The 72,089-nt window shown below is 31.0% G+C and overlaps 2 protein-coding genes and 1 long non-coding RNA gene across 6 annotated transcripts; 1 reads left to right on the forward strand and 2 right to left on the reverse strand.

The window, feature by feature from the left end:
• Positions 1-17,441: 17,441 nt before the first annotated feature.
• Positions 17,442-18,921, forward strand: LOC131647075 (uncharacterized). Of its 2 annotated transcripts, XR_009297733.1 has the most exons (4): positions 17,442-17,480; positions 17,756-17,778; positions 17,916-18,053; positions 18,120-18,921. It is a non-coding gene; the product is annotated as an uncharacterized LOC131647075 (long non-coding RNA). The 2 variants fall into 2 exon arrangements; XR_009297732.1 differs by having other exon boundaries at positions 17,446-17,778.
• Positions 18,922-21,921: 3,000 nt separating this feature from the next.
• Positions 21,922-28,154, reverse strand: LOC131652477 (uncharacterized). Of its 3 annotated transcripts, none has more exons than XM_058922334.1 (16): positions 27,708-28,154; positions 26,957-27,078; positions 26,766-26,854; positions 26,649-26,684; positions 26,453-26,546; positions 26,222-26,264; positions 25,987-26,087; positions 25,522-25,586; positions 24,905-25,401; positions 24,746-24,833; positions 24,473-24,634; positions 23,797-24,362; positions 23,341-23,479; positions 23,149-23,217; positions 22,933-23,064; positions 21,922-22,551 (listed from the first exon to the last, which is right to left on the reverse strand). In XM_058922334.1, the coding sequence occupies exons 1-16, from the start codon at positions 27,917-27,919 to the stop codon at positions 22,438-22,440; spliced, it is 2,529 nt and encodes an 842-aa protein (XP_058778317.1). In that variant the 5' UTR covers positions 27,920-28,154; the 3' UTR covers positions 21,922-22,437. The 3 variants fall into 3 exon arrangements, with proteins under 3 accessions (XP_058778317.1, XP_058778315.1, XP_058778316.1); XM_058922332.1 differs by having other exon boundaries at positions 26,222-26,270; XM_058922333.1 differs by having other exon boundaries at positions 24,473-24,631; positions 26,222-26,270; positions 27,708-28,152.
• Positions 28,155-34,632: 6,478 nt separating this feature from the next.
• LOC131652478 (calcium-dependent protein kinase 1-like) lies at positions 34,633-39,602 on the reverse strand. The gene is made up of 8 exons (XM_058922335.1): positions 38,828-39,602; positions 37,883-38,026; positions 37,557-37,709; positions 36,570-36,682; positions 36,142-36,309; positions 35,512-35,639; positions 35,136-35,235; positions 34,633-35,016 (listed from the first exon to the last, which is right to left on the reverse strand). The coding sequence occupies exons 1-8, from the start codon at positions 39,495-39,497 to the stop codon at positions 34,939-34,941; spliced, it is 1,554 nt and encodes a 517-aa protein (XP_058778318.1). The 5' UTR covers positions 39,498-39,602; the 3' UTR covers positions 34,633-34,938.
• Between the last annotated feature and the right edge of the window lie 32,487 nt (positions 39,603-72,089).

The raw sequence follows: 72,089 nt of genomic DNA on the forward strand, positions 1-72,089 counted from the left end.
CTGTTATACAGATTGGATCTTTCTATGCAAGCTTTCCAAAGTTGAGCAATGCAACTGCTCATGGCGGTGGTGGCGGTGGCAGTGGTGGTGATCACATCAACAACAACAATTTCTATAACAACCATGGAGATTTAGTTACAAATTTGAAATCTCCACCTTCTGCATGTAGTCAAACTCATGCAGCAGGAAATAAATCTATTATTAATGGAGATCATCATCATCTTTTGATGACAGAAAAACCTTGCAACTCCTTCAGCAGTTGATGCATTAATGCAGCATGCATCAACTATTAATATCCAAGACTATCAACAACTACAAGAGGATCACGATACTAAACAGTTACTTCTAAATTTCAACAACAACAACCAAACCCTATCTCTAAGACCAACTGTAACCTGGAACAATAACAATTCATCATCATCAGGACTATTGGAAAGAGGTTCTTTCAGAGTGAAGGCGACGTTCGCGGACGAGAAGATTAGGTTTAGCTTGCAAGCAGTATGGTGTTTTAGAGATTTGCAGCTTGAGATATCAAGGCGTTTTAACCTGACTGATATGAAGCAGTATGGTTCATGATATGTTCCTAAGTTCTTTTCAACTTATTTCCAGAGACTACCATTAATAGTTTTTGAAAATAGCCTATAACTTAAGGAGAATTTTTATTTTGCTGTAGAAATGGTTTATATATAAACACTTATACGGAAACGCTTTTGTTTTAAGTTTCTAATTAAGTTGTTTATCCAAATAGAGACTTAAAGCTTTAGTTTGTTTTCTAATTTAGCTTTCTCTTCTTTTTTTGTTCTCTAACCATCTGTTTGACAACGAACAAGCTTTGTGTTATTGGTCATTGAAAACATGCTTTCATGTAGTCATTGCAATCATCATATATAATTTATTGGATAGAGATCAAATGGCTATAATTGTCATACATTTGGCGTATTGATAACTTATAGTTTCACTTGATCTTTGTAAACGATCGAGATCATCAATTGCAGTGATGGCTGCATCAAATCCATTTTTCTTAGACTTAGTAGAGTCTGAAAAATATATTCTACACCTTCCATATGTTGTTGTTCTTTGGAATTTATTTATAGATACATTCAATGGAGTAATGTTATCTACATGGTGCAGATAATAGAGGAGGTTTAAAACCCCCTCAATCTAAGTCGTTTTAAAAAGTTTGCCAAGTTGTCTTCCACGTGGCATGCCATGTCAGTTTCCGTTAATGAAAATTGACGGCAGGGACCAAAATTAGAGACAAAAAACTTTATGAGGACCATTCTTTGAACAAAAATATTATAGGGACTAAAACCAGATTTTGGGTTATTTATAGGGACCATAAACATATTTAACCCTTTACAAAAATATTTGGATCAATCTTAATTTTTCGTATATAAAAATATTTATATCAATAATAGATTTTTTGAATAAATTTTTCCCGTATATCATTTTTGACGAAAAAATATTTCAATCATAAATACCATTTATCGCATATAAAAAAATTTGTGGAAGAAAGAAGTGAGAAAGTGATGAAAGAGAAAAAAATAGAGAATGAAGAGAGATTTGATATGTTTGATAAAATATAAGAGTTGTATTATTTTAATAATAAAATTAAAGACTTTATGATGCAAAAAGACAAAAAAACTACAATTTTAATGTGTTCGCAAAAAATCAAATAAGAATATTTTGACTTTTCCACAACCATTAATTTTCTTATATTATAGATATTTGAGACGTAATTTTTTTTTCAAATTTGAAAATAAAATAATTTTTTAAAAATTTAAATTCAAAACTCATCTAAAATGGCAATTTCTGTTTCCAGATCTTTAAGATATACAACTCAGGTTTCTAACAATGATGATTGTTATTGAGCTTTGTTGTACATCCACTACATCTGAACTTAACATTTTTTTGCCAAAAATTGACGGAATGGACCAAATAAGGTATCAGAAGTGAAGTTAAGAAACTAACTTGTAACGTTTTTTAGTTAAAGGACTAAAGCGGAACATTAAATTAAGTTAAGGGGCTAAAACATGTATTAAGTCAAATATCAAAGCCTAAGCCTAACATGTAATTTGCCATATTTTTATTTTTAAGCAGGAGCCAGACCTTTTCAACTGTCTAATTAACTTGTAAGTCTATTTAAAAACCTATTTTATTTAAACATATGTAGATAAGCATTTCGATTAATGTTTATATAAAATAAAAAACTAAAAAGATCAAGTATACAAAAAATGTTTCGCACCGACTTATTTGAGTTTGTCTAGTGCTTGAAATTTTGTGAGACTATTTATTTAGAAAAATTTATGAAAACAACTTAAGACATTGTTGATAAAGTATTTTCAACCTATTTTCATTAGTTTTTCAAAATAACTAAGTTTTTTTATATATTTTTTAGCTCAAAGTGAATTAAAAAACTAAAAGATCAATTATTATAATAAGCATTTCAATTAATGTTTATATAGAATAAAAAACTAAAAGATCAATTATAATAATAAGCATTTCAATATAATAATAAGCATTTCAATTAATGTTTATATAGAATAAAAAACTAAAAGATCAATTATAATAATAAGCATTTCAATATAATAATAAACATTTCAATTAATGTTTATATAGAATAAAAAACTAATAAATCAATTATACAAATAGTGTGTTGCATCGACTTATTTGAACTTTCCTAATACTAGAAGTTGTGTGAGACTATTTTTTTTAGAAAAGTTTATGAAAAAAGCTTATGACATTAGTTATAAAGTATTTTCAGCGTATTTTCGTTGGTTCTTCAAAATAACTAAATTTCATTTTTTGTATTTTAGTTTAAAGTGCAATATACACTATAATAATAATATAATTATTTGTATTTATTTAAATAGGTCAGTGTTAAGGTTTTAAATACTTTTTGGACGGTTCGACGCCTAGTCTTTTCAACTATATAAACTTATAAAAAAGCTTAAGCCTTTTGTATTTTAAAAAATTGATCTGACCTATGCTTACGTATGTTAGGTCGTAAGTCTCAGTTAATTGGTCAGCCATATCCTCACCCGTACATAGAATGGATAACCTTTCCTTTCAACTAAGACATAGTCGTGTAACATTATTCATAAGTATACATCTAGAAGTATTATGGCAAAATAATCATAAACTTCATTTCTAGTTGCATCGTTAATAGAGATTGGCAATTCAATTTAACTAGCAATTTCAACAAGAGTCTTAGGGCGCCAATTTTCTCGAGGAAGACCAGTAAGACAAATCCATACCTAGGCTTGAGATTGTTTTTGAAGACTAGGACACAAATCTGGTACCCACCATAAGAGTCAGAGAACTTCAATTTTAAGATTCCATACACTAGTAGCCGAGATTGATTAAAAGTCCTCGGGCAATGAGAAGACAAATTCAAAGAATTATCTCCTATTGAAATCAATTTCCACTTCAAAATCGATTTCCAAAGTGGCTTTAGAGTGTCTTGCAACTCTTTGGTAATGGGTGACTGCTCACTTTTTTTTTTTTCAAAATCAATCTCTCATATAAGTTATATTTGCAACTTTCCACTCCCTTGGATCATCGTTCAACAAATTTGAGAAATATTTGAAACAAATAAACTGTTTGAGTTATTCATAGCTTGGTCAAAGGATTTCTTCGACACTGTAGATGAAATACCTCGATGTATAAGTGTCTTTTGCATCAGCACGGACAAAAAGGCTTGGTTGGCACCGAGAGGGGAACATTTTTTTAGGTAAAAAAACTATATAATATTTTCATTTTTTTTAAAAAGTGATTAAATTGATATGTGACAATATATTATGATATTTGTTTGAAATTTTCTAAAAAAATAAATTTATATTAAAATCAGATATATGTTTACTTATTTAAATTTTCATTTCTCTACCTTTGTTTCTCTTTTTTTCTCACATTTTTTTTACCATTTTTAAACATCATTATCTCTTATTTTATCTAAATTTTATTTAAAATCTCCCGATTTTTCTCATCATAAAGGTAGAAGATCATTGTCCCTTTCAAATATACTATAAGATTAGGAAGATTTGACTTTCAAAATATAAATGTGATTCTTCTTAATTCAAAATGATGGCTCGATAATTTAGTCTCCCCTCGTGAGCCAACTTTCATACGTTTCAGGACTTAGTAAATAAATTATTGAAAATTGGAACTGTCCTAAAAGTTCTCCATTCGATTTTTACTTTTACAAAAGAGAAATGGTTGATAAGGATTTTTCTTCTCTTGAACTTTAGACTAATAGGTGTAATTCAGACTCTAAATGGTATGCATACATGGTAGACATCAAAAGTACTATATGATACATGTTTATGTATCTAGGTTCTCCCATTTCTTGGTGTTCCAAGAAGAAACTAGTGGTTGCACTGTTAACTTGTGAAGTAGAATACATTGTCAGTGTATTGTATGTATTTTAAGCTGTTTGGCTGATGAATTTGTTGCAGGAACTGAAGTTCAAAATGAGCAAACTAGTCAAGTTGATGACATATAACAAATTTGCTATAAGTCTTGCCAAGAACTTAGTGTTGCATTGGAGAAGCAAGCACATTGACACAAAGTTTCATTTTCTGCAAAATCAAGTTCATAGTGGAGTGCTTGAAGTTGTTCATTGTATCACTCTGAAACAACTTACAAATGTTATGACCAAGGAAATTAAAACTAGAAACTTCATCAATTTGAGGGATGAAATTGGTGTTGTTAATTTTAATTGGCTGAATATGAATTAAGGGATGATGCTGGATCTAATTTAAATTCAACATTTTTTCGTTTCAGTTTCATTTCATTTGCATTTTAGTTTAGTTTGAATTTGGGTGTTATATATAAACTCAAAGTTAGTTACAATTTGAAATAAATTGAACTTTTGAGATAGAAACTTTTTTTACGTTCTCTCTCTCTTCGTCTCTGCTATTTTCTTTCATCTTCATCTTCTTCAAGCTTCTTGTGCATCAATGGAGTTTATGTGTTAACTTCAACATACACTTTTTAATAGAAAAAAAATTACAGTACATCTTATGCCTCGGCTAATTTCCAATAACCGATTGTCTATTAGGAATACAATACAATGTATATCAAAATTCGGTTGGGAGTCTAATTGAATTTTGTTGAGAGACATTTACAATAACTTCCCTATATAAACTCGCATGTAACACGATTATATTCAATGAGAAAATTCCAAAATTCGATTAACTCTCTATCTATATCTCCCTCTATCTATATCTCTCTATTTTATCTCCTTTTCTCTCTATGGTCTCTTCTCAACGTGATTATCATTTCTAACATGGTATCAGATCCATATTCATGATATGCAATAGTGAGAAATCGCTCAGGGATTTGTGGTGTGACGACGAACTTCACTAATTTCGTGCCAAAAAGAACGCCTTAAACTTTATGCTTCTATTGAAAATAATTGGTTTTGTCTAGTTTCATAGAGACTCTCTATTTGAATGCTAATAATTGGCAAGTATCATCCACCCCAGTCCTTTGGCAGCCATGGCACACATCGGTCCAATGTTTGGACACAACCTGGTTATAGAGTACCTAACCTCATACACAAGAATTCATCAAGACCTTTGGGTTCTTTCAGAGTCTGTCCAATCAAACTGGAGGCTCCGTTCTAATTTAAAACATAGGCCCAAATTAAAAAAAAAAAATACAATTATAATAATTAAAATAACACATTAAAAATATAATTATATATTAATAAAAAAACTAATTAAAACTATTTTAATTTTAATCAATTTGTTTTAATGTATTGAATTTGTATCATAGCATTTTTTTATTTATTGGATTTTTATATATTTTTTGTGTTTATTAATATTAATGTAAAAAAATTAGACTTTTTAAGATTTGGGGGCCATCCAAAATTTAGGGCCTTTCACCTCTCTTGGTTCAATGCTTTTACCTTTGAATTTATGTCCTGACACTCCTCTTAAACTGAACAAACTTCTTCTTGTTCCACCTATCACCAGAAATCTTGTTAGTGTGAGTCAATTTGTTAGGGATAATTCTGTATTTTTAAGTTTTATGTTAACTCATGCTTTGTAAAATGTAAGGCTACCTATAGAGTGTTGCTGGCTAGATCTATAGAAAGTGATGGGATTTACAAGTTTGATTTTCAAGCTCAACAATCAAATCTAAAAGTCCTAATATCACCACCACTTTGTAATAATAGCACTAGGTACTTTATCCTAACTTGTATCAAATTTGGCATCATCAGCTTGGCCATCCTCATTACAAGGCTTTGAAATATGTTCTTAAAATATGTAATATTCAAGTTCCTAATAAAAGTCTTGATGATTTTTTCAATGCTTCATGTATGGGCAAATTTCACATGTTACCATCCACTGCATCTACAATTGCTTACGCGAAACTTAAACTAGTATTTTGTGATCTATGGGGCCCTTCCCCTGTTATATCTACTTGTGGATATACATATTTTCTAATTTGTGTTGATTCCTATAGTTAATATATGTAGTACATTTTTCTTGGTTATTCGCAAACTCATATAGGGTACAAATGTCTTGACTCTATTGGTATGGTTTTCATTTCAAAGGATGTTTTGTCAATGAGGATATACTTTCTTTTTCTGACATGTTTACTGCCTCACAATCAGATTCTAGTTTTGTCCCTAGAGAATTTTCACAATAATACTCATGTTTACGGCACATCTAATTTCACACCAGCGAGTCCTCGTGTTTCTCCTAATCTTACTTTCATTAACCTAACTAATTCATCCACAAACACTTGCAACACAAGCTAAAACCATATTTCTCCTAACATTAGCCATAACATTTCTCACACCAATTTAGGTTAGCACACAATCACAACTCAAAACACAAATATCTCACAGTACCCTTATCTCTAATAACATGTCACATTCCTCAACACCTTTACCCATTTCTTTGCCTCATATTAATGTTATGTCTTCTTCCTCAAAAGCCACAATAGAGCCTCTCCCAGTTGTCCCTAGAATACATCCTCATAATTCTCACCCTATGCTAAATAGACTTAAGGATGACATTGTTAATCCTTGTTTTCACCCTACACTCCTTCTCACTCACAAACAAGCCTTATTGATCCCTGAGTGGTATGCTGTCATGTAGTCACAATATGTTTCTCTCATGAGAAAAAACACTTGAACTCTAGTGCCTTATCCATCTAATAGAAAACCAAATGGATGTAAATGGGTCTTCAGAATCAAGGAGAACCCTGATGGAACCATAAACAATAATAAATCCAGTTTTGTGGCCAAAGGCTTTCATCGAATTGAAGGGTTTGATTATACTGAAACCTCCTCGCCAGTGGTCAAACCTGACACAATCAGGATTGTCCTAACTCTTTCTATTTCTCAAAATTGGGCAATAAAACAATTTAATGTTAATAATGTCTTTCTTGGTAGGTTTCTCAGTGAGGAAGTTAATATGATTAAGCCATCAAGCTTTTAAAAGGATTATCATATTTAGTTTGCAATCTCAAGAAAGCTCTATATGGCCTTAAGCCACCCAAGAGCTTGGTTTTACAGACTCAAAGGTGCTCTTTTGTCTCTCAATTTTATAGTTGGCAAGTGTGATCCTTTTCTCTTGATACTTAACACATCTTCTCATTACATTTTGGTGCTAGTGTATGTTGATGATATCATTATCAATGGAATATCTAAAGCTTTTATACAGCAACTTATCACCAAATTGAACCTCTTCTTCTCACTAAAGGACCTTGGACAACTAGAATATTTACTTGGTATTGAGGTGCATCACATTTCAAATGGCTTATTGTTGTCGTTTCAAAGCAAGTATGTTAGATATCTTCTCAACAAGACCAACATGTCCTCACTCCTCAATCAAGAGTAATACATCACCTATCTCTCATGCAGTAAACAAGGTATGTCAATTCCTATGCAGTTAAAAGGATCCTAAAATAATTTCAGGGAACATACAATCATGGATTGCTCCTTGCACCATCAAACTTAAAGATTCTCATTGCCATCATATGCATTTGTGATATTGACTGGGCCTTTGACCCTGATCACAGGAAGTCCACGTCAGGGGCTTCTATCTATCTAGGGTCTAACCTTGTTTCTTGGTAGGCTAAAATACAGACATTAATAGCAAGATCTAGTGTTGAAGTAGAGTACAGAGCCTAACTCATGCCATTGCTGAAGTCCTATGGCTTCAGTCATTGTTGCAAAAACTCAAGATCAAGCGTCAAATTCCTAGGATTCTGGATTCTATGTGATAACCTGAGTGACGTGTCTCTTGCTCGCAATTCTGATATGCATTCCACGACAAAACATATGGAATTCGATATATTATTTGTTAGAGAGAAAGTCATTAATAAGTCTAACAATGACATGTATTTCTTTCTCAGATCAATGGGCAGATGTACGCACAAAGCCCTTGTCCACCAATCAACTATCTATCCATTACTAAGATGTTGCCCAAACAGACTAAAATACCCTTCCTCCCAAAAACAATCACTACCAAAAGGATAGATAAGTAATTAACAAATTAAAAAACCAAGTTTTCCATTTGTGTGATTCTTATTGGACAACCTAGAAATATTTTGTACTACCAGCTTTTTCGTTTCACTTTTGTACTTCCATTCACTTTTTCCCAATATCTCTTTTCAGATCTGATTTGTGAACCCTACATTTCTCTCTCCATCTGTTTCTCTTATCAACCATCCATCTTCTCCTAACTCTAGCACTCTCTCCACATTCAAAACAACATATTTGCCCATCTTCTCTCTCTTTTGATTTCTGATCTATAGTGTCATTTTCTCAATTCTTCTTACACTCATTTCTTTTTTCCTTTCTCTCTCATCAACTCACTATTACAACGTTGTAGGCGAGCAACAAACCCTACCTCTGGTTTTCTCTCTCATTCCCCTTAAACCCTACCTCTGTCGCCGCCCTTTTCTCCTCCCAATCTTCAATTCACAAGCATTCGAAATTTGTAAACAATTTTAGGTATGCATTCTTTTTTTCTCTTACTATTTCGTTTCAATTTCTTTTTCAATATTTGCCGATTGTGTTGTTGTTGCTGTAACGCCCATATAATTTTAATATTAATTTAATTTGATTATTGAATTAATAATTAGAATTATTAAAGAATATTATTAAAGAAATTGTGGAAATAATGAATAAATAAGGTTTTTGGCATTTGGGCCATATAAGGAAATAGTAAAAGAAGGGGGGGTGATTCTGTAAACCTTTTACTAATTTTTTTATTATTACATAAAACAATTGGAATTGGGAACAAAGAAAGAACGTGAAAGAACAGAAGCCTGAAGAACGAGGAACGTGAAGGTGAACGGTAGAGGGAGAGACCAAGGATCAAGAAGATTGTCTAAGGTAAGGGGGGACTTGTCTGATTATCATCTATTATCGGGTTAGGGGTTGATAATGCTGAATAGATGTAGAATTCAGGTCGATTGAGTCATATGATAGATTTAGGGATTGAGTCCAATTGTGCGATGTTTAATCCTATAACTGAATCCATGATATCTATGTTGTTATGATCTCAATTGATGTGTTATTGATGTATCATGAGATGTTTTTCGTGTTGTTTGTGCATTCTATCTCCCTAGGTTCGTATTGGTATGAATTGGGTGAGTTTGGAATGTGTAGAATGTTGTTTTCTGCAGGTTGGGGTATCTGAAATCGCCGGTTCGCGCCGCGTGCACAGGGTTGGCGCCGCGAACGGGTGGGCAGAATGCCAGGAATTTGTGATACGCACAGGTCGCGCCGCGTACCTGTGTTGGCGCCGCGAAGGCGTAACTTTTTCTCGTACCGCGCCATGTGAGGCTGTTTGCGCCGCGAATAGCTTGGCAGAGAGCCAAGGATTTTTGGGACGCTCAGTTCGCGCCGCAAACTAAGATGGCGCCGCGTGCTGTTGATTGTTTGAGATATTTTAAAAGTTCAAAGAGGCATAACTTTTTAACCGTTGGTCCGTTTATTGTGCCGTTTTGAGCCAAACGAACCTTATAGAATAATCTATATGATGATTGATTGGTTTTAAAATTATGAGAATACATGTATGTCATTTCTTATTGATGATGATGATTGGTGCAAATACATGTATATTTTCTATGTGATGATGATAGAATTGTGATTGAATGATGTTAATATATATGAACATACTTGATGATGATGATGATATTGATGATGATGATGATGGTATAAGTATGTTATATATGTTGCATTTATTTATATTCATTGGTGATACTGTATCCATAAGGGTGTGTTGGATTAGTGAAGGGCATGATTCCCATTGTGTGGAATCTGTACTGGCAGAGCCTTATCTGGACGACGTTGGATCGGTCATGGGATATTCCAATTGGATGATGTTGGTACCACATGCATAGTGTCAGTTCATTCATATGCATAATTTATAACATGATTGGATGTATTCCAGTGTTGTAAATGTTGAATGATGTGTTGATTGTTGTTTGATTTGCTTGAATGTCTGTTTATGAAACAATTTGGTGAATGATGCAACTATGACGTGTTATTGCTTTATAACCTTATAAAATTTATTAATTATGACGAGACTCACCCTTACATGTTGTCATTTTCAGATTGAGGATAGCGGCTGTTCGACTCGGTGGGATTAGCTCATGAGTCAGTGTTTTAGTTAGCGTCAGGTGTCATGCTCTGATAGTTGTAACACTGGGAACACTTGTTTTGGAAATTTGATTGTAACTCTATATTTATTTGTTTTGGTTGAAGTCTAATACATTAGTGATATAATGTTGACTTGATGAAGTATTTCCGCTGCGTAGAACATGGATTTGATTAATGAGTTATGATTCCAGGTGTTTTCAGTAATGCATGACTTATATTGACGCGTGTTTTTATTATTTATGAATTGTGATACCTCTCTACATGTTACTCTGATTTAATAATTGTTTAATTGTCGCGGGTTATTAGAGGGGTGTTACAATAGTGGTATCAGAGCCTAGTTGGTCGTTGTGACCAGAGTCTTAGTGTCAGTGTCAGTCTCTCTGTGTATACGACTAAGACGAGTTATTGCCGATACTTTTTTTTGACTGAATTGTTGTATTTAAGCAGAACAAATGGCTGGAAGAGGAGGAAGAAACGATGATGCTCTTGCTGAGGCTCTGGGCATGATTGCTGGTGTGCTTGGAGGAGGGACTGTAGGAGCAGGGATTGGTGCTGATAGGCAACTGGGGAATTTTCAGAGGAACAATCCTCCATTGTTCAAAGGCACGCATGATCCTGAGGGTGCTCAGAAATGGCTCAAGGAGATCGAGAGGATTTTCCGAGTCATGGACTGTGCTGAGAATCTCAAGGTGAGGTTTGGCACTCACATGTTGTCTGAAGAGGCCGATGACTGGTGGTTGACAACCAAGGCTGAACTGGATGCCGGTGGTATAGCGGTTACTTGGGCTATATTCAAAAGGGAATTTCTGAGGAGGTATTTTCCTGAGGATGTTAGGGGCAGAAAAGAAGTGGAATTTCTGGAGTTGGTTCAAGGTAACATGACTGTACCAGAGTACGCTGCCAAGTTTGTGGAACTGGCAAAGTACTATGTGCACTACAACAACGACGAAGCCAGTGAGTTCTCGAAATGTGTCAAGTTCGAGAATGGTCTTCGTGATGAGATCAAGCAGGGTATCATATATCAGAGGATCCGTAGATTTGTAGACTTGGTGGACTGTAGCAGGATCTTCGAAGAAGATAATCTCAAGCTGAAGTCATCTCACTCTCGCGAGTTAGTTGATAGAAAAGGGAAGAGGCCTATGGATAAGGGTAAGCCATATAGTAGAGGTAATCCAAAGACTGGTGGTTGGAAGAAGCCCAGTGGGGGAGACTCCAGTGCTTTTGTCAGGTGCTATAACTGTGGTGAAGTTGGGCACCGTAGGAGTGAGTGTAAGCTGAACCAGAAGAAGTGCTTCAAGTGTGAGGAAGTGGGTCATGTTGTGGCTGATTGTAAGAAGAGGGTTGTGACTTGTTACAACTGTGGTGAAGAGGGTCACATCAGTCCTAATTGTCCCAAGCCAAAGAAGAACCAATCAGGAGGAAAGGTTTTTGCTTTGACCGGGTCAGAGACTACTCCAGAGGACATATTGATTAAAGGTACGTGTTTCATTCATGGCACACCTTTAGTTGCGATTATTGATACAGGAGAAACTCATTCTTTTATTTCTTTGGACTGTGCTACGAGGTTAAATCTTGAGATATCGGACAAAAGTGGAAGTATGGTTATTGACACTCCTGCGTCGGGTTCAGTAACTACTTCGTCTGCATGCTTGAATTGTCCGGTTGACATTTTTGGTAGGGAATTCGGAATGGACTTAGTGTGCCTTCCATTGAAACAACTTGATGTAATCCTGGGAATGAACTGGTTGGAGTTCAACCGTGTTCATATCAACTGTTTTGCAAAGACGGTAATTTTTCCTAAAGAGGTTAGTACTGATAATCTGGAAATGATAGCTAGACAGGTGAATGAGGCTATCGGAGATGGTGCCACAGTATTTATGTTGTTCGCATTGATGAATGTGAAAGAAAAGGTGACGAGTAGCGAATTTCCTGTGGTGTGTGAATTTCCAGAAGTTTTTCCAGAAGATGTGAATGAATTACCACCGGAAAGAGAAGTGGAGTTTTCTATTGATTTAATTCCGGGAACTAGTCCAGTGTCGATGGCCCCGTATCGTATGTCGCCGTCGGAGTTGACTGAACTGAAGAAGCAGTTGGAAGAATTGCTGGAGAAGAAATTCATTCGTCCTAGTGTTTCTCCGTGGGGTGCGCCTGTGTTACTAGTAAAGAAAAAAGAGGGTTTGATGAGGCTGTGCGTAGATTACAGACAATTGAAGAAGGTTACTATCAAGAATCGGTATCCATTGCCGAGGATTGATGATTTGATGGATCAGTTGGTTGGAGCGCGGGTATTTAGTAAAATTGATCTGAGGTCTGGGTACCATCAGATACGTGTGAAAGATGATGACATTCAGAAGACTGCTTTTAGAACAAGGTATGGACATTATGAGTATTCTGTAATGCCGTTTGGAGTTACTAAGGCACCTGGTGTTTTTATGGAGTATATGAACAGGATATTTCATCCTTATCTCGACAAGTTTGTGGTGGTATTTATAGACGATATTCTGATATATTCTAAGAATGAGGAAGAACATGACGAACACCTCAGAACTGTGTTAGAGCTGTTGAAAGAGAAGCAACTTTTTGCCAAACTGTCGAAGTGTGAATTCTGGTTAGAAGAAGTTAGTTTTCTTGGACATGTGATTTCTAAGAATGGTATTGCTGTTGATCCTACAAAGATAGAAGTTGTGTCTCAGTGGGAAGCTCCGAAGTCAGTGTCAGAGATTCGTAGTTTTCTTGGTCTTGCAGGTTACTACAGAAAGTTTATTGAAGGATTTGCAAAGTTAGCATTGCCGTTAACTAAACTAACCAGGAAGGGACAAGCTTTTGTTTGGGATGCGAAGTGTGAAGAAGGATTCCAAGAGCTGAAGAGAAGGTTGACTAGTGCTCCTATCTTGATTTTGCCGAATCCGACAGAATCATTAGTGATTTATTGTGATGCGTCACTGATGGGTTTAGGTGGTGTGTTAATGCAAAATCAACAAGTAGTCGCTTATGCGTCGAGACAACTTAAAGTGCATGAGAGGAATTATCCGACTCATGATTTGGAGTTGGCAGCTGTAGTCTTTGTTTTGAAGTTGTGGCGACACTATTTGTATGGTTCGAGATTTGAGGTATTCAGTGATCATAAGAGTCTGAAGTATCTCTTTGACCAGAAAGAGTTGAATATGAGGCAGAGAAGATGGTTAGAATTTCTGAAAGATTATGATTTTGGTTTGAATTACCATCCGGGTAAGGCAAACGTTGTTGCTGATGCATTGAGTAGGAAGACCTTGCATATGTCTATGCTAATGGTGAAGGAATTGGATTTGATTGAACAATTTAGAGACTTGAGTTTGGTATGTGAAGGTACTCCTACTAGTGTTAAATTGGGTATGTTGAAGCTGACTAGTGGCATTCTTGAAGAGATTAGAGAGGGTCAGAAAGATGATGCTGAGTTGATAGATAAGTTGACTCTGATTAACCAAGGCAAGAGTGGTGAATTCAGAATTGATGAGAATGGTATACTGAAGTTTGGTGACCGAGTTTGTGTCCCTGATATTGCTGAACTCCGAAAACGCATTTTAGAGGAAGGACACCGTAGTGGATTGAGTATTCATCCTGGTGCTACCAAGATGTATCATGATTTGAAAAAGTTGTTTTGGTGGCCGGGAATGAAGAAGGAAATTGCCGAGTTTGTGTACTCTTGTTTGACTTGCCAGAAGTTGAAGATTGAGCATCAGAGACCGTCTGGGTTTATGCAATCGATGTTTATTCCTGAGTGGAAGTGGGATAGTATATCAATGGATTTTGTGTCGGGTTTACCGAGAACTGTCAAGAATTGTGAAGCTATCTGGGTCGTGGTAGACAGGTTGACGAAGTCTGCACATTTTATACCGATGAGGATGGACTATCCAATGGAGAAGCTAGCTCAGTTGTATATCAAGAAGATAGTTAGTCTACATGGTATTCCTTCAAGTATCGTGTCAGACAGAGATCCGAGGTTTACGTCTAAGTTCTGGGAAGGTTTGCAGAAGGCTTTAGGTACTAAGCTGAGATTGAGTTCTGCTTATCATCCGCAGACGGATGGACAGACTGAGAGGACAATTCAGTCGTTAGAAGATTTGTTACGTGCTTGTGTGTTGGAAAAAGGAGGTACTTGGAATAGCTATCTGCCTTTGATCGAGTTTACCTACAACAATAGTTATCATTCGAGTATTGGTATGGCTCCGTTTGAGGCTTTGTATGGTAGGAGATGTAGGACGCCGTTGTGTTGGTATGAATCTGGTGAGAGTACTGTGATTGGACCAGAAATTGTACAACAGACTACGGAGAAGATTAAGATGATTCAAGAGAAGATGAAAGCTTCTCAAAGTCGTCAGAAGAGTTACCATGATAAGAGGAGGAAAACACTTGAGTTTCAAGAGGGAGATCATGTGTTTATGAGAGTTACTCCTATGACAGGAATTGGTCGGGCATTGAAGTCAAGGAAGTTGACTCCATGTTTTATTGGACCATTCCAAATTTCTGAAAAAGTGAGAGAAGTGGCTTATCGTATCGCTTTACCGCCGATGCTTGCAAACTTGCACGATGTGTTTCATGTGTCTCAGTTGAGGAAATACATTTCAGATCCGTCCCATGTGATCCAAGTGGATGATGTACAGGTTAAAGACAACTTAACGGTTGAAATGTTGCCTGTGAGGATTGAAGATAGAAGACTGAAGCAATTGCTGGGTAAAGAAATAGCTTTAGTCAAAGTAGCTTGGGGAGGACCAGCTGATGGAAACGTCACCTGGGAGTTAGAAAGTCAGATGAAAGATTCCTATCCGGAACTCTTTGCTTGAGGTATGTTTTCGAGGATGAAAACTCTTTTAGTGGGGGAGAGTTGTAACGCCCGTATAATTTTAATATTAATTTAATTTGATTATTGAATTAATAATTAGAATTATTAAAGAATATTATTAAAGAAATTGTGGAAATAATGAATAAATAAGGTTTTTGGCATTTGGGCCATATGAGGAAATAGTAAAAGAAGGGGGGGTGATTCTGTAAACCTTTTACTAATTTTATTATTATTTCATAAAACAATTGGAATTGGGAACTAAGAAAGAACGTGAAAGAACAGAAGCCTGGAGAACGAGGAACGTGAAGGTGAACGGTAGAGGGAGAGACCAAGGATCAAGAAGATTGTCTAAGGTAAGGGGGGACTTGTCTGATTATCATCTATTATCGGGTTAGGGGTTGATAATGCCGAATAGATGTAGAATTCGGGTCGATTGAGTCATATGATAGATTTAGGGATTGAGTCCAATTGTGCGATGTCTAATCCTATAACTGAATCCATGATATCTATGTTGTTATGATCTCAATTGATGTGTTATTGATGTATCATGAGATGTTTTTCGTGTTGTTTGTGCATTCTATCTCCCTAGGTTCGTATTGGTATGAATTGGGTGAGTTTGGAATGTGTAGAATGCTGTTTTCTGCAGGTTGGGGTATCTGAAATCGCCGGTTCGCGCCGCGTGCACAGGGTTGGCGCCGCGAACGGGTGGGCAGAATGCCAGGAATTTGTGATACGCACAGGTCACGCCGCGTACCTGTGTTGGCGCCGCGAAGGCGTAACTTTTTCTCGTACCGCGCCACGTGAGGATGTTTGCGCCGCGAATAGCTTGGCAGAGAGCCAAGGATTTTTGGGACGCTCAGTTCGCGCCGCGAACTAAGATGGCGCCGCGTGCTGTTGATTGTTTGAGATATTTTAAAAGTTCAAAGAGGCATAACTTTTTAACCGTTGGTCCGTTTATTGTGCCGTTTTGAGCCAAACGAACCTTATAGAATAATCTATATGATGATGATTGATTGGTTTTAAAATTATGAGAATACATGTATGTCATTTCTTATTAATGATGATGATTGGTGCAAATACATGTATATTTTCTATGTGATGATGATAGAATTGTGATTGAATGATGTTAATATATATGAACATACTTGATGATGATGATGATGATATTGATGATGATGATGATGGTATAAGTATATTATATATGTTGCATTCATTCATATTCATTGGTGATACTGTATCCATAAGGGTGTGTTGGATCAGTGAAGGGCATGATTCCCATTGTGTGGAATCTGTGCTGGCAGGGCCGTATCTGGACGACGTTGGATCGGTCATGGGATATTCCCATTGGATGATGTTGGTACCACATGCATAGTGTCAGTTCATTCATATGCATAATTTATAACATGATTGGATGTATTCCAGTGTTGTAAATGTTGAATGATGTGTTGATTGTTGTTTGATTTGCTTGAATGTCTGTTTATGAAACAATTGGGTGAATGATGCAACTGTGACGTGTTATTGCTTTATAACCTTATAAAATTTATTAATTATGACGAGACTCACCCTTACATGTTGTCATTTTCAGATTGAGGATAGCGGCTGTTCGACTCGGTGAGGATTAACTCATGAGTCAGTGTTTTAGTTAGCGTCAGGTGTCATGCTCTGATAGTTGTAACACTGGGAACGCTTGTTTTGGAAATTTGATTGTAACTCTATATTTATTTGTTTTGGTTGAAGTCTAATACATTAGTGATATAATGTTGACTTGATGAAGTATTTCCGCTGCGTAGAACATGGATTTGATTAATGAGTTATGATTCCAGGTGTTTTCAGTAATGCATGACTTATATTGACGTGTGTTTTCATTATTTATGAATTGTGATACCTCTCTTCATGTTACTCTGATTTAATAATTGTTTAATTGCCACGGGTTATTAGAGGGGTGTTACAGTTGCGGTGAAGAAGAATAATGACAATGTTTTGGTTTTTCAGGTTTCGATTTCCACTGCTTTCTTGCATAAGGTTTTCCAGGTATTGATATTAATGTTATTTACTTGATTCGAAAAACCCAGTGACATGCTTTGTTATTTGTCGACATCTGTTTCACTGAATGTTTTTTGTATGGGTTTGTTGTTGTTTGTAGTGTTCCGGGGTTCGCAGATTTTTTTTCTTTTTCATCAGAATATTCGTTTTGATGTTTGTTTTTTTAGGTTTTCTTTATCTTTTGGTGTGAAGATTTTGCTTACTTGGTTGTATTTTTTCAGATCCATTTTTTTGCTTGCTCGGTTGTATTTTTTCTGATCCAGCTGATGGAGCTACTGCTCTCGAAGTGAGTTTTGCTAACTATTTCTCAATCTTTTCTCATATTCAATTTCTTTACTAATTTTTTGTATGCGAATTTATTTTTTCTGCCATGAATTTTTGTTTAAACTCTAAATAATTGATTACTTTTTGTTTTATAAATAGGGATCTTTTAATGTTGATCTATCGTTATTTAAAATGCCGCTTATGCAATATATAACTTGAAATGCGGCTTTGTTTATTTTGCGGAGCAATCAAATGCTATGAAAGCACTAAAGAATAATGAAAGATATGAATTAGAAGGTAACATTATAATTTGTGCAGTATCTGCTTTTTAAAAGTTATGTAACTTTTGCATATATTGATCAGGGGTATTCTAAGTTTTCCGGTCGAATGTTAGAGTGTTCTCTAGCAAATCCACGAGCTAATCAGAAGGTTGTGGTATCAAATGTACAGAATCAAGGATTGCTTCCAAGTTATCACCACAACTTGGTTATGGTCTGATAGGTAATCCCTATGGAGCACTTGGTGTCGGATATGGTGCTCCCGGTTTTGGACAGGTGATCCGTGATTTTATGTTTTGATTATCCACCACAGCTTGTGTATAACCTTGAATAAGGGACTTCCATGTCATGTCCACATGTTTCAGGCCTTGCAGGAAGCATTAAATCTAGAAATCCCACTTGGAGTGTCTCTCCAATCAGATCAGCCATCATGACTGGTTAGATTTTTCTTTTTGATATAATATGTAATTCTTGATATGATAATAACTTATCAACTCATATATTTTGAAAAGCAGCAACTCAATTTATTAATCTGAAGAGTTCTGCAGCAACTCTTATATTTTGGTATACTCTTCTTCAATTTTCTCACTTTTTGCAAGGAAATGCGTTGCAACCCGTCGACGTCTCTCCTTGCATCATCAACACGAGATTGAAACATTTTAGTATGGATGCTGCATGGTGATGAATTTCTAGCGGATTGTGCAGGGTCGATCTAAAGTGTTAATTTACTGGCTTTTTGAAATGTTTAAAGCGTTAAGTTACTGACTTTTTGAAATGTACATGTTCGTTTTAGTTTTTGTTTTGGCTTTTGTTTGGGCGAACCTAACTGATGCGGTTTTTTCTGTTAGAATAGTTGCTTCTTTTGTAATGTAATGGAATTGTTAGTATGTTGTTTTTGTAGTTAGAGAAGTATTGAGTCAGTTATGGTAGTTTAGAGAAATTTAGTTGCCTTTAAGAAATTAATTAGCTTTTTTTGAATTTGGCTTTGGTATGATATGTTTTGTATGAACATTTGTATGGGGACTGGTTTTGGTATGATGGGATTGGTTTTGGTTTTATGTAAGTGAATTTGAATGGTGTAAGACTGTTTTATCAAAGTTGTATAACATTATTTAATTTCAATTTTTTTAAATTTCAATTTTTTTACATATTGGCAAGGTTTCTTTTAATTATATTTGATTGTTAGAAAATAATTTTAGTTTTGGACAAATGATATCTAGCCTTTGATAATTAGGCTTATACATCTTCTAACAATTTAGTGACCAAACAAATTTTCTATTAATAATTTATACAGGATATCATTCGATGGACTCAAACTTATGCACACAATATTAATCAAAATCGTAAACCAATATAATAATGGATAGTTTTAATGATAATATAATCATTGTATATTTACTTATCCTTTAAATGACTTATTTTATTGATATGGAATATTCTACAAAGATATCTTTAATAAAGAAATCAATTAATACACAATTAATTATAATGATACATATTAATTATAATAAATATTTTATCTTTCTTTTTGACTTGAAAATTACATTTTATTATTGTAATTGTTCTATTATTGTAATTGTTCTAGCATACTCTAAATTTTAACCATTAATTTTTATTAATCTAACCGTCTTAATTGATCATTTAATTTAATTATTTTTAAAAATATTTTTCTATATAAAAAATTAATTAAAGTCGTTAGATTAATAATAAAATTTAGAGTAAATGTTCAACACTTACTCTTGGAGTAAATATATCCTATATATCCTCTACGTAGAAAGATTTACATCATAATTTTTTATTTTGTAATGCATGTGTATTTTATCACTAAAACTATCAATAATAAGTTGACACAACGTAGCATACATTTTCCATATGTTTATCAAAATAAATTTTAATAAAATTAATTATTTATTTATTTCACGGGTCACTATCAATACAATATTTATTTTAATTTAATTAATCATTATCTTTATTTAAGAGTCAAATTTTTTATTTTTAAATATTATTTTAATTAATCATTATCTCATGTCTTTTTGGAATATTGACATGTGACTATACCTTTAATAATTTTTCTCAATTTTATTTACTCTTTAACCTATAGTGACCCATATTTTTTCTTTTAATTGTTGTTGGGCCTTCAATTATTTAATTCAATACTTGACCCTACTTTGCTATTGTGTTCTTGACCTATCTTAAATCTTTTTTGTGGATCATTATTTTAACTTAGAACTTAATTTTCATACTACTAATATCTTATTAGTAAAACTTTTTTTAGATCGTTAATTTCTATTTTATATATGTAATTTGGTCAAACTTCTTTAGTTTCACATTTTTCGTATCGTTCATAAAATACTACACCATAAATAATGCACCCGAGCGACAGCACGGGTCTCTGACTAGTTAGGTATATAATTCTGAAAATTAAATTAAAAATGGTTGACAAATTCAAACTTGATCAACCACATTGAGTTTGAGGGGTGAAATATTAAGAATAGAGTACAATATATAACATAATTCAATTAAGAGTCTAATTGAATTTTGTTGAGAGACACTTAGACTATGTTTGGGAGTTTGGAGGGGAAAGGAGGGGAGGGCTTTGAAAAATAAGAAGAATTGGGTGAAAATGATAAAAGGATTTTGGGTAGGAGGGTTTTGGAGGATTTGAGTTTATTCATAACACCAAAAACCCCATAAAATGGGGGAACTCAAAAATTGTATTGAAGGAGGGTTTTGGAGGGTTTTGAAGGGCTTACATAAATTTTACAAATATCTTTTAGGTTGTTATAGTATTTTGAAAATTAAAAAATTAGTAATGATAATGACTCTTTTATCATTCTAAACAAAATCAGTTTTTCAAAAATGTCAAATATTTTCCTTTATTTATTTTAAAATTTTGTTTTTGGAAGCCTTTCCCTCCCCTCCCCTCCAAACTCCCAAACATAGCCTAAGGCTATGTTTGGGAGTTTGGAGGGGAGGGGAAGGCTTCCAAAAACAAAATTTTAAAAAAATATAGGAAAATATTTGACATTTTTTGAAAAAATGATTTTGTTTAGAATGATAAAAGAGTCATTATCATTAATAAATTTTTATTTTTCATAATACTATAACAACCTAAAACATATTTGAAAAATTTATATAAGCCCTTCAAAACCCTCCAAAACCCTCTTACAATACAATTTTTGAGTTCCCCCATTTTATGGGGTTGGGTATGAGGGTTTTGGAGGGTTTGAGTTTATTCATAACACCAAAAACCCCATAAAATGGGGAACTCAAAAATTGTATTGTAAGAGGGTTTTGGAGGGTTTTGAAAGGCTTACATAAATTTTCCAAATATGTTTTAGGTTGTTATAGTATTATGAAAAATAAAAATTTATTAATGATAATGACTCTTTTATCATTCTAAACAAAATCATTTTTTCAAAAAATGTCAAATATTTTCCTATATTTTTTTAAAATTTTATTTTGGAAGCCTTCCCCTCCCCTCCAAACTCCCAAACATAACCTTCCAATAATTGCTATACATAAACTCTCATCTAACATAATTATATTCAATACGAAATTTCCAAAAGTCTATTACCTTTCTTTTTTCTCCTCTCTTCTCTCTATTACTTCTTTTAAATGTGATTATCATTTCTAACATTGTCTTCTGCACTTAATTTGAAACAAAAATCAGTTAATAGTGAAGGTTTTGGATAATAGTATTTCCATAAGAACTTTAATAAAATTTGTATTAAATTATAATTTTTTTATAATAAAAATGAATTATTAATGTTATTTTTTATTATATATATCCTTACAATAATGATTATATTTTTTAATACGTGGGAAAATGATCAAACCAATAAAAAAACAGAGGTAGTATTGAATTGCTAACTTGCACTATAATATTGAATAGCAAACCTATTTATTATATTTTGTACATAGTAGGAACTACTTACAACACAATGTACAAAGTAGGAACTACTCTTTCTTGTTTAAGAGGCTTGGCGGGTAATAGTTACAACACAATTTACACTATTAACTACAACATTGTTTATTCTTCATAGCCTACGGGCAAAAATCCCAAATTTGAACAATATTTTTGATCAAGTATGAAGCCAAAAAATACTACTGAAAACTATACACATTTATAATTATATTCTCTCTTGCAAAATATAAACAAAAATAGTCAAAGTTGAACTATTTGATTCAAATTTGGATCAAATATATGAACTTTCTTTAACCTATTTTTGCTTATAATTCGTTAAGAGTATATATCACCGGCAAACTACACTATATATATCAGGCAAACTACTGATTGTCCTATGAAAGGCTCTCTGGTGGAAAAGGCCTGTAATGACACTCACAAAGTCCAACCAGAAAGATGCAACTACGAATTTTTTAAATACTTCCATCCGCAATTTTCATAGGAAATAAGATAATTGCTCTTTCTTCCTTGAACCACCTTCTCCATAAAGGTCATTCCACTGCTTCAAGTCATTCATTCCAGCCCCTTCAGCTGCAAAGCTTGCGGCAACCTGCATTCCAATTACGCACTCAAACTAAGCAATATCTTCTATACATATTAGATGCAAAAGAAACCTAAGACCTCCCCAACAAGCAATTTTTGATTTTATCACGTCATTTGCTTGTTGAGATCTTAAGTTTAACTAACTGCTATCATGTTTCAGCTTCATCATTGGAACGTGTTTATGTGGCACAAATAATTGTTTGAGGACAGTGAGAGTTGCCGGGAAACAATGAGAAAAGTTGCAATATTAGAGAAAATATAGAAATCTTAAAAGTGACATGGCATAATAAGATCTGTCTAATGGCCAGATAAGAACCCAAAGTGAATTGCATCATTAAAGATGATCAATGCCGGAGAATTTAAGATAAAGAATCCCAAAAAAATTAACCTGATTCTTTGCCACTCTGAAGTCCTCCATATTCAAAGGCCTAAGGGTAATAACTCTTTCCTGTTTAACTTCCTCCTCTGCATCATGAACATCATGGCTATTTTTTCCTTCGGCATCTTTCTTCTTTTTTTCCTGCCGAAAACAAATATAGCAGTCAGCATGATCATCATATAATCAAAGCATTATAGTAAATCTGTAAAGAAAATGCTAATTTACCGAATCCTTCTTTAACTCTTGCTGAATTAACTCTCTAACAGGTCTATAAGCAGCAGTTGTGCATAAGTTCTGCATTTACCAATTAATAAAATAGAAAACGCGTTAATCAGAAACTCAAAATAACAAAAGCATCTGTAGGTTGTAACACCACAGTCAAGTTACGTCCACAGGAAAACAATAATAGAGAAAAACCTTTAGATCGCTTCCGCTGTATCCTTCTGTCATAGTTGCGATTTCCTTAAAATCAAGTCCATTGTCCACCTTCTCTTTAGCCAAAAGCGTCCTCAATATATTTTCCCTGTTCTCCACAGAGGGTAATGCAACCATAATCCTGATAGCCAAAGATGAATGATATATTGAGTAAAAACAATCAAAATACTATTGAATATAAGGGTATTCAGGTTGTTGTTCTGCACCCTCAAAAGCAATATACTTAATTTGATATTGTATGTCTTTTTTCCCCACAATTTACAAATACAACAAAAAATTATAAAAAACAGGTCCACGTGATTCAGTGAAAGCCACATGAACTCAAACTAATAGCAGAGAATGGTTGGGGTAGTGTGGTAGAGAGCATATTGTTAGCACTTTTCAGGTATTAAGAAGAGCATGTGAAATTCATTGAACAAGTAGAACTAGTAGTGGTACCTCCTTTCAAATCGTCTAATAATTGCTTCATCCAAGTCAAAGGGCCTATTGGTTGCAGCAAGGACAAGGATGCGATCCGATGGTTTTGAGGTAAGTCCATCCCAATTGGTCATAAATTCATTCTTTATTTTCCGCATGGCTTCATGTTCCCCGACTCTTGTCCGCTGCCCAAGCATACTATCCACCTCATCAACAAATATAATAGTTGGAGAGACCTTGGCTGCCAGTGTGAATAAAGCACGGACATTCTTCTCGTCTTCACCAAACCATTTAGAGGTGATGGTAGACATGGATACATTAATGAAACTTGCTCCAGCCTCGTTTGCAATGGCCTTTGCCAGCATTGTTTTTCCTGTTCCAGGCGGCCCAAATAGTAATATTCCTCTACAAGGCTTTAAAAGGCCTCCATCAAAAAGGTCTGGCCTTCGAAGGGGAAGCATTACTAGTTCTTGAAGTGACTCTTTAGTCTCCTCTAAGGCACCAATATCGGAGAATGTTACCCCAATTTCATTTGCTGGTATCACTTCAGGCCTTATTCGCTTCTCAAACTCATTATCAGGAACTTCCTGCAAGAGACGAGGTTGCTGTGTTTGAATAAGCCAATTGCGGCATGATTTCAATATTGTTAAAATTATATCATAATCTATCAAACAATTAAAAAACAGAGAAGGCTTACAGCTTTGGTTGCAGGAACTGAATTTTCACCATCAGTTTTGCCCACCGAAGTTAGTATTTCTGTTTCAGTCTTTATACCAGGAGCAGGATTTTCAGTCTTTATACCAGGAGCAGGATTTTCAGACTTTTCTTCTGGTTTCGTAACAGTTCCTTCCTCTCTCTGCTTTATTCAGTACGATACATATAGAGACAAAAAGGACACAAATCATATCAGTACCTGGTAGATATTATTCGCAACTCAATGAACAACACAATTGCGACAAGAATGCACAACCTCAGATGTTACTGCTTGAGCTTCTAGTTTTATTGTATCTCTTCCACTGAGTTTTCCCTCGTGGAATATACCCAGAGCATGGGATAAGCTGTTTCAGAAATAATAAAGTCAGTACATCAAAGTAAAAATAGTTCATGCAGTTAAAGTTACCAGTCACACCTATTGCATGGAATAACCAGTTTCCCATTTCTGTATTCAGGCTCTTTGTTATTCATTAAATGATAAGAAATTGCTGACACAACAATCTCTTCTATATAGTTACTGAGAACCATTGTGTCTGCCACACAGATGGAGTCCAGGTCATGACAATCAAGATCATTGGCTGCAAGCACTTCCATGATATGGTTCTTGTTATCCTGAATCTGTATCCTCTTCATATCCGCTTCAAATTGAGACTTCCAGCTGACAAGACGAGACTCATCTTCTGGTGGGCTGATTTCTATGTTGTAAGGGAAGAGGGGGCTAATCATCTCATCCACTTCTTTGCATTCATTACCAGAATCCAAAACCCTTGAACCAAGAATCAAAATCGGCCCGGATAATTTGTTTAACATTGACTGGAATAATTTACATATCCTCTGTGATCTACACAACAGCTTATCAACATCCCGCAGATACAGAACAATGGGATAGGTTTTTGACACAAAAACTAGAGCCTGCATGTGAATTTTCCACTCATGAAATCAATATCTTTTGTGGATATGTAAAACCTTCAAATCCAAAATAAGTTTATGAGCTGATGCTGAAATATGTCATATTATCAAAAGTAGCAATACCTTGTAAAGAGTCTGTATAAGAAGCCTTTCATCAAAAGACCAATTGGCCATGTGCTTCCCAGGTGCTGAAGGAATATTGTAAGATACAGGGAATCAGAAGAGCAGACAGTGTACAGAAACAAGGAGTTTGACTTAATTTGTATTAGTTCTCATTCAAAAACATTAGGAGTCTAAGTCTAACATATGCGTTAAACTAATTCTATAAACTATCAAATTATGATGCCACATTAGAAATCGTCATTTTTTATTAAAAAAATGGGGAAGGGAGAAATTACTATTAAATCAAATGGCACTAATGACAATTTTACAATCGGCCCCGAGCGGATTTGAACTTTGTCTCGAGATTACACTTATAATGTCAAACTCTTACCGCCGAGTTAACACCTCGGCAGTTGGTAACAAAACAAGTAAATCAAGAAAAACCACAATCCTATTTGATCTTTTAAAATAATTTATTGAAGTAACCTGAGTTTGTAGGATTGCTTTGCGAACCAAGGCTGCTAATATTTGCAGAGGCTGATGCATTCCTACGAAGCTTAGTCGGAGTATAAGATTCTTCAGCCTCCCTGCATAAACAAGGGGAAATTTTCAAATATTATATAAATAAACTGGAAGGAAAATTTTCAAATATTATTATTTAAATAAACTGGAAGGATAAATGTATTCCCATAGTTAACTGATAAAGATCTAGTCTTCTTACATTCGTTTAAGGTCTGTGCCACTGCTTCTCTTGTGTATTCTGCCTGCAACTAAAAGCTTCTAGTCAGGGATATGATTTTATAAGCTGTTTAATAGCAATATAATAAAACTTATTCATGAAACTCAAACAAGATAGAATATTTGTGTATTACAAGATTAATTGAGCATAATAATTTTATTATGAAGTAATAAAGTTCTCCACGCTGAGTAGAAAATGCTCATTGATTTGTACCTTTATTCTCTTCTCTTGGTGGAAAGATTGAAAATGAACCAAATAGGTCAGATAACCGAGCCAAAGTCGTGTCTGAAGTAGATCTTTTGAAAGACTAGAATCAGAAACAATGGAAAAAGAACACCGGTAGCCAGAATGTTAGAATATATGATGTTTAGAATGAAAAGCAATACAAGATAAAATAGGAAAAGCTTACAGTTTCATTGTTGGAAGAGCCATATCTACTTTGAATCTACAAAGATGACAAACCAACCATTATGTACATAACCAACAAGAGAAAGCTTTAAACGACATCAAAACATTTCCCACTCACCTTCAAAGAAAAGTCAGTTACATCAAACAGAAGCAACTTGGCCTCAAAGTAGTGAGCTAAAGCCTTGGCAAGCACCTGTTGGTAAAGCTCTGCAAGACATGAAATGGAGAACTGTTGAATTAGCCAAAGGAATCATTAGAAACGTAAAAGATTATCAATACGTCATCATAAAATAGTCGATTCAGACTAACCGGCTGGCCCTGAGAGCAGAATAGTCCGGCTTGCCGGAGCGAGATTCCGTGTATATTTAGAAACCTCTGCATGCTTTAAATGGACATAGGCAGCACTTGTCAGCAACACCCGTGTCTTCTCACTGTCATCATATATACAACCAAAAACACCATATATCAGAACCAAGATTAAATTGAATCAATTTTTTTTCAAAAAGTAGCAGCATCAGAAAATGTCAAAGCATCCGAAACTCAAAATTTCGCAAAACTGGGCATATACTTAAGATTTAAGAACACCTAACCACTGAATTTTCATCGACATGAATACTAATACATAACATCACTATACCAACCGTGCAATGAATAAACAATAGGAAATGACACCGGGGCCGCAAAAATGGCCACCACAAAACGGTATCGGCACCTGCTGACACTGATACCGTCATTCACCATTTTTATGTCATAGAACAAATTGTAGTTAATTCACACCGCGCCAACTTAATTCACACAACGGCAACCGCAATCAGGTCGGTGATACCGACCGAAAGCGCAAAAGCCTCCACCGCGAGCGACCGTTATTTAAAACCTATGACTATTAATACAGATTTTCAAGAAACTAAGCAAATACATGCTGCTAATGACCAAAAAAAAAAAACAAATACAATTCGCTATAATACTATTTAATAAAGTAAAAATTAAATTATACTAAATACATGTAACATTGCAAATTAGCAAAATGAAACGAGAAAAACGAAGAAAATTAGGAAAATGCCTGAGATAGTAAGGGAAATTGTCAAAAGTGACATTGCTTTCTCTGCCATCAACAACAAGTCGAAGCATTTCGTGTTCCATTTTCTCCGGTGTGATGGCGTTCGAGGCGAAAGCATTAGCTCCCCATTTGGTTTGTCCGGAAGCCAAACCAAGGCCGACTCCAACTCCAACACCAACGCTAAGCGCTGATAACAACAAACCTTTCTGTTCCATCTTTCAGAAAAATAACCGTAAAAACTGAATTTATCTCAAAAAAGAAGAACGAAGAATTAGAGAGAGAATGAAAAAGGATCTCTATCCTTTGTTATCATGGTGGTAACGTGTTGAATAGTTTGTGTGCATTGGGAATTGGGAATGGAATTGAAATATCTGGAAATGGTGGCGAGTAAGGGAATGGTAATGTCATGTGGAGTTCCCGCTTTTTCTGGTGCGGCCTTTCTTGTTAAAGGATGGAGACTAGTGCTGACTCATATATCAATTCTTACGTGTCACTATTTTGACGGTTTGTTTTTTGGTTTGGCAGTTTTCTCACATGCGAAGGGGAGGATATTTCTATTTGCCATTTTTTCAACTTCATTTCAACGTCTATTTTTGTTTCTATATTTTCTCTTGTACCTCAGTGAGTTTTTCCTTTGAGTTTTATTTTAGGGACTAACTTTTTTTGTTTCAGTTCTTTTATAAATCAAATATCTTTAACGCATAGTTTATTTATAAGACTAGTCACCCGAGTCAAATATTTTTGAATACAACCTAATTGTTACTAATAGTCACACATTTTTAACTAACATATTAAAGAAAAAATAAATATATTTTTGAACAGTTTGAAGTGGTGATGTTGTGAGTAGGGGTGTGCAAAATATCCGGTTTTGATGTCCAAATCCATAACTAAACTTAAACCACTTTTAAATATCCGGATATAATTGAATGGTTATTAACCGGTTTAGTTATTAATGGTTTGATTATCCATTCTTATAATCCGGATATAATTAAATGGTTATTAACCGGTTAAATTATTTTGGATTCGGTTATAATCCGAATCCAAATATTTTAATTCTCAAAATATTAACTTTTTTTTTGAAAAAAAATATTTTCGGAAAAAATAATTTTCAAAACTGGATTTTTTAAAAAAACCGGTTATATAATCATAACCAAATTTATAACCGGTTTTATAACCAGTTTTAATTAAAATGTGGTTATGGTTATAAATCAAAACCATTTAAATGGTTTTAAAATGGTTATGATTTGGTTTTTTAAAATAACCAACCATGCACACCCCTAGTTGTGAGGGTTTCAATTAACTCCCTCGTCGTTACCACTAATAGCCTAAAATTATATTGTTTACTATAATCTATACTTCATATTTCTGTATCAAACATACATGATAACACCTAGACATTATCTCACTCCATCCCACCTCCATATTTTTCCTCTTTCACACAAATTGTTTTTTTTGGTTGGCAAAATTGCATCTCGAGTCAAAAATAAAATTTTGTCAAACAAATTTTACTAAAGCATGTTGATGTTTCTTACTAATAACATTTATTCCTCTAAATTTTATCAAACACGACAATAATTTTTGCTAAAAGATTAAAAACCATGAACTTTCTTCTTCACATATCATCAAAGAGATGTTGAGATTGTAATTTATGGTGTCGAAGTAGTAAGCTATCAAAACACCTAGTGGTGTCGAAATGTCGAAGCAGTAAGTTCGATATGATTTTGACTTAGATTTATTTTATATATTTTTGACTTTTATGTTTTGGGCTTTGACTTAGGGATAAAACAACCTAAAACTATAAAATGAGGGAGTAACTCCTATTTATGCAAGCACTTGTATTTACAAAATTTTGCAGTTACAAAATGAATAAGATTTTTCCACATTTGTGGGCAGAAAAAAACTTTGTAGCAAATCATCATTTTCTTCCCAACTTCATCAAACCCTAATTCGTTCTTTCTTCCTTCTTTCATTATTATTGTGTAGCGATAACAATCTTGTTCATCAAGATTGATAGAAATTCTCCATAGATTTTGGTGGATTTCTAACATCTAGTATCTAGAGCTTCGGTTAAGCGATTCAAGGCAAGAAAATCATGATGACAATGAATCATCCAAACAAGCATTTTTTAGCAAGTCTTCCAATTCTGAAAGTTCATAACTATGAGAATTGGGGCAAACAGATGAAGGTTTTGTTATGTTGTCAAGATCTTTAAAAACTCGTGAAAGAAGGGTTAGAACTGCTTGAAGAAAGTGCAACATAAGAAAAAGAGGTTGCACATAAAGAGTTGAAGAAGAAGAATTATAAAGCTCTCTTTAAAATTCATCAATATCTGAGTTCAAGCAACTTTGAAAAGGTGAGCGAAAGAATCTGCAAAAGAAGCCTGAAAGATTCTTGAAAAGTCCTTTGGAGGTGTAGAAAAGGTGAAAGAAGTGAGGTTACAAACTCAAAAAAGAACGTAAGAATTGTTTCAGATGGAAGAAAGTGAAAGCATAATTAATTTATTCACTAGGCTTACGAAACTGGTGAATCAAATCAAGATATGTGGAGAAATGTTAACAACAAGATCAGTTGTTGCAAAGATCTTGAGGTCATTGGCTCCAAATTTGACCACATGATAGTTTCCATAGAAGAGATGACGAATCTGTCGACATTGACAAAATAAGAGCTTCAAGGGACGCTTGAATCTCATGAACAAAGAATGGATGAAAGAGCTGTTGCAGGAAAGTCAAAGAGTGATGTGGCTTTGCAGGCTCAGACAACAAAAGAAAAAAAGGAAAAGGAAGTTGGAATGAAAATAAAGGTAGAGGAGGATACAACAATTCGATTGGTCAAAATCAGCAAGGAGGAAACTGGTCGAATCAGAGAAAGTCTTCATATCAAGGCAACCAAAGAGGTCGTGTTGCATGCAGAGGAAGAAATTGTGGTAAAAAACCTGACAAGAGCCGCATTCAATGTTTCAACTGTCAAAAGCATGATCACTATGCTATTGATTGTCCAGAAAAATAAAAGAATTAAGAAAGTGATTTAAACTTTGCAATACATGAAGAAGAAGAAGAAGAGATGATGTTGATGGTCAGAACAAGAGATGAAGAGAGATTTATGGACCAGTGATATTTGGACTCAGGATGCTCATCACACATGTCTCTTATATAAAAAAAAAACATGATGGTTGACATTGAAGGAAGTGACATGTCTGAGTGTTTAGCCTCTAAAACCTTCATGCAGTGCCGGCCTAGTGCAGGTGCAGCCTGTGCTACCGCACTGGGCTCCAAATCTTAAACGACCCAATATTTTTTTAATTATCAAATTAATATATTTTATGGCTCTTTTTTAAACATAGATTTATAATTATAATTTATTTTTAAAATATATTTTACATTTGTTTTTTAAAAATAGGTGTAAAATAATAATTTGTTTTTAAAGTCTATGATTTTATACCCTTTTTTTAGAAATTTGGTATAAAAAATTTATATTTTTTTTAGATTTATTTTTTAAATTAAAATAGGGCTCCGAGATTGATTGGGTTGTCCCTGCCTTCATGGTATCTCCATTTAAGAGGGTCCTTTCAGATGATCCCAACACTTTCACAATTGTTATAAAGTGTCCATCTAATGCTCAATTTAGTTTATCTTAATTTCTCTTGAATATGATATCTTTATAACTCGGGTCATTTGTCTAACACGGTATCTCACTATATTCAACTTGTTTTTAATCAAAATTAATATGTCAACACATAGTCAAACACTCCTTAAAATCATTTGTTATAACTTGTTGAATGTTGAAGAGACCTAGCCCAACAACTTATATAAAAAACCATCACATTAGGGGCCAAAACAAAAAAGAAGATTATATCTCTTTCAAGATCCATTTGTTATAGATATTTTTAAAAATAATTTTATGAGATTTTACTATAAAAATAATAAAAATTATTTCATACACATTTGTTATAAATTTTATTAAAAAAAATCAATAACTTAAATATTTATTGTTATAAATAACATTTCTTAAAATAATTTTTATAAAAATGACTATTCAAAAAACTTATTTTAAACATTTTTTAATTTTTAAAAATCCAATTTTTTTTAATTAAGATAAAATATTAAAATTATTTCTATGATAAATTATTTAAATTAATTTTTCATTTGATTTGTCAAAAAATATTTAAATTTTGTTTTACAAAAAATATTTAATATAATAAAAACCTTTATAAATAATTATAAATTACAAAAATAATTTTAATATCTAACGATAATATTTATTTATATTTATTGATACTATATATCAACAACGTAAAAAATAATATTTTTTAAAGTACAATACACATACGAGTTAGAAAATCTCCATACTTTCTAATAGTGTTTTAAAAATCGGACCGGACATCAAACCGATGAGGATACTAGGTCACTGGTTTATTGGTCGAACCACTGGGTCACTGGTCGAACCACATGACTAAACTGGAGTAAATCGGATAAATATGTTGATCAGACCGATCGTTATAACAAAATTATATATGTATAAAACATGTCGACATGATGATTCACTCTCTACAAAATATAAACGACACTTAGATTTTTTAAAAATATCATGTCCTAAATAAATTCACAAGCTCATAATTTAAATTCAAATTTTAAACATAATTATTACACATAATAAAAGGAAATTTCTTTCCCTACCTCCCTCTTTTCTTGGCCACCTCTGGTGAAAAATCCAAAATACACTCACTTCGGAAATGCATTTCCGAAACGCTTTTTTTCTTCAAAATTTGTCTTATTTCGGAAATGCACTTTCGAAAAGAAGAAAAAAAAGGTATTTTCGGAGATGCATTTCCGAAAAACACCCCTTTTTGAGTTTTCGGAGATACATTTCCGAAAACACCTTTTTTTTTGGGAGGGGGTGTCTTCCATATCCGAAATATTCCCAGACCAAATTGGTCTTGGACTGTTTCGGATATACACTTCCGAAAGAATTCAATAATTATTAAAAAAATTAAAATCAAGGTGAATCAATACAATTAATAGGCATAAAATCAAGGTGAATCAATAAAATGAAGATGAATCAAAAAATCAAGGTGAGTCAAAATTACCTAAACAATTTTAAAGTTAAAAATTACTTTTAACTTATATAAATCAAAACATTTTAATTCTATAAGTAAATTTTGAATTATGTAGAATTAAGTATAAAATTTATTCATTAAATAAAATTAAGACAAAATCTTTTTTTAATTTTTTTAAACTAAATAAAAAATTACAAATTATTTTTAATTATGAATCAGAATAGAAATATATAAATATATAATAATTATTAATTTTGTAAGTGAAATATATTAATATATAAATATATAATAATTAATATATAAATATATACATATATAATAATTATTATAATTTAAAACACTTATTTTTTTAATTTTTATAATTATTATATAAATATATAAATATATTTATAATTAATATATAATAATTATTACATAAATATATAAATATATTTATAATTAATATATAATAATTAATATATAAATATATAAATATATAAATATATTTAAATATATAATAATTTTTATAAATATATAATAATAATTATAATTATTATATAAATATATAAATTAAATTACTCATTTTTTTAATTTTTTTTTGTAAATACATAATAATTATTATAATTATATAAATAAAAAATTATAACTCATTTTGTAAGTGAAATTGTTTTAATTTTTTTAATTAAAATTATTTTAAATTTTAAAATATGAATCAGAATAGAAATATATAATAATTATTATTCATAACTCATAAATTATATCAAAATATATAATTATTATTATTCATTACTCATATATTATATCAAATTTATGATATATGAATTAATTAATATCCTAAAATTAATTTTTGGGATTTTTAGATTTTTTTTTTGTTTTTTTCGGAGATGCATCTCCGAATTAATCAAAATCCCAATTTTTGGGATTTTTTCGGAAATGTACTTCCGAAGTCTGGAAAAATTTAGAAAAAAAAATATTTCGGAAATGCATTTCCGAAGCAGGGGTAAAGTGGGGTTTTCGCTAGGGGTGACTTCCATAGGAAGGTGGATAAAGAAAAAACCCAATAAAATAGTACAAAATTACAAAGTATATATTTGCAAACAAAATTTAATCGCAAAATAATCTAATTGAATAAATTATAATAAAGTAACTTTATTGTCTATTAAATCTAATTTCAAAGAAGAAAAAATTATTTCAATGTTGTTATCTCTTTCTTCAATATCAAAATCATCTGTAACAAAATTAACCGCATCCGAAAATCTTTATTTTTATTTTTAATTTCTTTTTTTATTTTCTATTTTTTATTTTTTACTTTTTTATTTTTTTTCAATAGATTAATTAAACTGATATTATTTTAAGTTTTTAAAATAAAAAAAAATTAAAAATGCATTTAAACCACTAGTTCTGAAAAACCGTCGATTGTACCGGTTCAATGACATATCCTATACAACAATGGAATCAGACCGGTTATCTGACCGGTTCAACCGGTCCGATTTTTGAAACCCTGCTTTCTAATATCACATTAGTGTATAAAAGATTCTAACATCCCATTGGTATCTATTACTTTTTACTCAAATTATTTTATTATTATATTGGGTTTATTTGTTTAAGATTTTTCTAAAATCTTTTTTACTATTTTAATTACGCTTGTGTATATGCTTTAAAAATATATATTTTGTTAAAAAGAAAAATTTTATGCTAAAAATAAAATAACTATTTTAATTAATTATCTTTTGAAGAAAACTATTTTTTATAAGACAGAAAATCAAAATTATAGTGTCCATTATTTTCAACCATTTTAAATGTTTGATTTTTCAACTCAAATAATATTTTTTGCAATATTTTATGCTTTCTTTAAAAAAAACATGGAAAATCTCCAAATTTATCTCAAAATCACTTTTATTTTAAAATATAATCTAAATTAATCATTAACTTGTCATGGTTATTAATTTTAAGCCACAGGGCAACATTGTCTAGTGATGTACATAAGTAGTAAAGTTAGGAACAATCAAGGTATTGCAAGCATAAAACATGGCATAACTTACACAATACAGAAAAATTGTCTCAATGGAAGAGCAAGCTAACATGCCATGCAAGTGCCCTCAATGGACGAGCAAATAGCAGGCAAAATCCAAAGCAGAAATCAGTCCATGTTAGCAAAACCTGCTTGAACAGGTTTAAACAGGTGATGTATGGTCAACTTAATCATTTGTGACGTTTGTTCAAATCTGGGTTGCCTTGCCTCATCATCGCTACAAACTCCTCATAGTTAATTCTTCCATCCTGCAAGAGGTTTGGGAGTTTTAATTTGTATATACAATTTCATATAGGATAACTAAAAATATGAACAATAATGTGACCCGAGTCAAAAGAAAAAGCACAGAAGGAAGAAAGAAGGGTACATTATCTGAATCAACTTCGTCAATGATCTCCTTTATTGTTTTCTCATCCCCCATGTTATACTTTGTAAGGGCAGTTTCCAACTCTTCCTTTGTAATGTACCTATGAAAACAGGATCAAGAAAATAGTCCAAAATGTGATTCAACACAGGTATGTTAAAAAAAATATAAAGAAAAGGTAAAAAGAAGATCATGGTCCTCTCATGAGAAGGTTATGTCTGTGTGGTAGAAAGAGACAATAGTAAGACCAGCCATTTATTATGTGGGATTCATTAATTTTATGTATCCTTTTATAAATCATAACATGAACCTGTCACATTCAAATTCACTTATAATAAGAGAGGAATCTGATAAAAAAATTCCTAAAAAAAGAGATTACCCGCTTTTGTCCTTGTCAAAATGTTCAAAAGCTTTGAATAGGTGGTCCTCTCTATCCATTCTATTCAAGTGCATGGTAGCTGTTATAAATTCAATATAATCAATGCTTCCATTTCCGTCAACATCAGCCTGCAGATTAGATAAGTTATAAATAGAGAAAGAAAAAACATCAGTGAAATCAAGAAAAATGGTAAGCTTGGAATCACAATATTAAACAGCTCTAGTCTAAATATAGTATACAACTATTTTCCTAGTGCTCTCGTCCGTATATGATTCTATAATATCAATGGACAATTCGAGCATTCTATAAATGCAGAACATCAAGCATTAATCATCGTTATAATTACAAGAACAAATCAGGATTTGGATGCAGATAACTATCAAGGAGATGAACTTGCAGAGAATACATTATCCATTACATTTACATGTGACATGCAGAGGGTTAGCTACGAGAAATTAAATTGCAGTGGTTAAGACCCAAAAGTATAACTCTGCAACAAGATCCGGTACTACTGGTATAGAAGGGATAGAGTTTGTATAGGTCTGTGTGTGTGTCTTTGTCACTAATATTCACAGTAATCTATAATCAAACATTAATTTATTGGCTTAGAAATACATGCTGAAATCTTACCGCTTCCATCAACTGCCTTACTTCAGACTCAGATATCTTAGTACCTAGTTTGGGGAGACCAGCTTTCAACTCTTCAAAAGTAACTGTTCCACTGTTATCCGTGTCCATGGATTTAAACATTTCCTTCAAGCCAATAATTTCTTCTTCAGAAAGATTTTCAGCAATAACCTGCAAAAAACATAAGAATTTTCACATATTAATCTTTGTTCCAGTTCGACTATGGATTTCTTCTCCCTATTTATTTACTTTTTTATAACAGCTATTTACTTTCTTTTTTTAATTTTTTTATGAATCTATCACTTTCTATTACTGTATACCATTTTTATCCCTGAGGATTTAAATAAAGCAGTAATTTTAGGTATTTTACTAAAAGCTTGATTATGAGACCTTGATCTCTATAACGAGAATGACAATAAAGAACTATTTACCTTCAGAGCTACTTTCTTTAGCTTGTTCATTGCCCTGAATTGTTTCATTCTGGTTAAAACAGCAATATCGAGAGGCTTATCGGGTGCGCCATCATGTCTCATCCAAGGATGATCTGAAGTGTATATATACTATGTTAATATGTTTAGTTGACTCAAATAAATAAAATAAAACAGCCATGACACAGCTCAAATGCTTCAGGCTAGAGAAAGGGGAAAATAAAACAGGACTAGAGAAATTGTGCAAGTATATGTGGGGGCGTATATGTAAAATACATATATTATTTGCTATCGTGCCCCTAAAGCATGCCAATTAACCAAAAAGTAGCATTATCCAATCACATGAATATCTAATCGAAAGAAAGCTAGTCAATGAAGCGAGGTAACAGTGATTTTCAAAGAAAACAAATTTACACATATTACTGATTCAGGTAAAATAGAAAAATGCATTAGGGGGGTGTGGTGAGAGAGAAAAACGAGAGCACGGTGTAGATGAGACAGTTCAGCGGAGAGAAAATATCAATTCAAGTAATTAAAAGAAACAATGCATTTGTTTGGGAAATAGTGGTGCATCTACCACAAATTTTGCAATAAAGAAGAGATGGCACTTGGCAGAGATGCATATGCCCTAACCTACCTTTTTCCTTTATTAGATAGACGGAATTGAAGAGTGTATGAGAAAATAGATGTCCATTCTCCTCTTTATCTCATTGAATGAGACATGTTACTCTCATATCATAAACAATACCATGGATCAATTGAGTAGTCATAGCTTCTTTTAAAACTAATATCCTATTTCTTGCCAATTATCTCACCTTCCTTTCACTTTTGTATCAATTATAAAGATAAGATCTCTAGAAATATGGTTAGAGAGTTATTTTATCAATAATGCCTGACTGATCCTCAGAGTCAAGATAATCAAAATACAGCATGAAACCCTTTTGATGTAAAAAGAAATCAACTTGCATTTACAAGAAGAGTAAAACTTACTAAGGGCTTCAACAGCTGAAAGTCGTTCTTTAGGGTCAGCTCGCAACATCTTCTTGATCAGATCTTTAGCATTACTTGATATCTTAGGCCAAGGTTCCGATTCGAAATCAATATGTCCATGAAGAATAGCGTCGAAGATACCCTGTTCGTTTTCTTCACATAAAAAATAAGAAGAAAGTGTGAGAAATATCAGAAAGGTACCATATACTAGTCAGTAATCAAGGTAAGGCGTTATCAAACAAGAAAGACATGAAAACCGAACTTGCACAAACACCTACATGTTAATATGTATGAGTGTGTTAAACCAGTAAAGAAAGGAAGTATACCTGCCCAGAACGGAGGGACACCAGAGAGGAGAATATACAAAATAACCCCAGCACTCCAAATATCAGCTTCGGGTCCATAATTTCTACGCAACACCTCAGGGGCAACATAATACGCACTCCCAACAAGATCTTTAAATACATCTCCTGTTCTCAAAATCATGCCCACAAACTATTAAAATCAGTGTTTCAAAGAAAAACTTAACAACAGTAAAAGGGAACTAGCTAATTAACTAACTCAAAGTCAGTAGAGTAAAAAAAAACACTGATAGTCAGTTTGGATCAACTTAGCGTCTGTTTGGCTTTGCATTTGGAGGCTCAAACACACGTCCAATTCTAGCTTTCCCGTGGTTTCCTAGTAGCTACAAGACAGAGCTTTCGCATAGACGCGAAAAAACTGCCGCGATCTCAAGCTAACACAAGTCCAGTTGACGCAAAACAAATGTATGCTTATACGGGCTTGTCTACCAGCATTAACACTTGTGAGAGTGTTTGAAAGAGTTTACAGGAATGATTTACTATTGCCATAAACTCTCTTGATAGCTTATAAGAAAACTGATTTGTATGTTTGGTTCCAATTTTGGAGGTGCCATAAAATTGATTCAATCTAGAGATTTAGAATTAAGTTTCACATATTTGAGTGTTTTTCATAGAATTAATGTTAACTTGAAGCTACGATTTGTAGCTTTTGACTCCATATATGACTTATCTATCACTAGATTTTGACTCCAAATGTGACTTATCCTCAAATTTATCGATCAACTCAGTTTTACAAATACCTATATAAACATAAACCACTTTGCATTGAATTCACTTTTAATTAAAATCAATTTATTATCAAATTTTGTCATATAGAAATAGTTTATACTTCAATATCTATATGATAAATAATTATGCTACAAGATACTTAATAAAATTGTTAAACGAAACAAGGTTTAAGTAACTAACCGGGTTTGAAAAACACAGAGAGACCGAAATCAGTGGCTTTAAGAGGCGAAGTTTCAGATTTACTGAGAAACAAGAAATTCTCGGGTTTCAAGTCCCTATGCATAACTCCCATGGTGTGACAATTATGAACAACGGCCAACATCTGGCGACACAATTCAGAAGCAGCACGTTCGGAGTAATGTCCTTTAGATATAATCCTATCAAAGAGTTCACCACCGGCACAAAGCTCCATGATGAGGTTAACCGAATGGCGATCCTCATAAGCACCTTTAAGCTCCACGATGTTCCGGTGACCGGTGAGGTGATGCATGATCTGAACTTCACGGCGGATATCGTCCAGATCATCGCGGCGGAGGAGCTTGCGCGTGGCGATTGATTTGCAGGCGAATTGTTCCTTGGTGACTTTGTGAGTTACAAGGTATGTGACGCCGAATTGGCCGCGGCCTAGTTCGCGGCCGAATGTGTAGGTAGATCGGACGTCTTCCATGGGCCGGCCTAAGACGCGGCCGACGGGAGAGGGATGAGTGGGGGTTGGGGTTGGGGCTGGGGCTGGTCGATTGGGAGGTGGGAAGGAAGTATGAGTGGAATGTTGAGGGTTTGATTTTGAATGGGATTCGGTTTGGGAATCGGAGGAGGGTTTGGTTTTGTTTCTGCTGCTGCGGTTGCCCATCACGACGGTGGAGTTGGTTGATCGAGCGTTATGTCGTTAGCTTCTTCTCGACTTTGAATGGACTTTGATTTTACGATGACTGCTGCAAATACGACTTTGATGAAAAATCAATTACGCGTTGACTATATTTTGTAATTGTTTTATTATTTTTTTGACAAGATAATTGTTTTATTTTTATTACTACTAGCGTTCAAACGGGCACTCCCGTGCCCGTTTGTCCGCTTTTTTTATTGCGCTAACGTGTGTTTACCTCTTATGGTGTTTTTAACATATGTGTCTTTAAAAATATAATTATTTGGTTACAATTATTAAAAATAGAAGAATGATGATACATTTAAATTTTTAATAGTTTTAGTAATTTACTATGGATGATTGAGTAATCAAAATTAAAAAAAGGAATCCTCACAACCAATTTAACAATGCAAAGGGCTTTCTCTTACTCTCTCTTTCTCTCTCTATCCCTCCCTATTGAGTAATCCTAACTAAAAAAGGAATCCTCACGACCAATTTAACAATGCAAACGCACTCCCGTGCCCGTTTGTCCGCTTTTTTAATGTGCACAGCATCAAACTATAAATGTTTTTTTAATTTTATTTTGATCTTAATTTAAAATATTTAATAAATAAATTTTATAATTAAAATTAAAAATTAAATAGATGAATTATATAATAACATCACCTTGAAAATGAATTAATTAAATGAGTATTAAAGAGGAGTTAATTACATGCATTCATTTTTAATTATCAAATATATTTAAACTAAAATATATACGTTTAAATTCACTTAACTCCTGGGTCCATATGTCCATTTTTTTATTTCACAAATGCGTTGTATTTTATTATATTTTTCGTATATGTCTATTTAAAAAAATATATTATTTGAACATAGTTATTATAAATAAAATAAGATGATAATGTTTAATTTCAAAATATTTAAGTAATTTAATATTAAAGTCCGAGTAATTAACACTAAGAAAAATGCTCTCGAGACCAATTTAACATAGCAAATGATAGATTGATATAATTAAACTTTATCAAATATATTATACTTTTAAAACTTGAATGTTAAACAAAGTGTTTCATGTTTTTTATTTATCTCTCCCTCTCCCCTCTCTCTTTAACATAGCAAATAGTTGATTGATATAATTAAACTTTATCTTTTAAAAACTTGAATGTTAAACAAAGTGTTTCATTTTTTTAACTCTCTCTTTCTCTCTCCCTCTCTCTCCTCATCTTTAACATAGCAAATGGTAGATTGATATAATTAAACTTTATCAAATATATTGTACTTTTAAAAACTTGAATGTTAAACAAAGTGTTATATGTTTTTTAAATATCTCTCTCTTCATCTTCCTCTCCCTCTCCCTCCTTTTTTTTGGCTTAATTGTAATTTTGGTCCCCTGTTATCATTTTTTTGGAGTTTTGGTCCTCCTATTTTAAAATCCAGAATTTTAGTCCCTATATTTTAGTTTTTTGAGGATTTTGATCCCCTAGCAAATTCGAAGACAATTTTAAATGAAATGATGCTCATATTGATGATGTGTCAGTGCTAGTTCAACAGTTAAATATTCAAAAAAACTAATTTTATTTAAGATTTATGTTGAACATGTCATCAATGTGAGTTCCATTTCATTAAAAATTGCCTTCGAATTTGCAAGGGGACCAAAATCCTCAAAAAACTAAACTAAAGGGACTAAAATTCAGGATTTTAAAATAGAGGGACCAAAACTAAAAAAAAAAATATAACAGGAGGACCAAAATTGTAATTAAACATTTTTTTAAATGAAAACCTGCAGAATTAAAGCAATGTATTTTTTTATTAGACACTATAAACAAAAGTTTCTCAAATCAGAACAAAATATTGAAATTAAATTGAATTAATCAATTAAAAAATAGGTTTAATTGCAACATTAGTCTCTCTATTTTGTCTTTTTCATAATTTTGATTCCTCTAGTTTAAAAACTACTATTTTAGTTCCCGTTCTAAATTTTCTATGCAATTTTTGTCCTCCTATTTTATTTTTTTGTAAAATTAGTCCCTATTTTTGTTCTTTTTCAATAAAAAAAACTCAAAAGGAGACCAAAATCCTAATTTTAAAAATGAAGGACCAAAATAAAAAATACGAAATAAAAAAAATCAAAATTACATTTAAGAAAAAAAATATGAACGATATTCAATTAATAAAATCTGAATTTTCAAGAATAAATGAAATGTTATAGGAGTCAATTCTATCATTATTATTCAGCGTTTTTGCAGTGGCAATAGAATAAAATTGATCTTGATGTCTCCTTAGCAACTATTGTATGTGATTAGATCATGTTCATATAAAATAGCGGGGAACTTTTATTCGATGTTTTTTAATAGAAAACTAATTTTATTTGAAAGAGAATTATCATAAACTTTTCTTGTGGTATATACATGAACCAGAAGTTAATTGTTATTATAAAATTCATGCTAAAATAAATTTGTTTAATTTTGGTTATTATATAGTGCCATTTTTTAATTTTCAAATTCATTCCAAAACCATAACTGCTAAAATAAAATTGATTAATTTTGATTATTATATAGTGCCGCTTTTTAATTTTCTATTATTATATAGTAACCAATTTCAACTTCCATAAAAAATATATATTTTTTAAAAAATTTTTGCAATAACTGTTCCAGAATATACATGTAGCAGTTTCTTCAACTTTTCTTTATAAATTTTTTTTTAAACATAATTGAAATAACTGATTCATAATAATATGTTTTATATTTGGTAATTTTATTATTTTTTAGGGACATAATCGGAAGTAAAATAGGTCAGCTCAAAACACCATATCCTCTTTATATATAGTTATAAATAATTTTATTAATTTTTAGGGGCACAATAGGAAGTAAAATAGGCCGGCCCAAAACACCCTATCCTCTTTATATATAGTTATAGAATAGTGCCGCTTTTTAATTTTCTATTATTATATAGTAACCAATTTCAACTTCCATAAAAATATATATTTTTTAAAAAAAATTTGCAATAACTGTTCCAGAATATACATGTAGCAGTTTCTTCAACTTTTCTTTATATAATTTTTTTTAAACATAATTGAAATAACTGATTCATAATAATATGTTTTATATTTGGTAATTTTATTATTTTTTAGGGGCATAATTGGAAGTAAAATAGGTCAGCCCAAAACACCCTATCCTCTTTATATATAGTTATAGATAATTTTATTAATTTTTAGGGGCATAATAGGAAGTAAAATAGGCCAGCCCAAAACACCCTATCCTCTTTAGACTATTTACAATTGAGGTGTCAATAGTTGAATTGGTACAATGGTGTGTTGAATCATATGTTGAAAGTGATGTGGATTATTTAGTGTTGAAAACATTCAACATGTTGAATGAGAAATTAGTGGGGTCCATATAATATTTTTGGCAAATTATTATTGGTTGTTGTGAGTGTTTATATTTTTATTTCATGATAATTATTTAATGTCATTTATTTTATAGTAAATAAATTTGTTATTTATTTTTATTTTCACCAAAATTCATCATTTTTTTTGTCTATAAACAGAGACTTGGTTCATATGATTTGGACACACCAAAAAATTCCACTTTTTTCATAATTTTTCATAATTTCAATTAATAATATTAATATATAATTAATAATATTAAAATTCATCATTTTTAATAATTTCAATTGATAATAATATTAATATATAATTAATTTTAATATATAATCATAAAACAAAAATATAAAAGAAAATAAGAATATGAAATAAAAGTAGTGGGTAGGGTGTTGAATTTTATTAAACAAAATTATTGTAGTGAGTAAAAGTTTAATGTGTGTTGAATTATTAGGTGGAAGAGAGAGAATATGATGTGGAGTATAAAAAGTGAAAAAGTAGGGTGTTGAATTTGGAAACCATTGTAAATAGTCTTATATATAGTTATAGAATAGTGCCTCTTTTTAATTTTCTATTATTATACAGTAACCAATTTCAACTTCCATAAAAAAAATATATTTTTTAAAAAATTTTTGCAATAACTGTTCCAGAATATACATGTAGCAGTTTCTTCAACTTTTCTTTATATAATTTTTTTTAAACATAATTGAAATAACTGATTCATAATATTATGTTTTATATTTGGTAATTTTATTATTTTTTAGGGGCATAATTGAAAGTAAAATAGGTCAGCCCAAAACACCCTATCCTCTTTATATAATTATAGATAATTTTATTAATTTTTAGGGGCATAATAGGAAGTAAAATAGGCCAGCCCAAAACACCCTATCCTCTTTATATATAGTAAAATCAATTATGCATCATATCAAGTCAAATACGTAGTATTTCTTAAAATATTTTAAATAATCAATTATGGCACTCAAATAATTGGTTGTATATAGTGTCACCTCGCCCATAACATCGTGATCATCTTTCATTGGTCGATCTTGTCACCTTATGTATAAAAAGGTACATTGAAAATGTTGCAAATCACATTTTTTAACAACAATCATTTATTTCACTCTTTCTCCCTCAAATTTTCTATTTTAAATATTTTCTCTCATTAAATATATTTTATTTATGAAAGTCTTTTAACTATATATTTACTCTTGTAACTTTCTGAACTCCGATTTATTTTTTCTACACTTTTGGTGTCGTTTCTTGTAATCACTTATCATATTTTAGGTATGCTCTGTAAATCAAGAGAGGAGATATCTCTTGAATTAAGATTCTTGTTTGAAGAGTGCTTGTAAGTTGTAAAGATTGGAAATTGACCATGTGTTAAAAATTTGTTTATAATTAAATCTTGAGGTTTTCTCATTGGACAATGGATGTAATTCTCGTTGGTTTTAGGTTGAACTAAGATAAACTCTAGTGTGATATTTTTTATCACTTATCTCATTTACTTTTCAATATCTTACTTGTCTCCTATTTTATTTTACTCAACTTCAAACTTTTCTATTAAAATCCATTATCTTAAAATGCTTTAAACAAAAAAAAATTATATTCACAATTCACTCCCCCTCCACCCTTTCATGTGTTTGTAGTCACATATTGAATAAGTTATCATCTCAAAAGGAACGAAGACATAATTCACTAAAAAAACCATCATTTTTCAATGGAGAAAATAAAAATCTTTATTAAAGGGCTTGATTATGATATTTGGGATGTTGTTTTGAATGGTTTGTTTGTCCTTGAGTCATCTTATCAACGATTCAATAGTGAAAAAACCTATAAATCTTTAGAGAAAGAGAAAAAGGTAAAAAGTGTAACACAATATGAAAATTGAAAATGAAATATCGTTGTAGGTATTAATGAGTTATATCATATATCACATTGTAACGTTGCAAAAGAAATGTGGGACACATTTCAAGTTCCAATGAGACAACTAGTTAGATAAATAAGACTAAGATGAAGATATTAATCCATGGATTTTTATTTATGATGAAATATGCACAAAATATTCAAGATATGCCAAAACATTTATCCATATAGTAAATCATCTGATAACGACCGAGATATTTTATTTCAAAATAAAGGCCTAATGTACAAAGTTCTCTGACGCTTAAATCACATTTGAAAACCTAAAGTCACTACAATATGTGAATCTAAAAACTTGTCCTCAAGGGACTTGACTACTATGTTAAATAAATTGCATGAAATGACTTTTGATTAAATCGTCTTATAAAAAATGAAGAATGAAAAAAAAAAGAAAAACAAAATGATTATCCTTAAAATGAAAAAAAAAAAGGTAAATTCGAAGATGAAAATTGTTTAGATGCGAGTGATAGGAAGACACGAGTTGAATGGTTTGAAAATTAAAAATGTGGTTTAAATTAATTTGAAGTGATATAAATGAAAGAAAAATTAATATTATTATTATTATTATTATTATTATTATTATTATTATTATTATTATTATTATTATTATTATTATTATTAAAACTAGCGTTCAAACGCACTCCCGTGCCCGTTTGTCCGCTTTTTTAATGTGCACGGCATCAAACTATAAATGTTTTTTTAATTTTATTTTGATCTTAATTTAAAATATTTAATAAATAAATTTTATAATTAAAATTAAAAATTAAATAGATGAATTATATAATAACATCACCTTGAAAATGAATTAATTAAATGAGTATTAAAGAGGAGTTAATTACATGCATTCATTTTTAATTATCAAATATATTTAAACTAAAATATATACGTTTAAATTCACTTAACTCCTGGGTCCATATGTCCATTTTTTTATTTCACAAATGCGTTGTATTTTATTATATTTTTCGTATATGTCTATTTAAAAAAATATATTATTTGAACATAGTTATTATAAATAAAATAAGATGATAATGTTTAATTTCAAAATATTTAAGTAATTTAATATTAAAGTCCGAGTAATTAACACTAAGAAAAATGCTCTCGAGACCAATTTAACATAGCAAATGATAGATTGATATAATTAAACTTTATCAAATATATTATACTTTTAAAACTTGAATGTTAAACAAAGTGTTTCATGTTTTTTATTTATCTCTCCCTCTCCCCTCTCTCTTTAACATAGCAAATAGTTGATTGATATAATTAAACTTTATCTTTTAAAAACTTGAATGTTAAACAAAGTGTTTCATTTTTTTAACTCTCTCTTTCTCTCTCCCTCTCTCTCCTCATCTTTAACATAGCAAATGGTAGATTGATATAATTAAACTTTATCAAATATATTGTACTTTTAAAAACTTGAATGTTAAACAAAGTGTTATATGTTTTTTAAATATCTCTCTCTTCATCTTCCTCTCCCTCTCCCTCCTTTTTTTTGGCTTAATTGTAATTTTGGTCCCCTGTTATCATTTTTTTGGAGTTTTGGTCCTCCTATTTTAAAATCCAGAATTTTAGTCCCTATATTTTAGTTTTTTGAGGATTTTGATCCCCTAGCAAATTCGAAGACAATTTTAAATGAAATGATGCTCATATTGATGATGTGTCAGTGCTAGTTCAACAGTTAAATATTCAAAAAAACTAATTTTATTTAAGATTTATGTTGAACATGTCATCAATGTGAGTTCCATTTCATTAAAAATTGCCTTCGAATTTGCAAGGGGACCAAAATCCTCAAAAAACTAAACTAAAGGGACTAAAATTCAGGATTTTAAAATAGAGGGACCAAAACTAAAAAAAAATATAACAGGAGGACCAAAATTGTAATTAAACATTTTTTTAAATGAAAACCTGCAGAATTAAAGCAATGTATTTTTTTATTAGACACTATAAACAAAAGTTTCTCAAATCAGAACAAAATATTGAAATTAAATTGAATTAATCAATTAAAAAATAGGTTTAATTGCAACATTAGTCTCTCTATTTTGTCTTTTTCATAATTTTGATTCCTCTAGTTTAAAAACTACTATTTTAGTTCCCGTTCTAAATTTTCTATGCAATTTTTGTCCTCCTATTTTATTTTTTTGTAAAATTAGTCCCTATTTTTGTCCTTTTTCAATAAAAAAACTCAAAAGGAGACCAAAATCCTAATTTTAAAAATGAAGGACCAAAATAAAAAATACGAAATAAAAAAAAATCAAAATTACATTTAAGAAAAAAAATATGAACGCTATTCAATTAATAAAATCTGAATTTTCAAGAATAAATGAAATGTTATAGGAGTCAATTCTATCATTATTATTCAGCGTTTTTGCAGTGGCAATAGAATAAAATTGATCTTGATGTCTCCTTAGCAACTATTGTATGTGATTAGATCATGTTCATATAAAATAGCGGGGAACTTTTATTCGATGTTTTTTAATAGAAAACTAATTTTATTTGAAAGAGAATTATCATAAACTTTTCTTGTGGTATATACATGAACCAGAAGTTAATTGTTATTATAAAATTCATGCTAAAATAAATTTGTTTAATTTTGGTTATTATATAGTGCCATTTTTTAATTTTCAAATTCATTCCAAAACCATAACTGCTAAAATAAAATTGATTAATTTTGATTATTATATAGTGCCGCTTTTTAATTTTCTATTATTATATAGTAACCAATTTCAACTTCCATAAAAAATATATATTTTTTAAAAAAAATTTGCAATAACTGTTCCAGAATATACATGTAGGAGTTTCTTCAACTTTTCTTTATAAATTTTTTTTAAACATAATTGAAATAACTGATTCATAATAATATGTTTTATATTTGGTAATTTTATTATTTTTTAGGGACATAATCGGAAGTAAAATAGATCAGCTCAAAACACCATATCCTCTTTATATATAGTTATTATATATAGTTATAGATAATTTTATTAATTTTTAGGGGCATAATAGGAAGTAAAATAGGCCAGCCCAAAACACCCTATCCTCTTTATATATAGTTATAGAATAGTGCCGCTTTTTAATTTTCTATTATTATATAGTAACCAATTTCAACTTCCATAAAAATATATATTTTTTAAAAAAAATTTGCAATAACTGTTCCAGAATATACATGTAGCAGTTTCTTCAACTTTTCTTTATATAATTTTTTTTTAAACATAATTGAAATAACTGATTCATAATAATATGTTTTATATTTGGTAATTTTATTATTTTTTAGGGGCATAATTGGAAGTAAAATAGGTCAGCCCAAAACACCCTATCCTCTTTATATATAGTTATAGATAATTTTATTAATTTTTAGGGGCATAATAGGAAGTAAAATAGGCCAGCCCAAAACACCCTATCCTCTTTAGACTATTTACAATGGAGGTGTCAATAGTTGAATTGGTACAATGGTGTGTTGAATCATATGTTGAAAGTGATGTGGATTATTTAGTGTTGAAAACATTCAACATGTTGAATGAGAAATTAGTGGGGTCCATATAATATTTTTGGCAAATTATTATTGGTTGTTGTGAGTGTTTATATTTTTATTTCATGATAATTATTTAATGTCATTTATTTTATAGTAAATAAATTTTTTATTTATTTTTTTTCACCAAAATTCATCATTTTTTTTGTCTATAAACAGAGACTTGGTTCATTTGATTTGGACACACCAAAAAATTCCACTTTTTTCATAATTTTTCATAATTTTTCATAATTTTTCATAATTTCAATTAATAATATTAATATATAATTAATAATATTAAAATTCATCATTTTTAATAATTTCAATTGATAATAATATTAATATATAATTAATTTTAATATATAATCATAAAACAAAAATATAAAAGAAAATAAGAATATGAAATAAAAGTAGTGGGTGGGGTGTTGAATTTTATTAAACAAAATTATTGTAGTGAGTAAAAGTTTAATGTGTGTTGAATTATTAGGTGGAAGAGAGAGAAGATGATGTGGAGTATAAAAAGTGAAAAAGTAGGGTGTTGAATTTGGAAACCATTGTAAATAGTCTTATATATAGTTATAGAATAGTGCCGCTTTTTAATTTTCTATTATTATATAGTAACCAATTTCAACTTCCATAAAAAAAATATATTTTTTAAAATTTTTTTGCAATAACTGTTCCAGAATATACATGTAGCAGTTTCTTCAACTTTTCTTTATATAATTTTTTTTAAACATAATTGAAATAACTGATTCATAATATTATGTTTTATATTTGGTAATTTTATTATTTTTTAGGGGCATAATTGAAAGTAAAATAGGTCAGCCCAAAACACCCTATCCATAATATGAAGTAAAATAGGCCAGCCCAAAACACCCTATCCTCTTTATATATAGTTATAGATTAAAAAAAGTTTTTCCTAATTTGTATACATATTTAAAAATGAAGGTGTTCTATAATTAGGTTAATAAAAATCAGTTGATAGCTTGCAGAAATACTTAAATTCATGATAATTTTTATTTATTTATTTTTAAAATATAACTTTTGATTATTTAGTTATTAGGTCGATAAAAAAATGATTGAAGATTTTTTTAAACTTATCAGTAACACTTTTATTGATCTTTTAATAAAATTTATTTCAAGGTTTTGCAAAATAAAAATATTATCATAAGACATATCAAAATGAAATAAAATCAAATCAACAATATTTCATTGCCATGACATCATCAAACACACAAAACTAATAAAACCTGGGAAGGATGTAGGTAATGTAAAATGGGGTGTCTCAATTTAGAGACGGTAAAAATATTCATTTCTGCGTATATTCGTGGATAAAATCTATCAATGGATATAGAGCGTGTAGTTTAATAGATATTCGTAGATAAAATAAATGAATATTTAGATACTTATTTATTAATAGATATGGATACAGGTTTAATGTTACTCGTACGTACTCGCAGATATCCGTATCAATTAATAAATTATAAAAATTACTTAAATATTATTAATTTATTATACTATATTTTTTCATCTTCTAAATATCTAAAAAAAACTAGTATCCTTATATATATATATATATATATATATATATATATTTATATATATATATATATATATATATATATATATATTAGTTTTCGTTGAAGAAAACTTTTACATTCCATATAAATTTTATTTGTCATTTCATATTTAAGTTTTTTCTATATTTTATGCCTCGCTTCAACAATTTCATCGTCCAACCAACTTGTACCGCTCTTTTCCCGTCAAACCAATGTCATCCTTTCTACTCCTCTGTCGTTTGCTCTTCTACTATAACTCACAATCACCATATCATTCTTTTTTTTTGTTAAAAATAAAAGATTTGAACATTATGCTTTGGTGAAAATGAAGAAAATTAATGTGATGAAATTTTGTTGTTAAAATAAAAGAGATTTGTATGAATGTTTGTGATAATAACGTCTTGCATCTTTAAAAGAAGTTGAAAATATTTTTTTCAAAACATATTTTAGAAAAATAGTGTTATCCATGGATATATATAAATATTCGCGAATATCTTAAAATCCGCGGATTACCCGTTTAGCGGATATCTGACAGATATGAGGTGGATATGATTATCATGTTTACCCAACGAGGCGGACACGAATATCATACTATCTGTCCCCATGGATATTCATTTACATCTGAACCGAGATACCATTCATTCAATTTTTTAAAACTAATTATTGAATATTTTAATTAACTAACCCTACTTAATATATATATATATATATATATATATATATATATATATAAAATATATATATATATATATATATATATATATATATATATATATATATATATATAATACCCCTACTTCCCTTCCACTAGGAGTGGACAAAAATTACCAAACCGGGAGTATCTGACCGGTCCGAACCTGATTAAACTCTTCGGGTTGGTTTATTTCGGGTCAATGGTTCAAGCGGTGATTGACTCGGTTTTTAGTGGATTATCTTAATTCGGTTCAGATAATAATGTTAGGCCCATCGATGACCAGACCCGACCGAGTCCAATTTATATTTTACTATTATTATTTATTAACACTAGGGTTTGAGGAGACAATACTATTTCTCTCCCTAAATAACCATGACTACCATCACAATATTCTCTGTTTCCATCACAACCACATTCATCTCCCGCTCAATATTTCTTCGTCTCTCACCTTTACTAATCAACCATGCTCACCTTTACTCTCTTCGTCCAGAAAAAGATCAAATCCTAACACCTAAATTCCAAAAAAAGATCACAATGAAATTTAAAGGTTATATTTGTGAACTGAAAGAAGGCTGCAAGTGGATGTTTTGAAAGTTTCTCTGTTTTTTTATTTGATTATCATAGTCACTTCTTTAGGTATATAACTCATCTTACCTTTTCGCCTACGATACTCATGATTTCCCTTTGATTCTTTTGATAGTTTTACTTTTACTTTTGTCAGGTTGCAGATTGTTGCTTTTATCTTCTTTATACTTGTTGTTCTTCATGTTGATGTTATTGCCTTCCTTCTGGGTGTTGCGGTAGGTATCGTTTTTCTACTTTATAGTTGAGTTGGTCTCCACTGGTTATTATTCTTGAAGCTGTATTTAATATTTCTAGGTCTAGATTACTTGCATGAACTCTTCATGGTTATTTAAAGTCTGAGAATTGGTGTATCCTTCCCTGCAATATTAATCGTGTTCTCGATTGAGTTGTTTTCTTTCTTTTTTTACTTGGATTTACAGGGGTGATAGAGTTAGATTGGTTGAGTTTCATTCACTGATCTCAAATCCACCCACAGAAGAGGAGAAACTTTTTGAAGAGAAAAAGAAGTTAAAGAAGAGGTTAATTTCTCATGTTAAATTTGATTTTTTTTAAAAGAAAACTATTCAAAGTGAAAGCGGTATAATGTGTCTTATGAGCCCATCTTTAATACAAGATTGCAAAAAATATATGTTTGGCTCATATAGCAAAATGACCTCTTTGTTGGACTACAAAAGCCCCAGATGATTTTGCATGCATATGTAGTTCATGAACTTCTGTTTCTTTATGTGTTCATTTTAAATCATGATAATTAGTATAATTGAATTTAAGCCTTCAATTATTTGTTATTATGTTTGAATAACTGTGTTTGTTGGAACTTTTGTTTAATTCCTCTTGTTTTCATTACATGTCATTGTTTGTTTTCACATGTCATTTTGTAGTTTGAACTATAAAATAATGAGGTTTATGCTGAACATGAAGCATAATTAGAAACTAATGGGCTTTGGAGCATAAGTTTATAACCTCTTATATTTTTTCTTATTGTTTGTTGCTCTAGAAATGCTTATTGCTCTAGAAAATGGGATGGATTTGTATTAAAAAATGGAGGTGAATTTAGAAAATGAGAAGAGTATCACTTTATTTATGTCATATAATTTTTTATAAATTTGGTAAATTTGCATTTGTTTGATTTTTTTAATTTTACTAAAGGTTGACTTAAATGTCTTGTTTTTGTTTCTTTCTAATAAAACTACAAATTCATTCAAAGGTTGGTGTTAGATTCAAATAAATTTTAGTTAATTCTCAATTTGCATTGGTTTTGATTTTGTATTTATTTTATTAAATTTGTGATTTATGTAGGTAATGATGTATTTATTTTATTAAATTTGTGATTTATGTAGGTAATGATGTATTTATTTTATTAAATTTGTGATTTATGTAGGTAATGATTTGTAATGATATTTAATATTGTTTTTGGATAATTTATTATCCAATTTCATGAAAGTATTAATCTATTATTACTGGATTTTGAGCTTATAATTATCACTTTTTTATCCAAATAATCAATAGTTCAAAAAACCAGTAATTTTTCCATTTTTAAAGTTAAAATAAAATTGATATTGAGTTTTAATTGGGTTTAAATTGTAGTGGTCAAATTACTAGCTTTATAATTAAAATTTAAAAAATTTATTGGATTTACTATTTGGGCTGAATATTTGATTGGACCAACTACAAATGAAATCCGGAAAAAACCGATCTAGTACTCGAACTTGTTTCAACCCGAACTCAAAAAAATTGATGGTTAATTTGATCAGAATAGGGCTTGTATATGTCACCCAAGGGTTGGACCGGATTGAGGTTTTGGGCCCGAATCGGACCGAACTGATGTCCACCCCTACCCTCCACTACCATATTATGCATTTTTTATCTCTAATTAAAAGAATGTTACACATGACGGCTAGCAAAATGGACGCAGCCCGTCGGACATACCTTTTGCCTGCACTTTTTTGCAAACAGGTCAAGATTTTTAGAATCGCATTTTCTTATAAGTTTGTCTCATTTATCCGTAGATTTTTGCAAATGTAGACATTATTTTATGAACTATTGCGAGATGGACCTAAACAAGACGTATATACTTGTTTGTCACCTCTACTACACATATTATATATATGTTTCAATAATGTTATATCAAAATTAACGTTATATGATAATTCATTTTAACGTTAATCTTTGAATATCTTGATGGTATAGTAAATCATTATAGATTAATCTCAATTTTATAGGTATGATCTATATGATATTATGTTTTAATCCAACGGTTGATTTTAAAAAATATTTATTTGAAATAAAGTTACGAGCGAGTGTAACTTGTGGTGTAACTCTCCGGGTGTAATTTGATTCCGCATATATATATATATATATATATATATATATATATATATATATATATATATATATATATATATATATATATATATATATATATATATATATATATATATGAATCAAAAACTCTCACCGTCACAATGAAATCGAGACAAATACATGATCAATCCACATGATGTAGCATCCAATGGTGTTTCCTAAACCTCTAAACTACCAAAAATGGATTAGAGCTCAACTTGTCAAAGAAGAGATGATAAAAAACCTAGAAAAATTTGTTCTAAGCTATTTATACAAAACTGATTTACGCACAGCGCGCGACGCGCCCTCCAGCGCGCGTAGCACGCTCTCACTTATGTACCAAACCGCCTTATCGCGCAAAGCGCCCCAGTGAGAGCATTTTATAATGAGAGATGAGAGGAATAAATATCAACCATTGGATTCATCAAGAGAGAGAATGTTAATGCATTAATGTGACTATTAATTTCTCTCTCTTGATGAATCCAATGGTTGATATTTGTTCCTCTCATCTCTCATTTAAAAATACTCTCATTTGATATGCTCCCTATATATATATATATATATATATATATATATATATAGAGAGAGAGAGAGAGAGAGAGAGAGAGAGAGAGATATCAAATTACACTCGAAGAGTTACACTAGCTCATAATTTCATTTCAAATAAATGTTTTTTAAAATCAACCGTTGGATTGAAAGATATTATCACATAGATCATATCTATAAAGTTTGAGATTAATCTATAATGATTTACTATGTCATTGAATTACATCAAAATTAACGTTATATGAATGTTCATTTTAAGGTTAATCTTTGAATATCTTGATGGTATAGCAAATAATTATAGATTATTAATCTCAAACATTATATATATATATATATATATATATATATATATATATATGATAGTATGTTTCAATCCAATGGTTGATTTAAAAAAAATATTTATTCGAAATAAAGTTATGAGCGAGTTTAACTTGTGGTGTAACTTGTAACACCCTAAATCTACCCGGTAATTATAACAAATATCAGAGTGTAAAATTTCAAACAACTATTGGGATACTACATTTTCAACTCATTCAAATACAAACCAAACTTTTAATTAACCACGCAGCAGATTCTCAATAGATACATAACACGATAAGGCGAGATGAACTCGCCATCATGTTTAGTCTTTAAAATACAAACCAAACTTTTAATTAACCACGCAGCAGATTCTCAATATAAAGTTTTAAAACATCATAGCATCTTTAATTAATTCAATAACTTTAAAACAATCGAACTTCTCAAAACAACAACTTAAAATGCAACGTAAAACATCAATAAACAAAACAAGTGTTCACCCCCCCGAGTGCTACGTATCAGAGCGACAACACCGACTTGGACTCAATGAAGCTACTAAATCTTCATCAATGCGAATCACCTGCACGTTACCAGTATAAAGGCAACGACGAAACAAAAGTAAGAGTGAGATATCAAATCAATATAAACAGGTGTATGATAAACAATATATTAGATTATATCATACAAGTATCACCACTTTATAACAACAATTATGCAACAATTGACAAACAACTTAATAACAACAAGAAGATAACTTTAATCAACCATCACATCAGCATAAAAAATTAAATCAACACAACTTACTAAAAACAACAACTTTAACACACAAATCGATATGCGACTCAACTGTGCACATGTATGTGGTACCATTGGAGTAGAACTCCTAACTTAATAACGGAGCAAAACTTCCAACTTAATAATTTACCAATTGTCATACCCCAAATTTGTCCTACCCCTTTTGCTATCTGGCTTTTGCATCACATTCATAAACATATTTCATATAAGTCATTCATCCCATGCATTCATTCATTTCATGATCACTGCTCAAAGAATTGACAAGAAAAGAGTTCTATTGAAGGATATTCCTGATTAAAAAGAGAGGATCTTAGGTCTAATTGTATGGCTTTATCTTCATCCAAATTCTCCCAAAATTAAGGTTTCCCTATCTTCAGCTCAAAGCTTTGATTGGAGGATATAATTCTCAAGTTCACCTGGTCTCTCTAAACTAGGGTTTTGACCAAAGTCAATGCAGTTGACATTTTTGGTCAACTCTTTAATCAGGAGATGATTTTATAGTCTGAGATGGAATAAGGTTCATGTGGAAGTGTGCAATTGATTTTCTTTGGTTGATGTTTGATTTTAAGTGGAACTAGCAGTTGATTAATCAGAAAATTCATCTGAGACTAAAAAGTCAAACAACTGACTTTTCGAAATTGTGGTCAAAATTAAATTCAAACTTCACATTTTGGATTTTTGGGTGAAATTTGGTTAAGAAATATCATGGAAAATAATTAAAATTAAAAATAACCAAAATTGCAAAAAATGGAAGCTAGTTGAAATGTGGAATTTCCATAAAAGGAAAGTATGAGATTTTGAGGATAATTTTCATATCGATCCAAGCTTTGATTCAAGACGAGCTCAACTGCAAAGTTGTTGCCCTTAATGTCGGTCGTAACTTTGCTCAAGGAATTAAGTTCGGATAAGGCTTGAATCGAGAGATACAGAAGAGAGAAGTTGATTTCTCATTAGGTATCAGGTTGTACACTTAGAACTCTGCTGCAAGTTTCTTAAGCAGAATGATGAGGACATGGAGAACCAAAACATAAATGAAGTAGTCAAAAGCTTGGGAGGTCCTATGACAAGGGCACGTGCTAGGAGAGTCAAAGGTGCTCTAATACAATTTATGAACAAACCAACGGGAGCAAGGGACCATTTGAAAGGAAATGAGCCAAGACTTGTCATTTTAATCCAAGCTAATGAAGAGGGCATGTCATGTGGGCTTGCTGCCCCATTTTGATGTTTTTAATCAATTATGTTGTAATAAAATGTGTTATGGCCCAACTTGTCAAATTTTGGCCCAAAACACTTGTTTTTAATTTTTTTTGTTTTAAAATATTCTAAAGCTCTTAAAGCTTAGAAATTTAGTGATTATTATGTTTCTAAGTAAATAATGGGCTCAAGAAATCAAAAGGTCAAGCTTTGATGGAAGGAGAAAGAGAAAGGTGGGATGCATTAATAAAAGTGGCTATAAATTGCTATTATTCATCAAGGCAATTAATATCCACTTTCTCCACTACCTTTAAGTGTGTGACCTTTCTTTTCTAAACCATTATTGACTAGTTAGTGGGCTGAAGTTGTAGAAATTCTTGAGTTATTATTGTAAGCTACCTTTTACCTATAAATAGGGAGCTAAATATGAATGAAAAAAGCAAGTTGAATTTTGTTAAACACTTTGTGTGATTTTGAGAGCTTTGATCCTTTGGTTCTGGATTGGACCAAGTTTTTGATCTTATCAAGAAACCAAGTTTCTTGTGGTGATCTTCACTTAAGGCTTATCATCCTTTCTAAATCATAGAAAGAGTGTGGCGCCCCATTTCTTTCCTTTTCCACCTAGTTCTTTCTAAACTTTTCGTTGTTGCAATTCTATCCCAACTTAAATATTATTTGTAATTTCGTGTTATTTACCCTATATTATCATCACCAATCACAAGTTCACAAATATAACAAAGTATGAGAAAAATGGTCGAAAATCAAATCGGTTAGCCATCAAGTGGTATCAAGAGCACGGTTCGTATAGGACCATTTCTTTTTGTAAATTTCAATATTATTCTTATTATATTGTATTGAATCATATATATATATATAAAAGAAAACAAAAAAAATTAGAAAAAAAATGATAAAAAAATGTCGAAACAAAAAAACAAAAAAAAAGTACTCTAGTCTTATTTGAGCTTGTGATTATTCTTATAGTTTTATTTGCTGCCACATTCTACTTTACCTTGTTATTTTCCTTTGTCTAAAATTTCTCCCTTATTTCCTTGTTTTTTTTCCTTTTATTTCCCGCCTTTTAAGTATTTATCATTTGAAATTTGTTTTCTTGTGTGATTGAATTTGGTTTCTTTAAATAACTAAAAAGAGCAATTGAGTGGAAAAAGGCAAGAGTGTTCATTTGAAAAAAAAACCCAAATTTGAGTGTAAACACGTGAGGATTATTGTTGTTATTATTTTGTGATTAACCATGTCAGGTGGTGTTGGAAGCTCTCACAGCTAAAATGAGAGAGATGATGATAGAACAAACGGAGGCAATTCATGCAAGGATTGATCAACTAGAAAACCAACAAAATAATACTGACGAGGAGGAAAGAGCAAGGAGAAGGAGGGTGGGTAGGCCTAGAGAGGAAAGATTGAGTGGTATAAAAATTAAAGTTCCTACCTTTCAAGGGAAAAAATATCCAGAGGCTTATTTAGAGTGGGAAACAAAAATCGAACAAATTTTTGCTTGTAACACTTATAGTAATGTTCAAAAAGTGCAGGTTGCTGCCCTTGAATTTACAGAATATGCCTTGGTGTGGTGGGATCAAACTGTCAAAGACAAGAGAAGATATGATGAACCAGCCATTAACACTTGGGAGGAGATAAAAAGAATTATGAGAAGAAGATTTGTTCCTTCCTATTACCATAGGGACTTGCATAATAAATTACAAGGCTCACTCAAGGTTCTAAAAGTGTTGATGAATATTACAAAGAGATGGAGGTTGCAAAGATAAGAGCAAATGTGGAGGAAGATAACGAAGCAACAATGGCAAGATTTTTTCATTGCCTAAATCGTGACATAAGTGACATAGATGATTTGGTGCATTAAGCTATCAAGGTAGAACAACAGCTCAAGAGAAAGGGTCTAGGAAGGAGAAGCACGACTACTTTCAATTCTTAAAGTTGGAAGGAAAAAACATAGAAGGATGGTGCTTCATCATCTAAGGAAGCCACAGTTGAAAACAAAGGTAAAACTATTACCCCTGCTTCAAGTGTTTCAACTAACAAAAATGTTAAGTGTTTCAAGTGTCAAGGCCAAGGACGCATTGCATCTCAATGTCCAACAAAGAGAACAATGCTTATGGAAGAAAATGAAGAAATTGTTAAAGAGGAGGATGATGATTATGAAGAAGATGAAGAAGAAATACCTAGTGGAGATTTACTCATTGTGAGAAGATTGTTAGGAAGTCAAATCAAGGAGGCGGATACAAGTCAAAGAGAAAACCTTTTTCATACAAGATGCCTTGTGCAAGGAAAGGTTTGTTCTTTAATTATTGATGGAGGAAGTTGTACAAATGTTGCTAGCACACGTTTGGTTCCTAAACTAAATTTGGAAACAAAACCTCACCCAAAGCCTTACAAACTCCAATGGCTTAATGAATGTGTAGAAATGCTTGTTAATAAACAAGTTGAGGTCTGTTTTAAAATTGGAAAATATGAGGATGTAGTGTTATGTGATGTAGTACCGATGGAAGCTAGTCATTTGTTATTAGGTAGGCCTTGGCAATTTGATAGAAAAGCCAATCATGATGGGTACTCCAATAAGTACTCTTTTATGTATCATGGTCAAAAGATCAATCTTGTACCATTAAATCCTTGTGAGGTGAGAGAAGATCAAAAGAAAATGAGAGAAAAAAAATGATCAAGAAAGAAAAGAAAAAGAAAAGAATGAAAAAGAAGAAAAGAATGAACAAGAAAAAGAAAAGAATGAAAAGAAAAAGAATGATAAAAAAGAAAAAAAACAAATTTTAATTGCAAAAAAAAAGAGATGTGAAGAAAGCAATTGTGTCACACCAGCCCTTATACTTGCTCTTTTGCAAGGAGGTGCCTTTACTAACCACTGTTTCTAATGAAAACAAATTGCCAAGTTGTGTTGAGTCTCTTTTGCAGGAGTTTAATGAATTGTTTCCAAAAGAAGTGCCAAGTGGATTACCACCCATAAGAGGAATTCAACATCATATTAATCTCAATCCAGGAGCATCTTTGCCTAATAGGCCAACATATAGAAGCAATCCACAACAAACTCATGAGATACAAAGACAAGTTGTTGTATTGATAAGTAAAGGATGGGTAAGAGAAAGTTTAAGTCCTTGTGTTGTCCCTGTTATTCTAGTTCCTTAAAAGGATGGTAGTTGGAGGATGTGCACTGACTGCAGGGCCATTAATAATATTACCATCAAATATAGGCATCCCATTCCTAGACTAGATGATTTGCTTGATGAATTGTTTGGTGCATGCTTATTTTTTAAAATTGATTTGAAAAGTGGATATCACCAAATTAGAATAAGGGAAGGGGATGAATGGAAAGCTGCTTTTAAAACAAAATTTGGTTTGTATGAGTGGATGGTTATGCCTTTTGGATTAGCTAATGCACCCAGTACTTTTATGAGACTAATGAACCATGTATTGAGAGAATTTTTGGGTAAGTTTGTTGTTGTGTATTTTGATGATATTTTGATTTATAGCAAGAACTTAGATGATCATTGCATTCATTTAAAGGCTGTTTTGCAAGTGTTAAGACAAGAAAATTTGTATGCCAACCTAGAAAAATGTGTCTTTTGCATCGATCATGTAATTTTCTGAGGTTTCATTGTGAGCACTAAAGGAGTCCATGTTGACGAGGAAAAGGTGAAAGCCATTCGAGAGTGGCCTCCTCCCAAAAATGTAAGTGAGGTAAGAAGTTTCTATGATTTGGCTAGTTTTTATAAGAGGTTTGTGAAGGACTTTAGTACCTTAGCAGCACCCCTCAATGAAATTGTTAAAAAGGATGTTGGTTTTAAATGGGGTGAAAAACAAGAGCAAGCCTTTGTTGTCCTAAAGGAAAAGCTCACCCAAGCACCTACTCTCGCCTTACCTAATTTTTCTAGATCTTTTGAAATTGAATGTGATGCATCTAATGTGGGAATTGGAGCTGTTTTGTTGCAGGAAGGTCATCCAATTGCTTATTTTAGTGAGAAGCTAAAAGGGGCTGCCCTTAACTATTCTACTTATGATAAGGAATTGTATTCCTTGGTGAGAGCTCTACAAATCTGGCAACATTACTTGCTGCCCAAAGAGTTTGTCATTCATAGTGATCATGAATCCTTGAAACATTTAAAGGGACAAGGTAAGTTGAATAAGAGACATGCCACGTGGGTTGAGTTTCTTGAACAATTTCCCTATGTAATCAAGAATAATAAAGGTAAATCAAATGTTGTGGCAGATGCACTCTCAAGAAGGCATGTCTTGATTTCTACTCTTGAAACTAAAGTGTTCGGTCTTGAGCATATTAAGGATTTGTATGGAAGTGATTCTGAATTTTCTTCTAAGTTTTTATCTTGTGAGCATGCTGCCCAAAATGGATACTTTAGGCACAATGGCTATTTGTTTAAGGAAAAAAGACTATGTGTCAAGATGGTGTTTTGTATTGAGCTGGTTGGGTTCCCTCACACGTGCGTTTTGATTGTTGAGTAGGCCGTGACGCCACGTAGGCAATGTCACCGCTGTAACTCATCACAAATAGGGTGCCACTTAGGACTCATTTGTTCCATCTTGTGTGTACCAGTACAAGTCTCTTGATGTGATGCACTGGTGTAACTCGCTGAGGGTGTGGATTGCGTAGCCTAATGAGTAGACTATAACTTACTCCTGGATTCCTCGTGCACGGATACGGGTTTACATATGGTTATTTTGGCTTGGAGCCTGTTTGTTGTTGTTGCCTCATTGGATAGTTATGGGACTTCTAATGATGGTGTACCCTTGTTTTGTACTTGTACCAGACCGTGAGGAAACCCGAATTCTCGGTGAATTCGTCCTATTGCATGTTCCCTGTAGAACCGAGTAAACCCGTAAGATAGGGAGACTCACTGAGATTTAGTAATCTCACCCCAATCATCTTATATTTTTTCAGGTACAGTTAAGTAGCGTTTGGTTGGTAGCAGGTTTGGATTGAAGACTTAGAAGTGGTGATGGCTCGAAGACCTCGTCAGATCTTATTTTCCGTTGTGCAGATCCATCGAAGACACATGTTTTATAATTCTTAGTAGAATTTCATGTTGTGTTTAATATGGATCTTCTTGTATTATTTTTGGCTTTTGTATATACTCAATATCATTTTTAACGTTTTGTGCATAATATACTAGTAAGTTATGTATGGGGTGTTACACCATAAATTTGAAATTTCCGGTATGTACCGGAAATTTCAAATTAACTAAAATTTCCGGTATGATGTACCTGAAATTTCCGGTATTTTATGCAAAATAAAAAAACTGGTATGTACCGGAAATTCTTTGTATCTCAACATTTTTCAACAAGGGTAAAATTGGATTAAAAAAATATGGGGGATGCCAGGTATAAAAAAGGGAGTGACAAGTTAATTCTTCATCTCAGGGTAATCCAAGCATCCAACAAAATATGTGTTACACTAAAAAACATTTAAACAAAAGTCTAATCAGATGAAATATAGACATAAATAAATGAGTACATATTCTTACATAACCTAGATGGATTACAACTACCCTAGAAACATACCACCATTGTCTTGTTTAGTACCATATCTGATTTTTGGCACTTTCTACACCTTTGAACAATTGTTTTGCAAAAGTGATTAAGATCAGATAACATTTCACTCAAAGAATACATGAGGTTGGAACAACAGAAATAACTACCTTTCAAAATAAATGTCCATTGCATCCGAGAGATTCTTTGAAAGTAAATTTACCTACATATATAAACTATCATTGTTCCCATTTTCCATGAACAAATAATAACTAACAATTTCGAAGAGAGAATGAAATAGTAACATGCATGATAGAAACACTTTGTCATCATGTCTTTATAGTGAGACTTAACATTGTTTATGGTTTTCGAACCTTGAGTGACAAATTTTAATTCTGATTCCAAAGTAGTCCTAAATGTTGTTTTCAATATATCCAAGTGCTTTTCGTTGTCACTAGCACATCATAGCCAAAATACAAAAAAAACAAAACAAAATCTGTTATGTTCACAAACTCTTTTAATGTTGACTTTTTTTTAAAAGAGATAAATTTAAAATAAAAGAAATTACTTACATCATAGAACTATATCCTCTTACCAATGCCTCGCCCTACAATATTATGAAAATATTATTATTTTACAAAACAATAAAGATTTTTTCAATATTTGTAATTAGCACATATACATTTAAGATAATTAAATATATTATTGCAAGATAGGTAGAGAAAGATTTATCAAACATTTACTTGAAGAAAATTTTTAAACATGTAAAACTTATTTATACCATACATTTTATCTCAAAGTTAATCAATCACCAACTTAAATATTTGTTTTTTCTTTGAACTTTGAAATCTTACCAGTGTAGTAGGTTTCAAAAACTCCTTCTGCTTACAAATATAATTGTCATCCGACAAACTTTGGATGTGTGTGGCCATTGTAGAAGCTCTACCAATTTTATCCTATACAGTAGTAACATAATTTAGTTTTAATGCAAGAGAAAATCATACAATTTATAAGTTAATATCCTTCTTACATTTTTCATCTTGGTCAGTAATTAAACTTCAGTAATATAATCATCATAATCTTTTACTTCTTGAACACTACAACTGACCGGAGTGAACTGCAATATTATAATCATGTTAGACACAAAATGTGATAATGAAGTTGACACATAAATATCAATACTCACAATACATATGATAATAATGATAATCAATTGTTTAAAACAAACCTGATCACCCTTTTCAAAAGAATCCGATAATAGTGGAATACTCTTATATTCATAGTTAGAATAAACATCTAAATAATTCCCCTGTTCAAATAGAAATTAATTGATACCATATATAAATAAAACATTTGTAACTTTCACCATATATATAATAAAAAAAATAATCATAAATAGCCATTATTATACACTTTGAACATTCTTGACAATTTCAACGACGGCATGAAAATTTTGTAAAAAGCATTGATTTAAGTAGGAAATATTGCATCCTTGGCAAAACAGGAAGAAACTGTGGAATTATGCATTTTTGCCAATTCAAATATTTATTATATTGTAATAGTTAAATCACAAAATCAACAACTCAAACAAAATAATTTCTAAAAAAATAACAATAGCCATGCCACTAGCAAAAAATGGTTGATTATCAATCTCCCACGGTGGTCTTATATATGGATGCTGGCTTTGAGATAATAGCAAAAAAATGACGAACAATGAACTCATAGAGTTTCTATAATTAAAATAATAAATAAAATATCATAAGTTTAATGGAATAGAATTATCAAAATTTCATAGAAATAGAAAATCATAATATATAGTGGAAGTATTGCATACTCACAACTTCATTTTGGTTCAATTCATCGCAAGTAGACAATTTGGTGGGGTGAATGGATTTGTGGGCATTATTATATTCATATCCATCTCTTGTAGAGTTTTCCATGAGATCTTTTGTAGGGGCTACTGAACAAGCTCGTAGCATATGTTCCCCATTTTGGATGATTTATTAGTTTTTGAAGAATGGCCTATTAACATACACAAACATAAACTTCATATAGATTAACATGGGAGAAATCATTTACTTGAAATAAAATAAATACAAAATGACCTTACTTTTAAATCAAAATGAGATGAAAATCTTTGAGCTTCTAGGCGAGGATAACTTATGTATTTTTGTCGATAAAGACTTTTGCAGCCTATAGATAATTAAATAAGTAAGAGGTACACAAAACTAATCAGCTGGAAACACAAAGCAAAATTATACAATTAATATAGACTTTTCAAATTAACTTACTTTAGACACTTCCCTAGATTTCATCCCAAGGTATTGTGACACACATTTTAGAAGGTCATATCACATATGTACTCAAAAGACCTAGAGGATATCGCAACATAATTTCTCCTTTTTTTACCTCAGTAACCTGGATGGAAATAACTTATTAGCAATACAAACATTGTGTTAAATAAATATTTGCGTTGACATGAAAACTTACTGTTGCCATTTGATCTTCGCATTGAACAATTACGCTATAAAGATCCATACCATGCCAAAAGGATTTTTTCTCGCCATTTGAGCTATCATTAATAAAATCAGTAAAGTATAATTAAAATGGACCAAATAATTTATTTTATCCTAATAAAATGAGTCATCAAAATTATAAATGCATTGGATAATTGATTTTACCCATGTTCAAATTTAGTTGACTCGAATAAACATTCAACGAAATAACGTTGATTTGGACTTTTCTCATTAACCTCCCAATATCTCTAAGCAACATGTACACGCGTAAGCGTAGGATACTGCAGTGGAAATGAAAATAAATAAAAAGTCACTGATATATTGAAATTTTAATAAATCAAAGTATGTTATAAAAAAGAACAAAAAATCACCTCACAAAGCCCGAAGCTAAAAATACGATGGAATCGGTCGTAAACGATTGAATTGATAAGCATATTGCAATAAGTTTGTTTGAAATCGGGTGAACAAAGCACCCACCCGAAAATCTAGTTCCTAAGAGAGAAAACAAAATATATAGTGAGTTCAGAAAAAGAAAAAAACATTAAATTATTGTTTGAATTGAACTCACCTGCCTAATCTTCGCGGGTTCAATCACGGCAAAGTCAAGCGAACCAAATATATTCGGGTTAAGCAAAACATTTTCCGTTTTAATTTGATTACGGAAATCACTGCAACACAGCACCCAATACATTATGAGATTATAAATAAGAAAATAAGAGGTAAACAAGACAAAATACAGTCTTTATCTTTTTTTTTTTACAAAAATAAACTCTTTATCCTTGAAAAAAAACAAACCCTTTATTTAATTTAAATAAGTTGGCTCTTTTACTGATTAAATCTTCATTATTCCGAGCACAAACATCTGCTACATCTTGGGCAATACTTTCTCCTCCACCCCTAAAATTAAACCTGCAACCCCCAAGCTATGCTTTTACCATTATACCATTGCTTAAATTTACTAATTTTCTTAAAAAATTACGTTTCTACCGGAAATTTTGAAAAACTACCCGTTTTTTAAAACTTTTCGTGAGTTTTAACCGGAAATTTTGAAAAAAATTACCGAATTTTTCAAAATTTCCAATAATTTTTGCAAAAAAAAAAACTATGATACCATAAATTTGAAATTTTCGGTATGTACCGGAAATTTGAAATTAACTAAAATTTGCGGTATGATGTACCTGAAATTTCCGAAATTTTTTGCAAAAAACCAAAATGTGATACCATAAAAAAAAATTGGTATGTTCCGGAAATTCCTTGTATCTCAACATTTTTCAACATGAGTAAAATTGGATTAAAAAAATATGGGGAAGCATCCAACAAAATATGTGTTACCCTAAAAAACATTTAAACAAAAGTCTAATAAGATGATACACATAAATGAATGAGTACATATTCTTACATAACCTAGATGGATTACAACTACCCTAGAAACATACCACCACTGTCTTCTTTAGTATCATATCTGATTTTTTTACACTTTGTGCACGTTTGAACAATTGTTCTGCAAATGGGATTAAGATCAGATAACATTTCACTCAAAGAATACATGAGGTTGGAACAACATAAATAACTACCTTTCAAATTAAAGGTCCATTGAATCCGAGAGATTCTTTTAAAGTAAATTTACCTACCTATATAAAATATCATTGTTCACGTTTTCCATGAAGAAATAGTAACTAACAATTTCGAAGAGAGAATGAAATAGTAACATACATGATAGAAACACTTTGTCATCATGTCTCTATATTAAGACTTAACATTGTTTATGGTTTTCGAACCTGACAAGTTTTAAGTAAGATTCCAAAGTAGCTTTAAATGTTGTTTTCAATAGATCCCAGTGCTTTTCGTTGTCACTAGCACATCATAGCCAAAATACAAAAAGACAAAACAAAATCTGTTATGTTCACAAACTCTTTTAATGTTGACTTTTTTTTTAAAAGAGATAAATTTAAAATAAAAGAAATTACTTACATCATAGAACTATATCCTCTTACCAATGTCTCGCCCTACAATATTATGAAAATATTGATATTTTATAAAATAATAAAGACTTTTTTAATATTTATAATTAGCACATATACATTTGAGATAATTAAATATATTATTGCAAGATAGGTAGAGAAAGATTTATCAAACATTTACTTGAAGAAAATTTTTAAACATGTAAAACTTATTTATACTATACATTTTATCTCAAAGTTAATCAATCACCAACTTAAATATTTGATTTTTCTTTGAACTTTGAAATCTTACCAGTGTAGTAGGTTTCAAAAACTCATTCTCCTCACAAATATAATTGTCATCCAACAAACTTTGGATGTGTGTGGCCATTGTAGAAGCTTTACCAATTTTATCCTATACAGTAGTAACATAATTTAGTTTTAATGTAAAAAAAAATCATACAATTTATAAGTTAATATCCTTCTTACATTTTTCATCTTGGTTAGTAATTCAACTTCAATAATATAATCATCATAATCTTGGTTAGTAATTCAACTTCAATAATATAATCATCATAATCTTTTACTTCTTGAACACTACAACTGCCGGAGTGAACTGTAATATTATAACCATGTTAGACACAAAATGTGATGGTGAAGTTGACACATAAATATCAATACTCACAATACATATGATAATAATGATAATCAATTGTTTAAAACAAACCTTATCACCTTTTTCAAAAGAATCCGATAATAGTGGAATACGCTTAGATTCATAGTCGAAATAAACATCCAAATAATTCCCCTGTTCAAATAGAAATTAATCGATACCATATATAAACAAAATATTTGTAACTTTCACTATATATATATATATATATATATATATATAATAAAAAAATAATTATAAATAGCCATTATTATACACTTTAAACATTCTTGACAATTTCAACGAAAGCATGACAATTTTGTCAAGTAAAAAACATTGATTTAAGATGGAAATATGGTATCCTTGGCAAAACATGAGGAAACTGTGGAATTGTGCATTTTCTCAAATATTTATCATATTGTAACAGTTAAATAGCAAAATCAACAACTCAAACAAAATAATTTCTAAGAAAGAGAATATATATATATATATATATATATATATATATATATATATATATATATATATATATATATATATATATATATATATATATATATATATATATATATATATATATATATATATATATATATTACCTTGGAAATAGTTATGCCACTAGCAAAAAATGGTTGATTATCAATCTCTATTTCCACAGTGGTCTTATATATGGATGCTGGCTTTGAGATAGTAGCCAAAAAATGACAAATAATGAACTCATAGAGTTTTTATACTCAAAATAATAAATAAGATATCATAAGTTTAATGGAATAGAATTATCAAAATTTCATAGAAATAAAAAAATCATAATATATAGTGGAAGTATTGCATACTCACGGCTTCATTTTGGTTAAATTCATCGCAAGTAGACAATTTAGTTGGGTGAATGGGTTCGTGGGCATTATTATATTCATATCCATCTCTCGTAGAGTTTTCCATGAGATCTTCTATAAAGCTACTGAACAAGCTCGTAGCATATGTTCCCCATTTTGGATGATTTATTAGTTTTTGAAGAATGGCCTATTAATGTACACAAACATAAGCGTCATATAGATTAACATGGGAGAAATCATTTACTCGAAATAAAATAAATACAAAATGACCTTACTTTTAAATCAAAATGAGATGAAAATCTTTGAGCTTCTGTGCGAGGATAACTTATGTATTTTTGTCGATATAGACTTCGTGCAGCATATAGATAATTAAATAAGTAAGAGGTACACAAAACTAATCGGATCAAAACACAAAGAAAAATTATAAAATTAATATAGACTCTTCAAATTAAATTACTTTAGAAACTTCCCTAGATTTCATCCCAAGGTATTGTGATGCACATTTTAGAAGGTCATATGTACTCAAAGGACCTGGAGGATATAGCAGCATAATTTCTCCTTTCTTACCTCAGTAACATGGATGGAAATAACTTATTAGCAATACAAACATTGTGTTAAATAAATATTTGCTTTACATGAAAATTTATTGTTGCCATTTTATCTTCGCATTAAACAATTACACAATAAAGATCCATACCATGCCAAAAGGATTTTTTTCTCGCCATTTGAGCTATCATTAATAAAATCAGTAAAGTTTAATTAAAATGGACCAAAGAATTTATTTTATGCTAAGCAAATGAATAATCAAAATTATAAATGCATTGGATAATTTATTTTACACATGTTAAAATTTAGTTGACTCGAATAAACATTCAACGAAATAAAGTTGATATGGACTTTTCTCATTAACCTCCCAATATCTCTCAGCAACATGTACAAGCGTAGGATACTGCAATGGAAATGAAAGTAAATAAAAAGTCATTGATATATTGAAATTTTAATAAATCAAAGTATATTATAAAAAAGAACAAAAAAATCACCTCACAAAGCCCAAAGCTAAAAATACGATTGGAATCGGGCGTAACACGATCTAATCGAAAATAAATAAAAAATCATTGATATTTTGAAATTTTAATAAATCAAAGTATATTATAAAAAAGAACAAAAAATCACCTCACAAAGCCCATAGCTAAAAATACGATTGGAATCGGGCGTAACACAATCTAATCGATAAGCATATTTTAATAAGTTTGTTTGAAATCGGGTGAACAAAGCACCCACCCAAAAATCTAGTTCCTAAGAGAGAAAACAAAATATATAGTGAGTTCAGAAAAAACATTAAATTATTGTTTGAATTGAACTCACCTGCCTAATCTTCGCGGGTTCAATCACAGCAATGTCAAGCGAACCAAATATATCCGGGTTAAGCAAAACATTTTCCGTTTTAATTTGATTGCGAAATTCACTGCAACACAGCACACTATGACATTATAAATAAGAAAATAAGAAGTAAACAAGACAAAATTCACTCTTTATTTTTATTTTTTTACAAAATTACACTCTTTATCCTTTTTTTGGTTTCAAAAAAATATCGGAAATTTTGAAAAAATTACCGGATCTTTCAAAATTTCAGAAATTTTTTGCAAAAAAAAAAAAAAAAACTGTGATACCATAAATTTGAAATTTTCGGTATGTACCGGAAATTTCAAATTAACTAAAATTTCCGGTATGATGTACCGGAAATTTCCTTATAACTGAAATTTATGGTATTTTTTGCAAAAAAACAAAAAACAAAACTGTTATGTAAAATTGGATTAAAAAAATATGGGGTGTGCCAGGTATAAAAAGGGAGTGACAAGTTAATTCCTCACCTCAGGGAAATCAAGCATCTAACAAAATATGTGTTACCCTAAAAAAACATTTAAAAAAAAGTCTAATTAGAAGAAACATAGACATAAATAAATGAGTACATATTCTTACATAACCTAGATGGATTACAACTACCCTAGAAACATACCACCACTGTCTTCTTTAGTACCATATCCAATTTTTGGCACTTTGTACAACTTTGAACAATTATTCTGCAAAAGTGATTAAGATCAGATAACAGTTCACTCAAAGAATACACGAGGTTGGAACAACAGAAATAACTACCCTTCAAATTAAAGGTCCATTGCATCCGAGAGATTCTTTTTGAGTAAATTTACCTACATATATAAACTATCATTGTTCACATTTTCCATGAAGAAATAATAACTAACAAATTCATAGAGAGAATGAAATAATAACATACATGATAGAAACACTTTGTCATCATGTCTCTATAGTGAGACTTAACATTGTTTATGGTTTTCGAACCTTCAGTGCTTTTCATTGTCACTAGCACATCATAGCCAAAATACAAAAAGACAAAACAAAATCTGTTAGGTTCACAAACTCTTTTAAACTTGGCATTTTTTTTAAAAGTTAATCAATCACCAACTTAAATATTTGTTTTTTCTTTGAACTTTGAAATCTTACCAGTGTCGTAGGTTTCAAAAACTCATTCTCCTCACAAATATAATTGTCATCCAACAAACTTTGGATGTTTGTGGCCATTGTAGAAGCTCTACCAATTTTATCCTACACAGTAGTAACATAATTTAGTTTTAATGTAAAAAAAATCATACAATTTATAAGTTAATATCCTTCTTACATTTTTCATCTTGGTCAGTAATTCAACTTCAGTAATATAATCATCATAATCTTTTACTTTCTGAACACTACAACTGGCCGGAGTGAACTGCAATATTATAACCATGTTGGACACAAAGTGTGATAGTGAAGTTGACACATAAATATCAATACTCACAATACATATGATAATAATGATAATCAATTGTTTAAAACAAACCCGATCACCCTTTTCAAAAGAATCCGATAATAGTGGAATACTCCTAGATTCATAGTCAGAATAAACATCCAAATAATTCCCCTGTTCAAATAGAAATTAATCGATACCATGTATAAACAAAACATTTGTAACTTTCACCATATATATATATATATATATATATATATATATATATATATATTACCTTGGAAATAGCCATGCTAAGCAAAAAAAAATGGTTGATTATCAATCTCTATTTCCATGGTGGTATTATATATGGATGCTGGCTTTGAGATGGTAGCCAAAAAATGACGAACAATAAACTCATAGAGTTTCTATAATAAAAATAATCACTACAAGAAAATTGAGTTTTTGCAGCGACAAAAGTTGTTCAGAAAGATACAAAGTTGTTGCAAAATGTACTTTTCGCATCAAAAACATTATCGTTGCATGTCATTGGTATAAGTGCTGTTGCGAAAAGTTTTGCAACAATATTCTATGTCACTGTCGTAACTATTGTTTTTGCAACAAAAAAATATTGTTGCCTTATTAGACATATCACGGTGACTATAGTTGTTGCAAAAAAATATATTTTTTGATATCTAAAGTGGTTGTAATAAATTATTTTTATTGAACATACAACTTTGTTGCTATATCATTTATTTCTCAAATTTTAAAATAATTGATTTTATTTATATTTTTGATTAATTTATTTTTATATATATATATATATATATTAGTATGAATCACATTTTTTTATTTGTTGTAACTATTAAAAATAAATTATTTTTAAGTATAGATCATAATACTAATAATGGAATTTTTTAACAAGAAACATAAAAAAAAAATTAATATAACATTATTAACAAGAAATATAAAAATAATTAATATAACATTATATTAATGTTTCGTAACTTATCTTATTCAATATCTAAATTAAAAAATAATAAATAATTTAATTCTTACAAAAATAAAACCTAAAAAATAAATAATTAACAAATAAAATTGACTTTATCCCACGATAGTATTAATTCTTCTTCGTAAGAGTATTAATTTATCTTCATATAACTTTGCTTTGAACCTTTTTTTTATGGAGTATTTGATGGATATGCAATTCAAACACAATTAAGGGTTATGACTTAATAATATGTATACTTTTAATAACAAAATTACAACATAAATCTCATTGGTAACATTCTAAATAGAATTAACACTGAAAGTAAAAAATTCATAAATTAAGAGAACTTGAATCTATTAAACACAACAACACTCAAATTGAATCCCACTCATCCAAAAACCAAGAATCCTTTATCTTTTCATACAACCTAAATGATCCAAACTCCACTCATAAAATAATTAAACATTTGTTGCCAACCTAAATAAATAAATGTATAATGAACAATAATGATTTTATATAAACTAAACTTACTTGTATCTTTCCA

The sequence above is a fragment of the Vicia villosa genome, linkage group LG2, assembly GCF_029867415.1.
Source record: "Vicia villosa cultivar HV-30 ecotype Madison, WI linkage group LG2, Vvil1.0, whole genome shotgun sequence".
Classification (NCBI taxonomy): Eukaryota; Viridiplantae; Streptophyta; class Magnoliopsida; order Fabales; family Fabaceae; genus Vicia; species Vicia villosa.

Excerpts from the sequence above, each read along its gene's own strand:
- LOC131652477 (XM_058922332.1), bottom strand. The coding sequence starts at position 27,919 with ATGGAACAGAAAGGTTTGTTGTTATCAGCGCTTAGCGTTGGTGTTGGA. Across the intron at positions 26,088-26,221 it reads GGCACAGACCTTAAACGAAT|GGAGGCTGAAGAATCTTATA; the intron begins GTAAGAAGACTA and ends TTGTTTATGCAG. Across the intron at positions 24,635-24,745 it reads CTCAAGCAGTAACATCTGAG|CAGAGAGAGGAAGGAACTGT; the intron begins GTTGTGCATTCT and ends TACTGAATAAAG.
- LOC131652478 (XM_058922335.1), bottom strand. The coding sequence starts at position 39,497 with ATGGGCAACCGCAGCAGCAGAAACAAAACCAAACCCTCCTCCGATTCC. Across the intron at positions 37,710-37,882 it reads TGTCCCTCCGTTCTGGGCAG|AAAACGAACAGGGTATCTTC; the intron begins GTATACTTCCTT and ends TTTTATGTGAAG. Across the intron at positions 35,236-35,511 it reads TTTGACAAGGACAAAAGCGG|GTACATTACAAAGGAAGAGT; the intron begins GTAATCTCTTTT and ends CTGTTTTCATAG.